The sequence below is a fragment of the Gossypium arboreum genome, chromosome 2 (genome assembly GCF_025698485.1).
Source record: "Gossypium arboreum isolate Shixiya-1 chromosome 2, ASM2569848v2, whole genome shotgun sequence".
NCBI classification, from domain to species: domain Eukaryota; kingdom Viridiplantae; phylum Streptophyta; class Magnoliopsida; order Malvales; family Malvaceae; genus Gossypium; species Gossypium arboreum.
Genome location: NC_069071.1, coordinates 110,384,493 through 110,438,195, shown reverse-complemented (window position 1 = coordinate 110,438,195; position 53,703 = coordinate 110,384,493). Strand labels below are relative to the sequence as shown.

The window sequence follows — 53,703 nt, the reverse complement described above, 5'->3', positions numbered from 1 at the left end:
AGAGAGCACACTCCCGCGAACCTCAACCTTACAGCGGGATTATCAGTCCAGGCTAAATCCCCTACAATATAAACTCATAGAGTATTATCGGGATTACCAGTCCAGGCTAAATCCCCTACAACGGCAATTACTCTAATGAAGCTTGGATCTGAATTACCAGTCCAGGCTAAATTCAGACCCTAATTTGGATTATCCGTCCGGGCGAAATCCATTTTACACATATTCTTCGGGAGGGCTATATCAAGATAGGATCACCCGTCCGGGCTAGATCCTTTTTACCGTCAATTCCTTTTCAGAGATCCATCGAATTTTCCTTTCATTCAACCGGGATTTCTTCCCATTTTATCAAATATATCAATGTTTCATAAATTTTCATACAATGAACATTCAAATCATATTCACATCAATAACATACAATCTCAAGCATTTAAGAATATAATTCAAGTTACAAGAACTTACCTTGATACTTGTTTGTAAACAAAAAAAATCTACTAATCCCGAACTTTTTCATTTCCTCGATCTAGCTTCGTATTTGAATCTTCTGGATCTAAATAAATAAATTTAATTATCAATTTAATACATTTCATATTCATATGCAACATTCTCTATAATTCAACTATTATTATTTATAGTTTATTCAAAGCTGTCTATTTGAGTCATAGTCACTAAATTATTTATAACTCAAGCTACGGAAATCCAAATTAAGCTCCGTTAATTTTCCATGAAACTAGACTCATATATCTTCTTATCATAAAATTTTCAGAATTTTTGGTTTAGCCAATAAGTACAGTTTATTATTTAAAGTCACCCATGTTCTGCTGTCTGATAGTTCTGACCCTTCTTCACTAAAAATTAATTATCTCTTCATACAGGACTCAAATGATGTTCTTGTTTGTTTCTCTTAAAAATAGACTCATTCAGGATTCTATACATATAAATTTAGTCCCCTAATTATTTTTCTTAAATTTTTTATGATTTTTTAAATTCAGAACAGGGAAAGCCGAATTCATTCTAACCTTGTCTCACAAAATTCATTATATCTCAAAATTTACAAATCCATTACTTACACTATTTAATTCCATATTTGTTCATCTTCTAATTCTATTTCTAAAATTTATGGTGATTTTTCAAATTTAGTCTACTGCTGCTGTCCAAACTGTTTTCGTGCAAGCTGTTTATTACCATTTTTCCCCTAAACTTTTAATAAATGATAATTTCGTCCCTACTCAATTAGCCTCTCAATTGAGCTGATTTTTCTCAATTAACATTTTATTCTATCACCTTAAACTAGTTTAACACCTTTAGGAATCAGAATTTCAGCAATAGACTTTAATTCTAAGCATTTTCACAATTAGGTCCTAAAAATCAATTTCTATTGAAATTACCTAATAAAATCATCTAATAAACAAATTAAAGCTTTAATTTCATTCTATTTCATCATAAACTTACAAAACTAAACCATGGTGACTTTCAATTTCATCCATGAAATAAAAAACTAATGAATTTAATAGTAGGACCTAGTTGTAAAAGTCTTAGAAACACAAAAATTACAAGAAAAAGGCAAAGATTAACTCACTTGGTGCAAAAATTATGAAATACCAGCTTAGAGAACCCTCCTATGGAGTTTTTAGCTGATGGAATTGAAGAGAAATGAAGAGAAATCTAGATATTTCCTAAGTAGTCCTAGTTTTATTTAGTTAATTTTGCAATATTCCAATTTTTCCCTTAATTTATCAATTTTCCTGCTGATTTCATGCCCTTTCCGTACATTCATAATAAATTTTGGGTCTAATTTCCTTTTAAATCCTTTCTCATTAGACTCTTAAGCTATTTAATCATTCTAGCAACTTTTACACCTATTACAATTTAGTCCTTTTTATTTAATTGACTACCCAAACATTAAAATTTCCTAACGAAATTTTAATACCACATTACTAACATTTCATAAATATTTATAAAATTATTTTCGACTCGGTTTTACGAGATAGAGGTCCCGATACCTTGTTTTTACCCAATTTCTTCAATAATTTCTTTTTCTAACTAACCACTAAATCGGTAAAATTTTTGTATCAATATTTTCATACGATTTTCCTATCATATCAATTTTCATGCAAAACTATTGAAATAAATTTCTCTTTAAATCGGATTTGTGGTTACGAAACCACTGTTCCGATAACTTTGAATTTAGGCCATTACAACTCTCCCCCCTTTTAGGATTTTCGTCCTCTAAAATCTTACCAGTAAAGAGATTTGGGTATTGTTTCCTCATTTCCTCCTCCGGTTCCCATGTCGCTTCCTCAATCCCGTGCTTTTGCCATAATACTTTCACCAAATTTATCTTCTTATTTCTAAGCTTTTTTGTCTCCTGTGCCAATATCTTGACCGGTTCTTCACTGTAAGTCATATCCGGTTGAATCTCCACTTCTGTCAGAGAAATAACATGTGAAGGATCTGATCGATATCGTCGTAACATAGATACATGAAAAACATTATGGATTCTATCAAGTTCGGTGGTAATGCCAATCGATAAGTTTAATCGGTCCAATTCTTTCTATGATTTCATAAGGCCCGATAAATCTTGGACTCGGTTTACCCTTTCGACCGAACCGGAGGACTTTCTTCCAAGGAGACACTTTCAGGAATACCTTGTCACCGACTTGAAATTCAATCTCGTTTCGTTTAAGGTCGGCATATAATTTTTGACGATCGGAAGCTGTTTTTAGACTATCTCGAAAAACCTTTACTTTTTCTTCTGTTTCCCGGATCAAATCAACCCCATGTATCTTCCTTTCACTGAGCTCTGTCCAATATAACGGTGTTCTACATTTTCTACCATACAAAGCTTCATACGGAGTCATTTTAATACTCGACTGATAACTATTGTTGTAAGCAAATTCAATTAAAGGTAGATACCTCTCCCAATTACCTTCAAACTCTAGTATACAACATTGGAGCACATCTTCCAATACTTGAATTACATGCTCAGATTGTCCATCTGTCTGAGGATGAAATGTAGTGCTGAAATACAATTGAGTACCCAAGGCTTCTTGCAATTTGTCCCAGCAACGAGACGTAAATCGGGGATCTCTATCTGATATAATGGAGACAGGCACTCCATGTAGTCTGACAATCTCAGATATGTACAGTTCAGCTAGTTTATCTAAAGAATAATCCATACGTACCAGAATAAAGTGAGCTGACTTTGTCAATCGATCAACAATCACCCAAATAGCATCTTTTTTCCTCGGAGACAAAGGTAACCCCGATACAAAATCCACAAGTAATTCTTTCCCATTTCCATTCGGTATAGTAATTGGTCAAGTAATCCGAAGGTACCGATGTTCACTTTAACTTGTCGACATATTAAACACCTTGATACAAATTCAAAGATATCACGTTTCATTCCGACCACCAAGACATCTTTTTCAGATCATTATACATTTTATTACTCCCGGATGTACAGACATAATACCGTGAGCCTCGCGTAGAATCTTCAGATAAGTTCGAATTCGAGGTACACATACCCTACCTCCGAATAATAAACAATCATCGAACCAATCAAATTCGAATCATTACCGACTCACACTTGTGTCCGCTTAACTTGTAACTTATCATCATTCTTCTGAGCTTCACATATTTGCTGTAAAAATGTCGGTTTAGCTCTTAATTCTGCTAGGATTGAACCATCATTAGTCAATGATAACCGGGTATTCATAGCTCGTAAAGCAAACAGAGATTTCTGGCTCAAAGCATCAGCTACAACATTAGCCTTACCCGGATGGTAATCAATAATCAAATCATAGTCCTTTATCTGTTCAAGCCACCTGCGTTGTCTCAAATTCAACTCTTTCTATGTCATCAAATATTTCAAGCTTTTATGATCTATAATGACCCAAAATCCACGGGCACTGGAAAAGTGAGTTATAGGGCCTCCATCTTAGTGAAATAAGTTCAAAAATAATTATTAAAAATATTTATGAGCCTAGTGGTGTGTCTAATTAGGATTTAATTAGGTGAATTTAGCTTAATTTAGAGTAAGTAATAAAAAGGATTAAATTGAATAAATAAATTGAATAAAGGGTAAAAGTTTAATTATAAAGTAATAGAAAATAAAAGGATTAAAATGGCAATTAAGCCATTGACTACAAATGAGGCGGCATATTGGTGAAATAAAATCAAATATTTTTTTAGGTTTTATATATTATAATGATTATTATTATGGTTTTATATTAAATTATTATGATTATTTAATTAATAATATATTATAAATAAATTAAATAGTAGAGAACTGTATGGTAATAAAATATACATGTGTAAAAATTACATTAGTACATTTGTAATTTAAATACTTAATTACTTATAATTTAAGTAAAAAGATATTTGTTAATTAAATAATTAAATAATTAAAATTATGAGATTTTTATTTGAGAAACAAATTAAATAATGACAATGGTAATAAAATTATTGGTACAAATGTAAAAATAAATATGTATCCAATTGTAATATTAGTATTTGTTATTAAAATAGATATTTATTAAATTAATTAAATATAAAATATAACATAAAAGAAATAAAACAAATGAAACGTAAAAGAAGTAAAAAAAAAAAGTTACAGAGAGCATTTGAAACAGGGAAAGAAAAGAAGAAAAGAAAGAAAAGAGAAAATAGGGTTTTGAAGCTTGGAGTTAATTTAGTAAGTCAATTAAGTCCTTTTTAGTTAATTTTGATGTTTTAGAAGCTTTAAAACAAGATTTTGATGAAATTAAGTTGATATTTCAAGAGTTCATATGTTTCTAATTATGGGTCATGTTGGACAAATTATGGAATTAGGGATTTAATTGAATGAATTCTAAGTTAGAATTGATTAAGGGATTAAATTGTAAACTAGGCTATAAGTTTTATGTTGTAGGGACTAAATTGAAGAAATTTCGAAATTAGGGAAATATGCTAGAAATTTTATAGTTAAATATAAGTTTAGACAAAATTTGAATAGAAAAAGAGAGTGAATTGGATTAAAAAAATAATTAGGTTTAGTTAGGATTAAATTGGGAATAAGGTAGGAATTGTTTAGAAATTTAATTATTTATTATAATTAATGCTGTAAATAATAATGTAAATTACTATTATTTTCGTAGCCAACAAAGAACCTGAAGCATCAGCATCAAAAGGAAAGGAGAAAGTCATCGAGGACTAAAACGGGAGAATTACGGTGTGTATTACTATAATTCGAATTTTAATTATTATTGATTGCTGAATTTTTTAATTGTTATGTATGGTAAGTAAGACTTGAGGTAAGTATGTGAAATTGATATGAATATTGAGTGAAAATGAAAGTGATGCAAATTGAATTAAATTGATTAGAATAAGTGAATTATGAAATATGTGATTATTTGAAAAGTGTATTGATTGAAAAATGAATTGTGATTTGAATTGTGAATTGAAAGTGATATAGAATTGAGAAAGTGAATTGAATACCCTATTAACTAGTCGGGCTGAGTCGGATATAGTTGGCATGCCATAGGATTAGAAGTGTTCAGGGATGCTTCGACCTCAAGTCGATGAGACACTGGGTGTCACTAAATTTCTTTGGATAGATTCGATGAGGTACTGGGTACCAACTTTACTTCGGCTAGGCCGATGAGACACTGGGTGTCAACTATTACTTCGAACTATCCGATGAGGCACTGGGTGCCATATTGGTGTGTTTGGTTGGATCCATGTATCCGCCAAAGTCCGAGTTACGTTAATAGAGTGAAAAATTGAAATGTGAATTTAAGGCATTGAAATATATATATATAAAAAAAGAAATTGAATTATGAATAGAAATTGGAATTGTGATAGAAAGAGAAAAGTATGAGCTAAATGTTCATAAGTGGTTTAAATTCAAGTTTGTGAAAAATACATTGATTGACGAATAATTAAATTGAATTGTTATTATGAAATGATGAAAATAAAAATAAAAATAAAGTATGAATTAGTATTTAAGAAATTAGTGTTATGTATTTTAATATTTATATTTTTATTATCGATGATATATTTTGAATTATGGTAATACCATTGAGTATATCCATACTCAACAGTCTGATTGTTTTCGTATGAGTTAGTAAAAGTCAAGTGTCCCCCTCAAGATCCAGAACAATCCCGACTCCAACACAAATTTGGTGATGTATATTTTTCTTTTGGGTAAAGGTGGCATGTACATAGGTGTTGTTTAGTCACTTGAATATGTATATTACTTTGGGTAGCGAATGATGAATTATAAGATTTAGATGGTTAAATGAACAAAGTTTTTAATCAATTTAGAATGATGCTATGATAGTTATTAAGTAAAAAAAAATTTTATGTTAATGATATAAATATTAGTTATATGAATGTGAAACACTGGTGTTGGTTGTTTTGGTTTGAATTTGCAGGGGTTTTAGGTAAAAATAAGCAGAAATGCTGCCGAAATTTTTATAAAAAAAAAATCCCGGAATACTCGAACAAGTCCCGTTCTACTTTTAATACGTGTTTGAACTTTGAGAATCCAATATAGGGACTTAATTATTATATTATACTATGAAAGTTATATTAATTGTAAATTATTCGTAAATTGTCTAATATGTCCTGTAATGCCTCATAACCTCGTTCCGGCGACAGTTTGGGGTTAGGGGGTGTTACATGATCAGTATAAATATGACATTTCTCATCGTACAAGTAATGCCGCCATATCTTCAGTGCAAATACAATAGCAGCTAATTCAAGATCATGTACTGGGTAATTTCTTTCATGTGGTTTAAGTTGTCTTGAAGCATAGGCTATTACTTTACCTTCTTGCATTAAGACACAACCTAAACCGTTTAATGAGGCATCACTATAAATAACCAGCTAAACCCAAGAAACTTCTAACTTCAGATACATTCTTCGGTTGATTCCAATTGACAATAGCTGATATTTTACTTGGATCTACCCTGATGCCTTCGGCAGATACAATGTGTCCAAGAAAACCCACTTCTCGGAGCCAAAATTCACATTTACTGAATTTAGCATATAACTGCTTCTCTCGTAGAATTTGCAACACAATTCTCAAATGTTATGCATGTTCTTCTTCATCCCGAAAATAAACCAAAATATCATCAATGAATACTACTACAAATCTGTCTAAGTACGGTCTGAATATCCGGTTCATCAAATCCACGAATACTGCAGGTGCATTAGTTATCCCAAACGGCATAACTAGAAATTCATAATGCCCGTACCTGGTTCTAAAGGCTGTTTTTGGCACATCTGACTCCTTTATCCGTAACTGATAATAACATGATCAAAGATCAATCTTTGAAAACACAGTAGCACCTTTCAGCTGATCAAATAAATCATCAATCCGGGGTAACGGGTACTTTTTCTTTATGGTTACTTTATTAAGCTACCGGTAGTCGATACACAATCTCAAAGACCCGTCTTTCTTTTTCACAAACAAAACCGGAGCACTCCAAGGTGAATGACTCGGTCGAACAAAACCCCTGTCAAGTTCTTGCAACTATGTCTTTAGCTCCTTTAATTCCGTAGGAGCCATCCGGTACGGAGCTATGGAGATCGGAGTAGTTCCCGGAATCAAATCTATAGAAAATTCCACTTCTCTTTCTAGTGGCAATCCTAGTAATTCCTCTGGAAACACATCGGAAAATTCACATACCACTGGAACTGCCTGTATTTTTGACTTAGATACTTTGGTGTCAAGTACATAAGCCTAGTAAGCATCATACCCTTTTTTGACATACCTCTGTGCTGCCATTACTGAAATCATATCAGATAACCCCTCTATCTGATCAGATTTAACCCGGAGCAACTTACCATTCTAACATTTTAGCATAATATATTTTTGTCTACAATTTACTACCGCATCATGCTGGGTTAACCAATCCATGCCCAATATCACGTCAAATTCATTAATTGGCAGTAACATTAAATCAGCCGGGAAACAATAACCTCTTACCATTAGTGGACAATTTTTACAAATTTTATCCACCAACACAGACTGGCCCAGGGGGTTCGAGACTTTAACCACAAATTCAGTAGGCTCAACAGATAAATTTTTAATAATTGAAAGTTTAACACATATATATGAATGCGTAGAACCAGGATCAATCAATGCCGTAATATCAGTATCAAGTAAAGAAAATGTACCAGTAATAACATCGGGTGCTGAGGCATCTTCTCTGACACGAATGGCATATGTCCTAGCAGGTGCTCGTGCCTCAGACCTGCCTGCAATATCTTTCGTAGCTCCTCGGCTACCACTAACATTACCAGATGGTCGAGGTGGTCTACCTCTCGAAACTGGATTACTCGGGTTCGATATCTGTTCAGCTTCTTTTTCACCCCTTTCTGGACAATCTCTGTAATCGACATTCACCAAAATGAGCTTTATTACAGTACTGACATCTCGGTTTAGGAGTGCCAACACTGCCAACACTGGTCACTGATGGAGTAGAAGGCCTTGAATTAGTGCGTTGAGAACCTCACTCTCTGCCCGAATACCCAATGGTTGAAGTAGAACGATCCTGATACTTCTTTAATTTTTTTGAAGCAGAAAACTGAGATTTTCCCATCGGTCTTTTACTAAAAGTTCGAGCTTTCCTCTCAGCCTGTTTCTTTTCTTTGCTCAATTCTTCTGCTTTATAAGCTCTCTCTGCCAATGTAGCAAACTCTTGAATTTCAAGAATTCCGATCAATAGCTTAATGTCTTCATTCAACCATTCTTCGAATCTTTTGCACATTTCAGCTTCTAACTGTACCCATTTTCGAGCATATTTACTTAATCGAACAAATTCTCTTTCATACTCAGATACCGATCTATTGCCTTGTTTCAGCTCAAGGAATTCTTTTCTTTTCTGGTCAAAGAACCTCTAGCTGATATATTTCTTTTTAAATTCATTTTGAAAGAACTCCCATGTAATTTCTTCTTTCGGAACAACTGAAGCTTTAATATTCCACCAATGGTAAGCTGTGTCTTTTAGCAGTGAGACGGCACATTTCAGACATTCTTCTCGTGTACAAGATAATTCCTCTAGAACCCGAGTAGTGTTTTCTAACCAGAATTCAGCCCGTTCGGAATCATCATCAACTGCTTCTCGAAATTCTTCGGCCCCATATTTTCGAATTTTATCTACTGGAGCTTTCATTTTTCTGACAGATTCAGTACCTGTACCTTGTGGGATCTCGGGAATCGGTGGAGGAGTAGGAGGGGGAGCTTGAACTTGCTGCACTACAGGGTTAATTCTTAAGTATTGATTAAACCATTCATTCATCATTTGAAAGAAGGCTATTTTTGCCTCGTCCCCTCGACCCTCTGTCTTAGGCCTTTTACTGCTAGTTTCTTCTCTTTGTACTGAAGCCGGAGCATGACTCCCAGCTTCCTCAGATTGAGCTCAGTCGGATGACATTACTATAAGAAAACACATTTTAAATGGTCAGGAGATATCACACTATCAATAACAATTTAAATGGCATGTATAGCTAATCCCGTATTTGCTACATAGGTCCTAAAACCGACTAAACCGTAGCTCTGATACCAATAAATGTAATACCCCCTACCCGTATTCATTGCCGGAATAGGGTACGAGGTATTACCGGAGTTTACGAATTAATTTAATTTAATTTTTTTTTTAGGAAAACTCAATATAATCCCTTTACAGATATCTAACCTTCCCTGCAATATTATATCGAGACCAATCCAAATCAACCAATCCAATTCAACATATTTTCAAGATAGATTCATGCATTTTTATAAGATAACCTCATCACATAACAAAACCAAGATTTGTTAGCCATACCATTGGCTGACTTTACATTCATTTCATAGAATCATTTACTTTATTAGCTTATACATGCCATTAATTTCCAAAATAAAGTTTCTTTTATACCGAAGTCCTGAGGTTGATAGTGTGATGTGTATCTGACCAAATCCGATCTCCGAGCTCTTAACATTACAAAACAGGGAAAAAGGAAACGGAGTAAGCACTTTGTGCTTAGTAAGCTCATGTAACAAGAATTATACTTACCTAATATTTTCAATATAATACAATAAACATTCCTATATCCATTCAATGCATTATTACCCTAATATGCACAAACTCAACATTCAAGTTAGTACAATAATTTCCATGTACCAATAATATATACTATGATTGATGAGCTCATCAATATCATAATTTCCATTTCCTTGTTATTTTTCCATATTTATCCCGTTGAATTTATCGAAATTTCGATGGATTTTCAGAGGTATACTTTTAGTGTACAATTCCGGGTCCGTCAATTCATATTCATGTGCGCACATTCCCGTTTCAGAGAGCACACTCCCGCGAACCTCAACCTTGCAGCGGGATTATCAGTCCAAGCTAAATTCCCTGCAATATAAACTCATAGAGTATTGTCGGGATTACCAGTCCAGGCTAAATCCCCTGCAACGACAATTACTCTAATGAGCTTGGATCTGAATTACCAGTCTAGGCTAAATTTAGACCCTAATTCGGATTACCCGTCCGGGCTAAATCCATTTTACACATATTCTTCGAGAGGGCTATATCAAGATAGGATCACCCGTCCGGGCTAGATCCTTTTTACCGTAAATTCCTTTTCAGAGATTCATCGAATTTTCCTTTCATTCAACCGGGATTTCTTCCCATTTTATCAAATATATCAATGTTTCATAAATTTTCATACAATGAACATTCAAATCATATTCACATAAATAACATACAATCTCAAGCATTTAAGAATATAATTCAAGTTACACGAACTTACCTTGATACTTGTTTGTAAACAAAAAAAATCTACTAATCCCAAACTTTTTCTTTTCCTCGATCTAACTTCGTATTTGAATCTTCTGGATCTAAATAAATAAATTTAATTATCAATTTAATACATTTCATGTTCATATGCAACATTCTCTATAATTCAACTATTATTATTTATAGTTTATTCAAAGCTGTCTATTTGAGTCATAGTCACTCAATTATTTATAACTCAAGATAAGGAAATCCAAATTAAGCTCCGTTAATTTTTCATGAAATTAGACTCATATATCTTCTTACCATAAAATTTTCAGAATTTTTGGTTTAGCCAATAAGTACATTTTATTATTTAAAGTCACCCCTATTCTGCTGTCTGACAGTTCTGACCCTTCTTCACTAAAAATTAATTATCTCTTCATACAGGATTCAAATGATGTTCTTGTTTGTTTCTCTTAAAAATAGACTCATTCAGGATTCTATAAATATAAATTTAAGCCCATAATTATTTTTCTTAAATTTTTTATGATTTTTCAAATTCAGAACAGGGGAACCCAAATTCATTCTGACCTTGTCTCACAAAATTCATTATATCTCAAAATTTACAAATCCATTGCTTACACTATTTCTTCTATGAGAAACTAGACTCAATACGATTTAATTCCATATTTTGTTCATCTTCTAATTCGATTTATACAATTTATGGTGATTTTTTAAAGTTAGTCTACTGCTGCTGTCCAAACTGTTTTTGTGCAAGCTGTTTATTACCATTTTCCCCCTAAACTTTTAATAAATGATAATTTCGTCCCTACTCAATTAGCCTCTCAATTGAGCTGATTTTTCTCAATTAACATTTTATTCTCTCACCTTAAACTATTTTAACACCTTTAGGAATCAGAATTTCAGCAATAGACTTTAATTCTAAGCATTTTCACAATTAGGTCCTAAAAATCAATTTCTATTGAAATTACCTAATAAAATCATCCAATAAACAAATTAAAGCTTTAATTTCATTCTATTTCATCATAAAATTACAACACTCAACCATGGTGACTTTCAATTTCATCCATGAAATCAAAAACTAGTGAATTTAAGAGTAGGACCTAGTTGTAAAAGTCTTAGAAACACAAAAATTACAAGAAAAAGGAAAGAATTAACTCACTTGATGAAAAAATTATGAAATACCAGCTTAGAGAACCCTCCTATGGCATTTTTAGCTGCTGGAATTGAAGAGAAATGAAGAGAAATCTAGATATTTCCTATTTAGTCCTAGTTTTATTTAGTTAATTTTGCAATATTCCAATTTTGCCCTTAATTTATCAATTTTCCTGCTGATTTCGTGTCCTTGCCGTCCATTCATAATAAATTTTGGGTCTAATTGCCTTTTAAATCCTTTCTCATTAGACTCTTAAGCTATTTAATCATTCTAGCAACTTTTACACCTATTACAATTTAGTCCTTTTCATTTAATTGACTACCCAAACATTAAAATTTCTTAACGAAATTTTAATACCAAATTACTAACATTTCATAAATATTTATAAAATTATTTTCGACTCAGTTTTACGAGATAGAGGTCCCGATACCTTATTTTTACCCAATTTCTTCAATAATTTCTTTTTCTAACTAACTACTAAATCGGTAAAATTTTTCTATCAATATTTTCATACATTTTCCTATCATATCAATTTTCATGCAAAAATATTGAAATAAATTTCTCTTTAAATCGGATTTATGGTTACGAAACCACTGTTCCGATAACTTTGAATTTAGGCCATTACAACTATTTTGTAGCAAAGTTGCCAGAATAGCATGAGTGGTTGAGCCATTATAATTACAGGCAAGCTTCCAGATAGAAATGTAGATAAACCAGCAAAATGCGCAGATTATTAAACTGTCAGAATCTTTCTCATTTCAATATTATCCACAAACCCCATGCAACGTGTCATGGCATGCATATTCAGAATCAGAATGATGAGCATGTAAAATATGGTGGCGTACAATATAAAAAAAAAAAGAAGGCATGGAAGTCCGTACTTTGCAGAACAGTTTTATTAGACCTTATAGAAATGTATCAGTTTTGCCATGAGGTCACATGCATGGTTATATAACAAATTCAAAAATGCAGTCTAACATAATTGAACATTACACATATAAACAAACATAATGAATCAGAACATACCACCAGAACTATCAGTATCAGATCATACAAATATGTATTAAACATAACTTAAACACATCAACACAAAAGCATATTCCAAGATATCTTGTTTTCAAGTCTTATTTAAGCGATATGGACCCTACAAAAATGCTAATTACAATTCACGGATCAAAACAAGCCAAAATGAAAATCTTCAAAAAAATGGGCCCACACATCTGTGTGGCTCACACAGCTCAACTGGCCAGCCCGTATGGTCCACATGGCCTTACACACGTTCATGTGGCGCACATAGCCCAAATAGCCCAAACATGTGACACAGTTTGGCACACGGTCACGTGGCGTCGACAGTCAATTTTTAGCTTCCAGTCGTTCGTTGTTTTTTTGAGTTTTCTAATACACACCTAGATATTTTCTGAAGTCGATTCAATAACGAGTAATCAAACAACTAAATTTAGTAAACATACAACTAATTTTAGTGACATCAAACGAAAACTAAATAAAAAAATTCCAATCATATATGTCCATAATCGGCTTCCAAGAAGTCGTTTAAACATTTACTCAATAGAAAACAACAACAATCTGATGACTAAGTTGCTAGAGGAGCACCAAATGCCTCGCAATCCTCTCCTTACAGCGCGCTAAAGAATAAAATAAAACCAACCACTTGAACCTTGATACCATAACATAAATCTTAATACACTTGCACACCCCGATCCTATGAAATTTAACAATATTTCTTGACAATACGATCGCAGCAACCACAACACCGGGTTCGCAGCCAGAAGCAAAGAAACAGGGAAGATGGAATCGTAAATAGGGAGTAAAAGGTGCAAAAACGGCAAACCAAGTAAAGAAAGGAAAAAAATCAAGAACAAGAGCAAAAATAAAGAATAGAAAAAGAAAAGAAAAAAAACCAAAATTACTAGCACAAGAAAAATAGAAGTGAATGGTGTGAAAAATGGGTGAGGGGAATGTGTGGGTAGACTTTGAAAAACAAAATTAACTAATTAAGAATTAATTACCTTAAAAATGAAACAAATTCTTTTTAAGAGTTTAAATTAAATCCAAACTCATCCAAAAATTTGACATAAATAAAATAAAATAATAATAATTCCCACTAATCTGAAATCTTATCATTGAACCAACAGACTCATTCTTACACAAGTTGAATGATAGTAATATTTAAGTCACAAGGACCAAGATAGGATTAAGAACAAAAATAATAAAATTTTCCAATAGTGAAATTTGAACCCAAAATCTCAAACACACAATTAAGGCCATTTATCATTGAAACAAACCAAATTTTTTAATAAACTTTCCACAATCTTAACTCAAAATCAGAGCTCACGTTTTACTAATCCAATTTCTGCTAACCTGATTTTCAGGATGTGACAAAATTAACAATTTATTTAATAAAAATATCGTTAAACCTATTAAAAATAAAAAAATAAAAATTACCTTATTTTACTTAAAACCTTTTAATGATGAAAATTGAATAAAATCAATAAATTACTAATGGTTAGGATAAAGAATTGAGAGAAAAGATTCTAAGAAAAATTGAGAGGTTAGGATATAAATTTTATTTAGGATAGAAAAGATGGATGAAATAGAATGAAAGAAAAATGTGAAGGGGAAGGGTTTATATAGGTTAGGGAAATTTAGCCATTAGGTATTTCTTTTTCATTTTAAATTTTCCAACTGTTGGTCCAACTGTTACAAAATTAACTGTCCAAATTTTTTAATCGTTGTAATCCAACGACTAATATTTTTTCTTTTTAAAAGATTATGCAATGCATATTTTTACCATGCAACAGTTTATACCCACAAAATCCATCTATTTTTCTGATTATTTTCTACAATTGACATTTATGCCTAACTTTTCCTCCTCCTTTTTTTAATGAAAAAGACACCATTTGTTGTCATTTTATCCGAAGAGAACAAATAATAATAATGGCAAGAACGTTATAGTTGTCAAATTTTGTGTTATTCTAACAATAAAATTTGTACCAAAAAGACATTGGACGAGTGACGATGAACAACGTGCTTCCATCAAATCTCTTCCATCTAAATATACAAATTTGATTTAATGACGGTGTGAGTAGAATAAAATTTATTATATAAATTTAGTAAATAAAATTAATCTTCAATAGAACTGGGTCGGGTCGGGTTGGGTTCAAGTCAAGTCTAAACATGTTATTGACATATTTTATGTTTACTCAAATTTGGTCCGGCCCAAAATATGAATTTAGAAATTTGCTCAAAACACATTCATATTTATAAAAAACTAATTAAAACCCATTTTAGGCTTACTCATATTATTTTTAAAAATATTCTTATTAAATTATTTTAATATTTAATAATTTTATATAATTTTATTTATTAAAATTTTTATATAGTCATCTTAGCTTTATTTTAATATTTACATTAGAGTAGTATTATATATTTAGTATATGTTTATTTTTTTAATGGTGTTCCAAATTACATAATATATAAAAATAATATAATATAAAATATTATAAACTTAAAATATGTCAAGTCAGACCAAGCTTAGGCCTTTGAATATTCAAGTCTGAGCTTAACCCATATTTTAAACAGGTCTAACTTTTTTGCTCAAACCCATTTTTTAGGCATAATATTTTTACATAAATCATCCTAAATTTTAGACGGACCTTCAGATATAGATAAATAGCCCGACCCATAAATAAATTTAGTGTTCTAACAGGTTATTTAAAATTTTTAATAATATTTGATTGGATTAATAAATTTTAAAAATAAAAAGGCACAGCGGAAAAACCGACACAAAATAATTCCAATATATAACACAAATATATATATATGACATGCAAAAAATATGAATAAAAAAACTTCTAAAAATTTTAAAAGCAAAAAGACCCTAACTATTACAAATTTCACCCCATCCAATATATATATTAAAAGCAAAAATAAAAAGAAATATATATGAAAAATAGGATAAAAGCCAGCTCATAAAAGACCTTGTAAAAGGACAGCCCATAACATTAAACTTTTAGGTCACTGTCACATGATATACCATATTGCAATGGTACTTTAAAAATTATTGTTGGATGCATAATAATAATAATAATAATAATAATAATAATAATAATAATAATAATAATAATAATAATAATAATAATGTTGAGTGTTTTTGCTCTATGTCTTCAAGGAGAGGATAATCGGGTATTTATAAGATGCGGTTATTGTTCATCAAAGTAACATCTTAGGTAGGCTCTATACATACCAACACGTATACTGTCCTAAATTTAATATGTGTTCACTGATTTACTCGTTTGCCTTCGCACCCTCTACTTGCGAATATCTAAGGACATGCAAACTAGGCTTGCGAGCCTTTCATACGAGTCCTTAATATATGGGTCGCGAGTCGATAATCTAGGTTATATTTAGGTTTTGTGTCGGTAACGAAAAATATAGTAACAAATAATAATAATAGTGTACTAATGTTATCACTACATAAATTGTTATAATATTTGTTAGGTGAGATGTTGTATTCATGGTTCATGGTCGTTGGTAGAGTGTGCATAAATTGGATTAAAGCAAATTAATTGATGGAAATGAATTAATTTAATTACTTGGTTGGTGTTCGAAATAATTTCGATATTTTAATTATCAATTAGATTTATGTATTGGTTTAAAGTTTAGATTTTAGATTTAAGAGGTTTAATGATCTAAAAAGTTTAAATTTTACAAAAAATTACAAATAGCATGAAAAGACTAGACAAAATCTAACAATATTTAATGATAATCAGATTGCATAATCAATTGATTACATTTTTAACTTAAGACAATCAATAGTTTAAAATATTCAAATTTCATAAAAAAACGTAGATAGCATGAAATGATTAGGCAACATATAATTTGTCAAAATCTAACAACACCTAATGATAATCGAATAACAAAATCAACAAAGCAGCTAAAGGCACGGTCCTATCAAATAAAAGACACATACTCTAGCCAATTGTACATTAGTCCTTACATGATGTCAAGAATGACAAGATAGAAACAACTACTACATTGAGATACTAAAAATATTCTTTCAAACTTTCATGACCTTCCTTTTTATTGATTTAAACATTAAAGTGTCTCGGCGTACAAATTCTAACAACATCGTAGTTTTTCCTTTGTTTTAAAGGTATAAAGCTCTTATTAAGCCCAAAATTAACCTTGTCTTCATCCCAAGGAGATGTTAACATTTGATGTCGCCTATGGAAATTGAATGAAGAGACATGGATCCCAACATTAAAGCATTAGTGCACTTATGACATTCATAGTGTGACTTACCTAAACACTGAATAAGTGAATAACTATGTAAGCATATGCTTATATACTTTGATGTATTGAAATCATTTGGATCTCAATGTAGTAAGCTAAAAGCTAGTATGTTGACTATATGATTTATGCATAACATAACGTCACTTATAATAATGGAACCTGAGCTCAATTAAGAGTAAATTTATCCTCTCAATGGTATTGTATTGTTTATGAAAATAGAACATTGTCACGAGCTATTTGTTTGGACAAATTAGTTACTTATAACTAATTTAAAAATATCATTTTCATTATAGTAAATACAATGGTGAGAATGAGATAAAAGTGATCAAACTAGATGAATAGATTAAACCTTAAGAGATTATGAATATCCTTTGAGAGTAACACATATAATAAGATTATCATATTAGAGCTTAATAATATAATTAGCTTTTGTAATGGTATATAATAGAAAGTTCAATTATGTTATTTGTAGTGGTTTGACTCTATGATTAAATGGCTATGGGATTAATAGACAATTAGCAAAAACTTAATTACAACCTATTTTAATTAAGTAATTTTGACATAAATTCTAATAGGATAAAATTATTATTACTTTAATGGAATTTGAAATGGATTGTTTAAATTGTTTAAAATTAATCTGAAATTCTTATTTAATTATTTATTGGGCTTTTATTATTATCAAATTTAAGAGAGGCTATCCCAATGCAGATTGGCCAACTGCTTGCCACTCAAGTAAAGGAAGGCGCTCACTGACCATGGGATTACTTAAACCACAAGCAAGTCACTATAAACTAAAATAAAGCCATAGTATATTTTTCCTCTACAAATATACATGTTAGACAACACTTCACGTATCCAAATATTACGAGAAAACTGTGTCAAAATCTAGCGAAAGTTTATTGTACTCAAGTATATTCTAATTTTCTTGATTATCAGTTATAGATAATTACAATAAACTCTAATTCATTAGACATGTTTAACAGGCAAAATATAATTATATCTTAAAAGAGAATTTTTATAATAAAAATAAAAAGTCATCAATCCAATATAATTCCCCAATTCTCTCAGTAATTGAAGTATTCCAATTACATCCAATTCAAAAAAAATTGGCACTTTGGTATTGCTTCAGAGAAATTTATTGAGATCAAGCATGAACAATATCGTCCTCTAGACAGATTGAGTTCAAAAATTGTAAAAAGAACAAAGAATGCCTCCAAATGCAAAGCCAGACTAAACAAAGTCTGGCACCAGAATTTATTCACAGGGAGTAGCAATTAAAACTGAAATCATTGACAAAACCAAATGCAAGACTTAGGTCTTCAAGATTCAGAACCAGACTTCACGATGAAATTCTGGCGGCTGATGGGATTCATCACGACTGGAGGACCAGCTGTGCGGGGCCAAGCCTGAAATTTTTTGTCAGTTTCTTCCCACCATCCCTTGTTTGAAACAGTGGAAGGCGTGGTCCCTGAGTTGGGAAGGAGAGACCAATTCTTAAAACTCTGCAATAATCAAATAATAAAAAGCTTCAAAAGACAACAACAACTTACCTCCAAAAATCTTACTATCAGAAACAAGCAGATCAGATACATAAGCAATGGCAAATGATCCCGCAACAGAAGCAATTATATACTTTGCTGCCATTTTCAAGCTGTAAGACAAGAAACCATGCTCATGAACGAAAATGACGTAAAATTTGGTGTGACGATAATGAATTTGAAAGTAATATTCTGAAAGAACAACTAGATGGCAGGCAATCAAACAAAGAACCAGAATACCAGTAGCAAAAGTTGTACGCTAAAAAACTTATTGTCAAAAAAAGGAACACTTATTTAGAACATAATTATCAAATATATTCATCAGCTAATGTATTTCCTCGCATATTGAAAACCATAAGGGAAAAGAAATTCAAATAAGCTGACATTTACAATCCTAGTGCAGTACTAGAGGCCTCACAGGGTACTGTTTAGTACTCCCTCTCAAGGGAAAACAATAATGACTCCTATTCATATTCTAAGATTCACAACAATGTGCAATACATCACCTCGAAATGACATCCATCAGATCAGTGGCAATTTGAAACGTTATTCAGAATTTAAAAACTTTATTTGTTATTTGTCTTTTCCTTTTCAATCAACAACTACCATCTTCTAACACAATGCAAAAGAAAATCCTCTCCATCTCCCAGAAGGCCATCACAAAGAAATGCATAATAATCACCATCTAGAGTGGTTAAGAGAAAGATCTCTGGTACCCTATTCTATTGTCTTAATTTAATATCTTCAGGGCTTAAATTTAAGTAGTAGCTAACAATGACCCAGCTTAGCCAAGTTCCCATGCAAATAACTGACTGATAAAAGATAAAGACATTAACAAGACAAGATATAGAACCATCTTACTTCAAAAAAAAAAAAAACTTATCATAACATGATTAGAACAAAAAGAGCCAATGCGATCAATCCTAAAGAATGGAAGAATAGACCTCTCTTAAACACACTGAATAACAATCTTCTATTACCAAATTCAGGGAGGATTCTATTATATATGGTAAACTACAAACCCTTCAATCCAGTTCTTGTTAATTGAGCTAGTTTTCATTTTTTTTCTTTGGCCCATAAAAAAAAGCCGGTTCTAAAGGTACATGCCCCATGATGAGATGCTAGTTTGGGATCCATGAAAGTCCTCATGGAACTAGAAGTGTTACAGCTTATAAAAAGGGGGGGGGGGGGGGAAATCAATTTCCTTTGCTACCTTATGAATTAAAAACAGCCCAGAAAATCCTAATTCCCTAGCGAATGCTATACCATCCCATTTCTGTTTCCCTTTTTTCCCTTAAGGATACCCCCCCCCCCAAAAAAAAAAAAAACTCTCTTTCAAAATAAAATATTGAAATCAACAACCAATTCGACCCATGAAACAATCAATCTTCTGATCTTATTCAATTCAATATTTGACCAAATCCATTCAAACTCAAATCGTGAAATGAAAAAAATATTAATCCCAAAAAATAAATAAAACCGGAAAAAACACACACAATTCCTATCTCTTCTTCATAACAAACGCAAAATGAACTAACGAAAAAAAAAAACCTGGAGCACCATCAAGATCATGAAACGAAACCCATTAATCTAAAGCAATAGAAAGAGAAAAGGATTTTCTATCCGTTAAATTAACGGGTCGGGCATACGTACCTCGGGTCAAGGAGAAGCAGATGAAGGCTGGAGATGAAGAAGGGTAAAGGAGCTGCCTTTAAGCGTTAAAGAGTAACAAATGAGTAGTTGCTTTGTGAACCCAGGTTTTAGTTATAGAACTTTAGATCCAACGGTCTAATTTTCTTATTTTCCATCGGACGGCTAGCGTTAATCAAAGTATAGTTTACTGGAAAAAAAAAAGGCCCACTTTCGAGGATTTTAACTGAAACCTCTTTACGTGGTATTTTTTAAAGGTTAAAATCTGTTAAAAGTCCCTGTACGTTTCGAGAATTTGAAATTTAATCCCTTCATTTTCATATTTCAAAATTTAGGTCCAACTTTTACCATCTTTAAAATATTTTTGTTAAGGTTAATTATAAAACTATTTTTAATTATATGGATACTAAGTGGTTTTAGTATTATTTCAAAATGTAATGCCAACAAATGTAACAAAAAGAATTTAAGCGTGTTAATAGTTAGACTCAATTTAAAATTTTGAAAAGTAGAGAGACTAAATTTTTAAAATAAAAGTAAAATTACTAAATTCTAAATTCTTGAAAAGTATAGGGACTTATGGCATATTTTAACCATTTCTAAATAATTTAATAAAATTTAATTGGCTAATATATTATAGGTAAAAACACTTCTCTGGTCTCTCTCAATTTTGATATTGCGCAAATTAGTCCATCTCAAAAAGTCAAACCGATTTAATCCTGTCAATTTCAAAAGTGTGCCATTAAGTACAATTAATCACAAGGTTAATATTTTTCATCAATTGTACATATTTTTATTGGTATAATAACAAATTTAGCTCTCTAAGTTCACACAATATGTCAATTTTTCTTGATTTAATAAATTTATATTGCAACATTTATGTATTTTTATCAATTTGGTCTTGATTTTTAACATATTTAGCTTGTAACATTTACACATTTTGTCAACATTTACGAAAATATATAAACATTGAGACCTAAATTTGTTATTAAACCAACCAAAATTATGTACAATTGATGGAAAATATTAATGTCGTGATTAATTGTTCTTAATTGTTCACTTTAATATTGACATGGATTAAATTACTCAATTTTTTAAAGGGACTAATTTACTCAATATTGAAATTAAGAGGACCAGAGGTTTTTACCTCTATTATATTATATTATATTATATTATATTATATAAGTAATTTGATAAATTTCACCAACACATAATTTTCTTTGTACTAAAACAATATATATATATATATTTACAAATTTTATACATCAATAAAGATGAGAAAACAAAATCTACAACATATCTACATAAACAAGTAAAAGTAAATTAAGAATATTGGAGATATCTATGCATAATATACATGAAAAAATAACTAAAAATAAAATAAAATAAATTTCTACTTTTAAAAAATTTCACATATTTGAAATAACTAACTTCAAAAAAATTTAATTAAACTAACTTCAAAAATAATTAAGTAAAGAACTACTATTATTTATCTAATTTCACATCAATAAAAATATTTAGCCATTTTTAATTATTTTAAAATAATTATTTTCAATATTATTATTTTATATATTATTTACTGATAAATTTGCTCTCAAATGTACTTAAAACCATATTCTTGTAATTGTAGTAATAACAACCGCAACAATTAAATTAAGACTCAATTAACTCAATATTATTATTTTAAAAATAAAATATATATGAAATATTTCTTTTCAGTGACAATTTTAGTGTGAATTAAATATTATACACCATAGCAAAGGCATCACAACACGTGGCAATGCATCTATGCGGATATTATTATTATTATTATTATTATTATTATTTACTATGTGGGTGAAAAGTTTATATGATAAATTTTAAAAAATGATATAACAACCAAATATAGCTTTGGTTGAAATAGTGAAGTTAAAATGTCAAAAGCAATTTTTTAGATTTTATATGTAAAACAAATTATCTTTGATATTATTTTGTTAAAAATATGAAGCTTTTAGTAACTTTACAATTGAGTTGAAACCCAGTTAATGGGTGACAATAATTCAGTCAAAATATGAAATATATATATACAGTATATATATAAACAACCTCGTAGTTAGGAAAAAGAAAAAAGTGATAAAGGAGGAAAGGAACAATGAAAAATCATATTGAAGTGACTTCAACCACTGGGCCAACTAGTCAGTCAAACCTGTTGTTAGAAACCAAGAAACTGATGAGACACTTATACATTCATGCCCAGATATTATATGACTGCAAATAAGTAGATTACTTACAATATGAAGAGAGGGGAAGTCTTACTATTTCCTGGAAAACTTCATAAAATAATCAAAGCAAATGGGAAAACAATAAATTAATGGATGGATTAAATGCTCAAAAAAGGTAATAAACTCAACTAAACGCTAGCCTTACTTTGTATACCAAGAAGCAAGGATGGTAGTTTTTGTTGCAGCTGAAACATCTTTGAGCCCTAAAAACGACAGTTCAGCGGCATTTTCAACCTTGTGATGGATACTTTCTTCCTTCTACGGGAACAATTGCCGGATGTTCCTTTTTGCTTTTTTTTTTTTTTTTGGGGGGGGGGGAATTTAATTCCGTGATTTTACAGGATCAACAACCAGCAGCTTTTAGGATGTTATCATATGGAGTTGAGGACGGAAAACTGAAGGGCTGGAGATGGTTCTGGTACTCAGTTGCACACAGCATTGGAAGAGTGCCAACAGGCTGTTGCAATGAGTTGGTACCACTTGTTTCCTCAAAGACAGGGCCAGGCTGCGTTTTTGAGTTAGGGAGTGGATGTTAGATCACGGGAATCTCATTAGTTAAAAGACATGGGATAATACCCCTTAACACTCTCACATGTAGCCCGACCTACCCATGGACACCCTCACTAGGAGTCGTCAAGCTCGCATAGTATTATAGACAGGATGAACAATACAATAGAACCAAAGTTCTGAGACCATAATAAGCATCCTATCTAAAACCAATTTATAGTAGGTGGTGTGGCTCAGTTTTAATATAAGCCCATGGGAAGTCCAATATTTAAACATGCATGAATTTGATTAAATCAAGGGCCGTTGAATCCCAACTAACATGGACTTAGAGGCTACCTGTTCTGCATGAAAAGGATTTTGAAAATAGCTGTCTTGTCTCAGGTGGACACTCATCAAATCAGACATCTTCTGCTGTTTCCCGGTTAGGAGTGTCTCACAATGATGGGCCATATCCTTGTAAGACATGTCAGGTCCTGTTGAGACAGATATTCTTCCGAACTGATCTGAAGTCTCCAATACCTGTGGTAGTAGAGCAAATAATCATGTAAAATGTGTCGCTTGTTCTTTGAGACATGTAAAAAAGACTGGCATAGCTGACATACTGAATCAAGGAGTTGATTAACATCCAAGGGTTTTGGAGTTTCCTGGGAAAACCCTGAACCATCCTTGGTTTGACATTCAAATGGTTCTGCAAAAGCATCATCCTGCAGAGCAAAAGAAATCACATGTCCAAGCATTGAAAGATAAAATTTGGAAGGTAGAGTGAAGAGATTTACCTCCTTGGTAGATTTACTCTCTTCCACACCAGCTTGATATTCTTTATGCAGTTGATCGATAGTCAAGTGGGAACCTAGAGGACACACATCATCTGGCAAGAATTTACTTAACAGCTGTGCTCGTGTATTGGACAATTCAGGCTGCATATACATATATATGCACCAGATATTAGTGTAAGGCAATTACAACAGAATTTACTAGCTCTTCAATTATATATTGGAGTCAAAGATTCTTGGAATAGAAAAGCTTACTTCTGACGAAATTCCCAAGCTTTTCAAGATCTCAGAAGCAAGGCTTTCACTATCTTGCTCTGGGGTAATCTGAATTTGTGAGAGTGTCTTTGCAGCCAAATCGTCATCTTCTTTAGATCCATAAACATTTGTTGGTCGGTCAGACCCAGTGTCAACTACCTTTAACTTGCAATCTTCCACCAAGTGCAAGAATGGATCAACCTATTAATCATAGAACAATGGTATGAAAAGATCTATCTGGATTTGAGATATTTAAATTGCCTTGGAAAGCACCAAAATATAATTAAAAAAAGAGATGAAAGAAAGGTAGAAGAAAAGAAAATATGGAGACTACATCACATTACAGATAAGTGGTAAGTGTTCCTTACCACTCTTTCTCTAAGAGCAACCTTCGTAGAATAGACAATAGGAAGAATATTGGATGCTTTTGATGAAAATAGGATCATTGATGTTGCCAAGGTGAAAAGTGATCTACGACATGATGGTGGAAGTGGACCTGCAGCATTAGTGGAAATTTAGATTAAAGAGACGAAACCCCAATAACATATATCAAATTAGTTGTTTCATCAGAATCCAACCATAATGAACCAATACATCTTCCTAACCATTCTCACTGTAGTATGTGCAGCATTCATGAAAAGAATTTATAAGAGATGGGGCAAAACATAAGTTTGGACCATTTACTAATCTGACTCAAAAACTAGAATCTTTCAAAATACTGACTAGTGTTTGTATATGTGGCAAGCTGGCAGTTTGATTAAGATGCTTCACTTAAAGGTAAGATTTGAAAGAACAGATCTGTGCTATATTTCCTACTGGTTTTATGTCCTCAAGAGAGCTTCTTGCATTTCCAATCCATCAGAATTATTGGTTCCTTTTTTCTTCTGCAGGAGAGAAACCTTGGTGTCATCCATGTAGGTGCTAAACATTTGTGACTACTACTATAATTACACGTTACATGAATTCATTTTCATGCAAGACATGTTCTATCCTCTAGTTTTATTTTTTGTTTGCTGGGATTGTCATGAAAGAGTAAGACAAGGAGAAGTAGACACTGGTAAAATCCATGTGAGGGTAAGGGCAGCTTCAACTTTGAACACTCACCTCCTTCATTAAGAGAGATACATCGCAATGAAAAGGCTAGCTGGAAACTACGAACAAGAGCCTCATTGCTAGAATTCTGCATTACATAAAAAATGAAAATACAGAAATTAGACCTCCAGGAAAGAATAAATATCAGTTACATGCAAGACATAATCAGTAACTCATGTAAAACAAATTCCTTTAAGGTAGCATCAGTTGAGAAATTACCTTGGCTCGAGAGAAGAGCAACACTAGGCTGTATGTATGAGCAATTGCTTCATAGTTTCGTGGTGTATTTTGAGGAGAGACAGACTGTGCCCAAATTGATGAAAGCAAGAGACTGATCTGGGTGCTACTAAGCCGTAGAGAATGGGCCTCCTGAAGTTTAACAAATACAAAATGTTTCAAAAAAACACATACAGATAAACCAAATTTCAAAGGGTTAATCATTTGACAAATACTCACAGATTCTGTATTTGAATTGCTCAGAGAATTTTTATCTGTTTCCAAAGGTACAGACAGATTTCTTGAACTAGATGCTCGACTATAAGATGAATTCAATCTATTCAGAATCATATTATTACTTCCCTCATTAACAATACTTTGTTTTTCTATATAACCATTCCCCCTTGAGAAAGATTTCTCCTTCCTTAGCTTCTCAAAAAGGGCAGCTGATGAAGAAAAGACAGAGACAGTTCTTGAAAGTGTTCTTGGAATGGCTTTGTTTGTTAATGGAGGAACAGAGGATTGTTGAGGGCAAACTGAAGTTGGGACAAGCACAACAGAAAAGATACGGTGAGCACCAATTCGTGTTTCATGGTCAGGGTGGACCATAGCTGGGAGTAATTGATGGAACAATGACTCAGGAAAAGCCTATAGGTGCAAAGAAACACCAAATAAAAAAACTGCAGACAACACTATGAAATGTTCATGAAGAAAAAAAAATCATTAAAATTATGATTGTTACCTTGTTTAGATAAGATGGATTTGGAATTGAAGCAATAACTTGAGCAGTTCGATAGACAACAGAGACTGTAGCTCTAGCTATAACTGTAATATTTGAGATGTTCTCCAACATCACAGCCATAGCATCAAGAATTGGACCTGCATCTCCAACCTGTTCACAGTAGCTAGCTAAATTTGAAATGTCCAACAAGAATAAAACACAAGAGAGACAAGAGAGTAATCCCACCTTTTGCGATAACTGTACAAGGCAGTTATCTACAGCTTCTTTAAAGTTCTTGTTCCAATTTATAGTTTCAACTCCCAGAGTTGCATCGTCAAGTGAGCAATGTATGCTCTTTCGTAAATGCCTCATAACATCACTAACTGCACCAAGTATTGCTACAGAAGGCTCAACTTTTGAATATCGAGCAAGGGAGGATGTAACCTCTAGAATCTGAAGTTGCACGGCAGGTTGTTTGAGAACACTTTTATGGTCAAGATGCTTAACTAATAATGACAGCAAAAAATGTGTATTCTGTCCTGCAAACAGAGAAAAAATAAATAGTATCAATTTCTCAAACTCGTTACAAGTCAAAAAATTTAGTAATAAAATAAAAAATATATATATAATTTGATAGAAAGAAAACTGAAACAGAAAAAAGTCAGACATATTGACTGTTGAAAATGCATGCTACCAGAGCTCTCCATTAAAAGCTGCATATCCTTTAAGACTGGAAAGGCAAGGCCAGTTTGAAGAGTCCATAAGTTTTCACTATCCAAGTAACGGAACAAAGACTCAAGAACACGTCTTGCTGTTGTAGCTTCCTTGGCTAGGTTTGCCATGTTATGTAAGCAAACTCTGGACCAGAAGCTGGGATTTTGGGCGTCTTCCCTGTGAGAATAAAAAGAAATAAACCCATTCAAAGGTAATTATTTAAAGGTAAACTACATTGTTAGTCACTAAACTATGGTAAATTTTCGTTTTGGTCACTTAACTAAAAAAGTTACAATTTGGTCATTGAGCTATTCAAAAGATTTCATTTAAATCACTAGGCTGTTAAAATCGATTCTATATGGATTTCTCTATTCACACTGCCTATACCAATCGAAGGCTCTCTTTCCCCTTCTTTTCTACTATTTAGTTTTTACATAAAACAACTTTGAACGTCACAATCTACAAACCAAACTCCAAACAGCTTTTTTCTTCAATCTCTAACATTGACCATCAGACCGACTTGGATATACGGTATGTTCTTTTACTCTCAATGGGTATTGATCCACCGTATCAATCGTTGAATTGTCACTTAAAGCTCGCTGGCGGAACTTTAAAAAAAAAAAGACTCAACAGCCTAGTACTTAAATAAAAACTTTTGAATAGTTCAATGACTTAAATGAAAATTTTCGAATAGTTTAATAATTGTAACTGTTTTTAGTTAAGTGACCAAAATGAAAACTTATTTATAGTTTAGTGACTAATGGTATAGTTTACCCTTATTTAAAATAAATAGGTAGAATGTATAAATGTGTCATGGGATTACACTGAGACATTTTGTTCTCCATTGTCATTCACAATTGTGTCCCAAGAAGGAAATGTTATGGGGACATCTGGTGATGGAGAGTCATGACCCTCATCCTTTACCACTTCTTTTTCCAACTGACTTTTGCCACCATTATGGTTCTCCAAATTTTTCCTTGGGTCTTCATAATTTTCCAAGACTACTGAAACAATCTGTTTTTTGATAATTGAAAATGGCTTTAATGCAAAAATGAGATTAAACAACATTCACAAAGTTCATAGAAAATGTTGGTTATATATATGCATCACCAATGCAAATATTTTTCAATGGAACAAGCATGGAAATAGCCAGAAGATAAGTTTGAATTACCGTTATGGATGCCTTGAAAGACAAGAAGTCAAAAGTGCCAAAGATGGAAATAAGATAAATAACATTATTTTAGTAATATTCCTAATTAGAATAACTTATTTAGGAAGTATTTTCTTGCACTTAAAAGTCCTTAATTTTAATTTCTTTAATTATAGTTTCTTATTCTACAAGTTAATTAGTTGAAAAGAATAAAACCCTATGTAACCTCTATTTAAGGGGACCATTCTTAGTAATAAAACAAGACAGAAATTATTCTAATTTATAGAGGTTTATGACTTTCTCTTTCTAATGAGTCTAAGGTTAGGAGCTCCCTTCGATGAGTTTCACAATATTATTCATTATAGGTTATTCTCGTGGTAGAAATTGCAACAAGGGGAAGGCTCCCTCAATCAAAGTGAACTTTCCCGTAGTTTATCCGGTGACTCAATTCATAACTCGTGACCTTAACAATTACACATAACAATTTGTATATAAGAAACAAATAATCATACTTAATCATACTTTTTATCTTGATGCTTTGCCCAGATCAGAAAGTCATGAATTACCTCATTTGAGGATTTACAAATGAAACCTATTACTATAACAGAAAACATGCAAATATAAGCAATGAATAAAATTAATGAAATGAATAACGTAGAAATAAACTTGCAAAGACATGTAAATGGGTCTGAATCTGCTTACATTATCGAATTCCACCGAAATGTGAGAGTGTATGCCCATAAACCAAATCTAGACAAGAAAATAGATAATTGAACATGCATTAGAATATTTATATATACAATAGAACATCGAGAAAACATAAGCTGTAAGGAGGAAAGAAATAATTGGTGAAATGGAAAATATTATTGCCATTTACAACCATTTCCAGTTTACGTTTCTAAAAGTCAGACACAGAGTTGCCATAATGCTATTGTCTGAACATCCAAGATTAAAATAAATAAAGATTGCATTTTGAATAGCCAAATATAGCAATCTTAGAATTCTTCCTTTCTTTCTTGGAAGGAAAGGTGGGGGAAAAATAAGATTTGTTATGTCATATGGTTTTGGACTAAAAAGAATCATGTCAAGAACACATCAGATGAAGATTGGATGCAGGAATCATAAGACTGACTTCTAATATTCTATGATGTTAATACTACCATTTAACGTAAGAGTAAGAACCCAATATTGCCCCAATATCTGTTATCCTTCTATTAGTGGATCAAAGTCTAAGTGTTATCCTTCCCCCATCTTCATTTGGAATCGTCATAATGTGCCAAAAGAAATCTACTGCCTAAGACTGCAAGGGAACAAAACTGTGTCTGTGCTGGTTAAAGCCTAGCTTTATTTGTGCTTGTTTAACCATTCTATCTAAATACATAGATTTCTTTTGGCTCGTTATGATTTGCTCACAAGGGTGCCTAGCTCTGTAATATGTGAGATTCTATCACTCTGATTATGGATTTAAATGAGATATCAGGCTCTGGATTCAAAATGAATTGGAAAAAGGATTTAAAAAGAGCTTGAACTAGTAATGAGGCTGGATCCATAAGTAAGCTTGAGCACACAATCCATTTAAATGAGCTTGACCAAATGTAATTGTCAATGTCAAAGGCCCAATACTACCATACTACGTTTCAGTTCCCATGCCACATATCATCACCATCTATACTCCAGCCAAGGCGACGCTTAGACCAACAGGAAGGTATCCAATCTTATCTGGGTTTGAATTTATTTTCCTTTTTCCCTGCTTTTCTAAGCACTACAACTGAGAGAGAGGAGGGAACAACATAAACTCAAACTTTGAGACCATTTTAAGGCAGGGGCGAAGCCAGAAAATTTTTTAGAGGGGCCGACATTAAATTGTAATTTTTATGATGGTAAAAATGCAATTTTTAAAGGATTAAATCAAAATTTTATTATTTTTAGGGGGGCCAAAGTGCAATTTTACCTTTACCTGCCAGCCCCACCCTAGATTTGCCCCTGTTTTAAGTTTAGGACCAGCTAAAGGGCTGAGGCAAAATAAGGTAGGTTAAATAAATAAACAATATTCATTGTGGTGTCTACAATTGACCACTATTAGGAGTTCCAAAAAATTAATGTGAAAGAGTGTTATAAAAATAAATCTTTAATGAACTTTAACTTTCCATCATTGTAGGAAGTTAGGTTCATGAAACAACCCATGTTCACAGGATATTCTCCAATCTTATTTGGGTTTGAATTTATTTTCCTCTTTTCCTAGATTCCTAAGCACTACCATTTAGAGGGGGGAGTTCCAAATGTAATTGGAAAAATAGACTAACACTAAATCTTGATTAGTGGAAAAAGTAATCTACTTCCATTAGTCTAATAAGTTAACCTTACTGAAAAACCCAACTCACAGAGTCCTGCATCATAAACTTCAAAAAAAGGGGAAATGCCATACTTCAGCATTACTCCACCAAAGTTCGTTCATGGTAATACATGGCATAACTTTCTGGTTTAGTTTCTTCTGCCTTCATTATACATGCAGAAGATTAGTTCCTTCAGGTTTAGTTTTCCAGAACTTTATAATTGTTAGTATCAGTTATATGATTTAAGGTTTCATTTTATCATCTATTTTCCAGAAACCCAGCTAAAAGTTGACATAATCATGAATTTCAAAAAGAAAAGCAGCCATGTGAATGTATACCATTGAAGAAAGTGCTTGCAACCCAGCTGCACGTAGATTTTTTTCCCTTTCACTTTCTCCAGTTTCTTGAGCTAATTGACATAGTTTTGGAATAAAGCCTTCTAACTTAAACATGCAAGTGCCATCATTCTGCAAAATTTGGCAAGATAAAATGAGTTTGAAGCCTGTTTCCATAAACATACTAACTTTTGAAAATAAATGCCCTGCAAACTAGAAGTCCATTCAACGTAAGAAGCATACAAGTAATGCCAAAAGCACCAACCTGATTATTTAAAAAGTAAAAAAGAGTCTGACATCCTATAATTCTCATTTCATCATGCCGTGTTTGATCCAGCAGTGTCTGTATAATGCTCAGTAAGCTACTAGAAAATAATGACCTAAAAAAGTAATGATAACCAGAAATAAAGTGAGTTCAGGGAAAAACTACAAGAATAAGCAAATTAAAATTATTTTAGTCATTAGCTTGATATATTACCCTTGAAACTACAATCTAGATATTTCTGTCTATTGGTAAAAGGATGAACATGATTGATATGGAAATTGTGTATAAAGTGCTTGGATTAGTTGAATGCCTTTATTGATTGCAGTACCTATAGGTATTTGGGATTTTAAAATTCATCATTTTATATCTTTCAAATGTATAGGCATATTAAGGCTTAACCAATTTGTGCATAGTGTGTGCATTTCGTTATCACATTTTATAAACTAACCCCATATCCACTCTTTCAAATTCATCTTTCCAAGCATATCATTTGGGGAGTGCCAAAGACAACATTGATCAAGAGACATGATCACTTACATTTTACCAATGTAAATAATACAACACTTAAAATTAGCAAATTCCAGAGAAGAGGTCATAAAGGTGTAACAAGTTTCAATCAATAAGAGCATCTTCTCTATAGACTATACCATAGAAAAATGTCTTGCATTATCTGGAACTTGCAACTAGCTAAAATATCTAGTCAACTCAAGCAACATGTTAATTGTAAATTATAATGATCCATTATCCATCCCCAAAGTCGTTGTCCATTAAGTTCATCAATGGGTATTTTATTACAGAGAAAAGCAGTATGGAAGTTGTCATATCTTTGGTCCTTTACGCAGAGGTTAAGAGTTTAATCATCCACCTAGTTTTTTTAGAACTTAATTAAATTGTACAAGGCATTTTTATTATTGGATAGGTGCATTTCCCTTGTTGAAGTAGAGTTGTTCTCTCACCTAAGCAAAGACTAGAAGAAGAGTTATCAGATAACAAATTGGAGCATAAAATTTCCTTGTTTTCTTTTTAATGGTGGTTGAAGAAAGATAGGATACCAAAATCACTTAGAAAGGGAAAGAAATGACAAGATATACGTATGTATATAAAATGCAAAACATCTCATGATGCAATAGTCTTCACATGACCAAAACAGTAAGATAGAAACCCATAAATTTTGCAAAAATATAAAAAGGAACTCACATTTGCTCCTTACAAGAGACCAACAATTTCCTGTAAATACACATAACGGTTTTCACTGATTGAAACTTCTCATTCCTCAACTCCTTGTAACACCTTTGCTCAAGGGAAGTACTGATCTGATCATAAAATTTGCAGGAATCAGTTATAGTAAGGATTAACATAATTGACTTGCTATAAACTTTGCATATTGCAGGAAATAGTTCTTCATTTTGATAAGTTGAGATAAGCATGCCCAGAACAAATGTTACAGCAAAAATGGCTAAATAATGCCTTTCTTAAACCAATAAATTATTTACTTTTCAAAACACTTCGATAGATATTTTATCACACAACATGACAGGAAAAACACTTAGATCCAATGACAATGAGGATAGTTCAGGTTCTTAAACCAAATAAAAACCTGAAAGTTATTTATCAAAAACTTCTAACTTGTTACACAGAGTTCTACAAAAACTCATTGTACTTTATCTGAACTTTATGTTCATAGTGAGTACTTCTAAAATTTCATTTTAAGAAAAAAAAAAAAAAGCGCAAAGTGTAGGCATTTGTCATAACCAGATCTTAACAAGCATTGTAACTTTAATAATCTCTTATGTTAACAACAAATGCATGCACACTTCAAATATCATCAATTACATCAAAAGCATTATCCCGAGGCTTGCAAATATATTGTACCTTTGGGATGCGTAAAGGATTTTTTGAAGCATATTCACACAGCTTTCCTATCTTGCGCTCATTTGGTCCTTCCTCCTATCAGAAGAAACATAGCTCAAGTTATATGATTAGTAAGGCTGAAGAAGAAAATGTTTACAACAAAAGACAAATAAATGCTAATACTACAAATATCATCCACAATAAAGTTAGAGAATGATTAACATGATTAAATTACAGTCTTATGACTAAGTTTTGCTTAGCTAAACCCTATATAACAATTGACTTATATTAGTTTTAACTCATCTTTCAGTGGCCACCTGCGTGGTTGCGTTACAAAGTAGCACATAAACAAATGTATTTAAATCTAGGAAAAGCACTATCAAGCCTTACACATGATACATGAGCTAACTTAACTAACCCTTGAGTTCATCTTCAAAAATATGACAAAGCATTATACTATTACTAGGATTAAAAAATGTGTGAATTTACAGAAAACACAAACCTGATTACGAGGAAATATTTCGGCAATCATCTTCTTATACCTCTTGACAGGCTGTCTAGACCTTGTACGCAGTCCAGGGCAAAGGAAACATAGGCTACCACAAGCAGGCAAGACTTGCCTCGAAATGGCGCCAGAGATGAAACTCATTCTTTTATAATATGATTTTAAATTATAAAGAACAGCAAGGAAAACTTCAGTATCCCTGTGCTTTCTTTCCCTTCTAAATCATAAAAGCGTAGGGCTTGAATGTCCAGAAGGGAAAGAAAAGCTTCACAACAAATAGGATACCCGCAAAATCCAATCACCAACCTATGAACAAAAATCCTGGTGTCACAACTTTTAACCTATAAATCAAAACCAAGCTAAATACTATGAATTATAACTCCTGCATTTTGGTTTATCAACTTGATCAAACTATGACTAACTGCTATCAAAACCTAGGCTAAAATATCAATAAAATGCAATGTTGAATCCAAATTCAAGAAGAACTCAACAAAATTGGATTGAGTAATTAAAATAAATAAATAAATAAAGGAATCTGGAAAATGAAATATTTGATCAAAACCCAAACCAATGGGAAATGGCTGATAAAAAGTGGGGTTTTGATCAAACAAATTATTAAAAAAAAAACTCTAAAGATACCTGGAATCAATGTCAGAAATAGCAGAGCTGAGGCTGGAAATCTAAGGCGTGCAAAACAATCACCGCGTTTCCAGCATTGCCCAAACCGCGAAATCAAGTTAACCTGTTTTTCTAAAAATATATGCTAAAATACAATTAAAATCCTACCGCTATATGAGTTCAACGCCTACAGCCTGCCTATACTTTCAACACTTTCAACGGTATTATTATTTGGAATCTTTTTTTTTCTCTTTTATAATTTCCATCTCCCAATCTATCTTTTTCTCCTTATAAATATTAATAAAAAATTTAAATATTAAAGACAATATTATTAGGAGGAATAAAATAACCCCAACCCCAAATATAAATCTTAAAAGGAAGCATGTGTAATATCAAAAATAATAATAATAGCAGTTATTTATATCTATTTTATTTCGAGATAAATTGTCGCAATATAATATAATAAGAAATTATCATTACTATTATTTATGTATAAAAAAAAGCACAAGTTGTGATATATTATTAAAGTTGTTGAATTTGGATTAGATTGATTGGTTAGATTAAAAATCAATCGGTATATTAATTCGAAGTAAGGAAAAGAATAAGTATTTGAATTGAGTTTTATATTTTTAAAACTTTATAACTTTTAATAATTTATTTAATTGAATTAAATTGACGATCAAACTGATCAGATCGAGAATCGATAGCTTGACCAATATTAAAATTTTCATGTAGTTCTATTATTAAAAATTAACGTGGCAAGCCGTATGTAGCTATCTGGTTTTTCCATCAACCACATTAATTTTAAACCGTTGAAATTGATAAAATTTTTAACAAAAATGACTAATTTGCTCTTTAATATAACCTACAATGATTAATTTGTCCATTTTAAGTAAAGAGGACAAGTACAATCTGATTTTTAGTACAAGAACATTCATGATAATTTTACCAAAATCCAACTCAAAAGAAGTCAAATGCATATAGGAGATCATCATAATGAGAGATGCAGAATTCCAAACTTTGAGATTCGATTTGACTCAAAATGAACAGAAATTGATTTGGAAAAATTCACACTAGATTCAAATCTGTAACAAAGTAAAAATATATATAAGAATATAAAATTTGTAACACTCAATACCCGGTCCGGTTACTAGACCTGAGCTACGAGATGTTACCACAAAAAATAGAGATCATCACATGCAATTTTGACTTAAAAATCAATTTATCATTTCATAACTTATACAAAACATGATTAACAAACTAATTCGGGTCCCAATTGAGCTTTCGAAAGCTTTAAAACAAGTTCGAGATTAAATGAGGACCAAATTAAAACTTTTGCAACAAAATAGGGCAAACAAGAAAGCTTTAAAGTTTTTCTTTTTCATAATTAATTATCAAATCATTAAAATTTCTGGACCAAAACTCAATTCATCTATATATTAACTCAGTAAATATTCAATAGAAATATTTATGAGCTCGATTTACAGAAACGAGATCATGATACCTAATTTTTAAAAAGCATTAATTTTCAGTATGCACCACTTGTACTATAATTAACTATTCTATTAGCAAAACTTACCAGATCGGGATTTACTATAATACTATATTTAACTCGTAAATATTAAATAATAATATTTACGGATTCACATGTCAGATTATAGTTCTGGAACCATTATTTTCAACAACACTAAAAACCAGTCTGTTACAAAAATGGTTAATAATTAAATAAAATAAAAATTAAAAGAATGAATGAATAAAAATAAATTTAAGAGAGGAGGTTGTGGTAATTAGCTATTTGTATAGTTTTCCTTAATATTTATCTTTTCTATATACCATTTCTCCTTTTTTTAATATATAATTTAAGTTTAGAAATCCTAAAGATGATATTGTGAAAGAATAACTATGAATCTCAAATATAAATCGTAAAATAGATATGAAAGATATCAAAAGAAGAATATTTTATATCCATTTATGGTCTATGAACATGATCATTCAAAGCTTATGATTGTTTTTTCATCAATGTTATCTCAACAACGTGTATCTCTAGTCTTATTATGAATATCAAACAAATTTTTGAATAATGTATACAATCTTTCAACCATCACCATTATATTCTTTCGGGAATTGGAATGTAAAGCTTAAATTATGAAGGTATAATGATAAATTTAGCCTTCAATGTTTATATTCTTTGTCAATTTGACCATTATTTTTTTTAGTTAAATTTGACCCCTTAACTTAAAAAATAAAAGTCAAATCACTTTTTTTTAATGGAAATGTTAAGTAAAAAAAATTATTAGCTTGGCAACTAGTATAACGCTCCGTGTTAACATTATACTAACATAAAATCATTTGTCTTATATGTGATGTCAACAAATAATTCAAAAATTATAAAATTTAAATTTAAAATTAAAAAATATTTATAAATAGTTCATAAAATTAAAAAAAACAATAATAGCATAAAGTACGCGTAGATTGTCATGCAAGCTAACGTGTTTAAAATTTTAACATTTTAGTTAATATTTTCATTAAAAGAATATTATTTTAACTCTTTTTGAAATATTATTGAATAATTTTAACTATTTTTAAAAGATTAAAAACTAAAATTAACAATGCTAATTATGTCATGAACACTTCTATTTAACTTCAAGTTTAAATTCTCACAAGAAACCAACAAATGGAATATTGAAAAATCATTAAAAAAAAATGGATCCACCATTTGAAGCCAAACATCCTTTTATGCTTTGGAAGTGCCGCCATGATCCTTCTCAACATGCTCAACAAGGGAGACCGGATCACGAAACCCTCTACCACACTTGGGGCAAACATCAATAGACATCTTAAGAACTCGAGACTGGTTGTTCCTCTCATGCACCTTCTTCACATGCTCCACCAATGCGGTAACCGATGAAAATTTCACCCTACATTGTGGGCATTCCTCCATTTGCCCAGCACTGCCACTGCTGCTACGTCGCAGCCCCGCCCCATCCCTCGCCACTTGCCTGTTTTCCCGAAAACTAGAAGCTACATTAAGCAAACTTGTAGCCCAAAAAGACGAGGATGTTGTTGCAGGTTTCTTAGGTCCGGGACAATCGTGGTCGAGCCCAAACCGGTGTTTTAAACAATGGTCTACACTACAGTCCTTACACTTGATTGTGTTGGAAAATGTCAAGACTTCTTTGCAACGACGAACTGGGCATTTCATTTTTTTAATTACTTTATCATAATTTGATGGATCACATTCAGTATTCACATGTGTTTCCCAAGAGATGTTTGGATCTTCATTAGGAATTAAGCGAACTCCTTTGGCACATAGCGGGCAAATCACGACGGTAACGTCGTTGTTGCCAGCTTTCGAACACTGATGTTTAATGTAGCTTCGATGTTCCAAGCAATATGACTGTTGCAAAATCATAGGTTGTAAAGAACGAATTCCACCGTGAGAAGTCAATAAAATAGTTCCATAATTCCATCAACGCACAAACATTTAGGTTAAATTAGGACCGGCTCCTAACAAAATTTTAAGCCTGATAAAAAAATGGGCTTAAATTTTTGTCCAATTTTAACTCAGATTATATATGCTAAACTTGGGCCTAGATTGACTCGGCCCGTATTAAAGACTATAGTATCGATACAATAGGGAATGTATCAATACTTGCTACGACGTATCGATACGTTTGGGAGGATATTGATATCAGGCAAATTTTCTTTAATTATCAAAACATAAAACTTTAAAACGGTATCGATACCAATTAAAGTATCGATACTTTTGTGAAATGTACCAATACATTGTTAAGGTATTCGGGTGAAGCCCAGGTAAAAAAAGGCTTACCAAAGACTTGACCCGTTTAGAAAATTGACCTTATTTTTTGTCCAAGTCTATATTTTAGGTATATATTTTTGTCCAAATCCTCCCAATTTTCGGGCAAGTCGAACCCATGGATGACTCTAGGTTAAATTTTGTTATCTTTGTATTTTACAAAAGTTATAGATTTAGTCCATATACTCTGATTTAATCAATTTTAGTCTCATTACTATTCAAATTGCTTAATTTTAATCCCCATACTTTTAGAATTTTAAATTTATTGTCTGAACAATTAACTCAGTTTAATTAAATTCAATTACTAGCATTGTATTATGCATGCAATTTTAGATTTATCCCATATTTTTCAATTGGATCATTTTCAAAATTTAAAATTTCAATCTTAACACAAATGATTGTAATTAATTAATGAATTAGATTTTAGTGAGTAATATATGGAAATAACAAATTAACATGACATTATACATATGATAATATGTTTTGATGAAATTTTAATTTTTATACTTTTGAATTTTAAAATTTTAGTCCGAACCTATATAGTAATAGTTCAATCCGTTTGGTTAAATTCAATTACTAGCATTGTACTATACATACAATTGTAGATTTATTCAATATTATCTAATTGGATAATTCTAAATTTCTGTTTTTCAAAATTTGAATTTTTAGTCAATAATATATAAAAATAATAAGTGACATGACATTAAATACATGATAATATGTTTGTCAGATCAAATTTTAGAAATAACATAAATTCTAAAATTTTAAATTCTAAAAAATAGATTATAAATCCACAACATTCATGAATTTAACCAAACATTCAAAAGCAATATACGTATTCAACATAGGTTTAAATTTTGTTTAAGAAATAAACATTATTAAATACAATAAATGTGAGGGGAAACGAATATTTACCAGATCGCAGCGATCGCAAGTGAAAGGCAAGAAATCAATTTGTTTGCAATGTTGAACGCTGCAATGCCTTCCAAGATCAGGGAATTCTGGAGTCCCCATTGTTGTAATTTTCCGATTCCTCTCCGAAACCAAGCAGCTAAATCCGAATTTTGGATGAGGAGAATTTACGTTTCTTTTTGGCGAGGATTCGGTCGGAAACGGAATTGGCTTTCGAATTTCGCAGATTCAGGGAGAATCCACGGAACCGAAAGTTGAAATGCCCACAAAGAATTAAGATGTCGTTGAAATTTCCTCTTTTCTCCATTTTTTTTTTCTTTTTAAGAAATTTGGAACATTAAGTGGATCAAATATTGGGGCAGTGTTTACCGACTTTCCGAATTTTTAGGATTTATATTTCCCGCCTCTTTCGGTAAATTACATCCATGTCATTTTTATTTATTTATTTTAATTTAATCACAGATAATTGTTGTTTTTGGATTTCGCTTGAGATTGTTAAAGAGGTGGCGGTGGAGGAGGAAGAGGAGGAGGAGGCTGCTGCTTTATTGAAGGGATAATAACATGCTTCATTTCGGGTGAAGAAGCCAAAAGCCTTGTTTTAGGAGATGTTGTTTTGGAACGAGGACGACCAAACTTAGTATTTGTATTCATTTCAGTTTAGGCCGGAGTCACCAAACTGCCACTAATCAACGTGAAGTCGGAGTATAATAGCTTTCTTCATTGCTAATTGTTGAGCCCTGTGGGGTAAAACCAGTCCCCTGACTCTCTTCACCTGAAGAAGATGATGGAGGTGACCTCTCTGTAATTTTTATATTAATATATCTAGATAAGCTTGTAACACAATCAAAGCTCTCATCAATGGCTTCCGCCATTTTCATTCAAACTTCGTTTCAATCCAAATCTTTGAATACCCATTTCGTTCCTTCCTTCAGACTCCTCGTTTCCCTCTCTTTCAAACCCCGGACCGCTGCCTTCCCCAAATGTGTCCATATCCGACCCGGTTTGATCGAGCCGGACGGCGAGAAACTCGTCAACCTCCACGTGACGCAGCTGGAGCGAGAGTTGAAGAAGAGGGAAGCGACTTCGTTGTCCAAGGTGAAGCTTACTCCGATCGACATGCAATGTGTTCACGCTTTGAGTAAAGGTTGGGCTAGCCCGTTAATCGGGTTCACGAGGGAAACTGAGTTCCTCCAAACTCTTCATCTTAACTCGCTCCGGCTCGGCGATGGTTCCTTCGTCAACATGTCGGTCCCGATTGCATTAGCTATCCACGATTCGCAAAAGGCGAGTATCGGTGAGTCCGACATAGTCGCTCTGCTTGACTCGGATGATAAACTCATTGCCATCCTAACCAGTAAGTTATAAAAAAATTGTTTTGAAATAATTATAAAAAAAAGTAACTAAATTTTATTCAAAATTACAAAATGTGCCACGATTGTTTTCATTCAATGGATGAAGAGAATATTTTAATGAAGTGATTAGTTCGAATAATTATCTTAATTAGAATGATTAAATTGAGAAGAAAATTAAAATAATCAAAATAGAATAAACCCTATTTTAAAATTAGTTTTGAGTGTTATTTACCTTAATTTCTAATATAATTAGGAATATTTTCTTAAGGTTGATTTTTAATATTTAAAAATAAAATTAATTTTTATTGGTTTATATTTTCAAAAAAAATAATTTTTTATTAAAGATTGGGATGAATTTAGTTTTTAACGGATTTTAAACTTATTTAAGCATGTGGCTACAAACCACAGTGTCGGGGATTCAAATCCCTCCTTGTTCACAATAGATCTAAAAGGGAAGGACCTTTCCCTCTAGGGATAGGAAAATCACGATCAAGATAGCAGACCCAAAGCTATGGAACTTGAGCGTGGGTCTTTTTTTCGAAATAGAATGACATTTTATTTATTATTTATCGTATATTTATTTTTCTATTTTATATATAAGATTATTGGTCAAAACAAAACAAAATAAGCATATTTTTTTGTTTTACAACCCGTAACTCTTTCCTAGCTAGACTTGAGCAGAATAGCAGAGCTGTAAGGTAAAAAGAATTTTGAAAAGAATTGAATATCAATTATTGAAATAGAAAATAGCTTTTTATAGCTGTACATCACAACTGAAAAGAGAAAGCGAAGGAGTCCATGACTCAACAACTTTGAATAAATCAAACAAATAAATATTCCTAAAGAAATGAGATTTATTATCCAAACAACCTAAAACAAATTATCAAATCCTATCAATTCCTCACTTAAACTAAAAATGCTCTAAGCATTTAGTTTATGTTAGCCTCTGCACAGGTACACAAGAATCTTCTCAGCTTACAAAACTGATCCAACTTAAGAGGTTTGGTCATCATATCTGCTAGCTGATCTTGTGAGACAATGCACCAATTTAATGCTGTCAGTCTTTGTCAGGTCTCGAAAGAAATGAAAATGCAAATCAATATGTTTGCTGTGACCATGCATTACTGGATTTTTGGAGAGCTGGATTGCCGAGCTATTATTACAAAAAATAAAGATCAATTTCTCATGATTCTTATCCAATTCAGCCAACACCCTTTGTAACCATATCGCTTGACATGCACATGATGTTGCAGCAATAAATTCAGCTTTTGTGGTGGATAAACTAACTATTGGTTGCTTTTTAAAAGACCATGAAATTGCTCCTGAGCTTAATAAAAACATATAACCAGAAGTACTCTTTCTATCTTCTTTATATCCAGCATAGTCGCTATCAGTGTAAGCAACAAGTTCATCTTCTCATCCCTTCTTATAGAAGATTCCAAACTTAGTGGTACCCTTCAAGTATCTCAAAGCTCGTTTCACCACCTACAAATGTAGCTCAGTAGGATTTTCCATGTATCTACTAGCAAGACTCACCACAAACATCATGTCCGGCCGTGTTGTAGTAAGTCTTATCCATTTTGACTCCATCTTTATCCTTTAAAAGCTTGAATCTAAGGACTAATGGAACCTGAACAAGATTAATCTTATCCATTCCGAAACGGTTCAACACCTCTGATGCATACTTATTTCGACTAATAAAAATGCCATCAGATTTTTGCAACACTTCAATACCAAGAAAATACCCCATCCTCCCAAGATCTGTCATGTCAAATTTATTCTTCATAGAATTTTTGAACTCAATTATCATCTGCTCATCATTACCAGAAATAACAAGATCATCAACATACAAACTAACAATTACCATTTTCATGTCTCGCCTTTTTATGAACAAAGTATGTTCATAATCGCATTTTTCAAATCCTTCTTTCATGAAGTAAGCATCTATTCGACTATACCAAGCATGTGGCACTTGCTTAAGACCATAAAGTGCTTTTTTTAGTTTATACACCTTCCCCTCATTTCCCATCTGAACACAACCACTTGGTTGCTCCACAAAAACATTTTCAGTTAATTCACCATGCAAAAACACTAGTTTCATATCTAGTTGGTAGATAGTCCAACCACTTTGAGCTGCAAATGCTACAACCAGTCGAATTGTTTCTGTAACACCCCTTACCCGTATCCAACGCTGGGATAGGGTTCGAGGCGTTACCGGACTTAAACATTCACAACATGCAAAACCGGGCCACAAAATTATCACCAAAATTAAAACATCTCGAACACATGTATATCGTCCCTTATATAGGTCTTCAAAACCTATAATATACATTGAGGTGGTTCGAGACTGAACCAAGAACTTTGAATATCTTTGGGCAACTTAACTAAATTTTCTTGCTTCGGAGAGTCACACACCCGCGTGGATTGGGCCGTGTGGTCACACATGTCCGTGTGGATTGGGACACACCCGTGTCCTGTGCCCATAGAGCTCTCTGTCCATTTGGTCATGAACAAGTTAGGGTCACACGGCCAAGGCACACGCCTGTGTGCTGACACACGCCTGTGTATCTATCCGTGTGGACAATTTCAATGCTATTTTTCAAGCCAATTGTCACCCTTAATTACCTATATATACTTATACATTTCATAGCAATTGACATAGCATATTTGAGTAATTATATATATCCACAATCAAGACACAAGCATGGCATTCTCATAACAACACATAACATATTACCAACCATGCATGGCAAACAAGCATATGCGCATCACCAATATCAGACATAACATGATTAGCTAGATTTATAAGTCAGAATCATTAGCTCACTAAAAACCAATATATTTGGCCAAATTATAATAACACATGTTATAAAACTAGGTCCCTATACATGCCACTCACTTGATAATTCTAGCATATTTGTTTATACTCTCAAGGTGTTGGCTTGATAGTGTGATGCTGCCTCCGACGATCTCCAACCCTGAGCTAACCTGACAACACTAAAAGAAATGGAAAGGAGGGGGTAAGTTTTACACTTAGTAAGCTTCACATGAAAATAATAAGCAATTTACTAACATGCTTTCCATATTAAAACTATCCCAATTGTACATTTACACATGTTCTGGTTAAGCTGTTTTCTTGAGTCATAGTCACTAAATCATTTATATCTAGAGTTGCGGAACTTCAAATTAAGATCCGTAAATTTTCCCAAAAACTAGACTCATATATCTTTCCACCATAAAATTTACAGAATTTTTGGTCCAGCCAATAAGTACAGTTTATTATTTAAAGTATCCCCTATTTTTCTGTTTGATAGCTTCGACCTTTCTTAACTAAAATTTAATTCTCTTATAGTGCGAGACTCAGATAATGTTCTTGTCTCTTTCTCCTAAAATAAGACTCACTAAGTATTTCATTCATATGAATTTTAACTCATAATTATTTTTTTACAATTTCTAGTGATTTTCCAAAGTTGAGATAGGGAAGTCTAGAATCACTCCGACTCTGTCTTACAAGAATTCAAATATCTCATGATACAGAATTCTTTTGCTTTCACTGTTTCCTTTATGTGAAACTAGGCTCATTAATCTTTAATTTCATATTCTATTAAGCTTCTAACTAAACTTCCACTATTTTTAGTGGATTTTCAAAGTTGGACCAATGCTACTGTCCAAATCTGTTTTGGTACAATATAATGATCACTATCATAAGATCATTTCCAACTATCATGAACTTACCATTTCATGGATCCCTTACTCATTTTTCACAATGTAGCTTAATAATAATAATGATAACATTACTTACATTTCTTTTTCCACACGTTACATTTACGACTTACCAACTTGTCCATTCAAGGAATGGCTTACGGATTTGAGTACATCATGATCTGAAGCCCGAAGTCTAGCTGAAGCACATAAGTGCTAAACGGAAGCCCGAAGGCTAACTGAAGCACACAAGTGTTAAACAGAAGCCCGAAGGCTAACTGAAGCACACAAGTGCTAAATGAAGTTCAAGGCTAATCAAGCTTATCGAGTGAACTGAAACCCCAAAAGGGTTAACTGAAACTCATATGAGTTAACGGAAGCTCGTAAGAGCTAAAACTGAAACTCATATGAGTTAACAAAAGCTCGTAAGAGCTAAACGGAAAGCAAACACGATAATTTACAATAAATGTTGAATCTCAGTGTAATACCTTAAAAATTTTTACAGTAAGATATTATCCTTGATATAGTAAAATAAGGAAATAAAGTGACAAAAAGAGAAATTTTGAATTATGTCAATATTGAGAAGTATATTATGATATATTAATTCAAGAAAGGACTAAATTTTAAAAGTGAGAAAAGTTTTGTTGCACAAGAGTAAATACTCAAAATTTGAGGGGTTAAAGTGTAAATATGAAAAATTTGAAGGACCAATAGTGTAAATATTTTAAAAGTGGAATGATCTAGAAACTAAGGAAAATGGATGAATTAGGACCAAATTGAATCGGTGAAGAACTATGAGGAACTAAATTGCAATTTTACAAAATTAAATGATGACTCAAGGATGGAATTTTAAAAGATAATAAAGGGAAAAATGGTCAATTGGAAGAGAGAGAAATCTAGAAAGTAATGATGATGTTGATGATATTTTATGATTATTTAATTAGATATATATTATTTTAATGAGATATTTTATTATTTTATTATTAATTATTTAGTATAAAATGAAGGAAAGATGAAAAATTTTCATCATCTTTCCATGCATGCAACCAACGTTAGAAGAGAAGGAAAAAAAAAGAAATTTTCTTTTCTTTACAATTTGGTCCTTCCATAAAAAATTCACCATTTTCACTTAGAAATCAAAAGAATTTCCATAGCTACTAAGAGAGAAAAATGTTAAGGAGACCATGGAGAGTTAGAATATCAAGTTGGATTTAAGAAATAGAAGCTGGAGGAGAGAGAAAATAAGATTAGTATCAATAGAACAAGGTAAGTATATCAAGATTTCAAATATGTTTTTAAGTTTGATATTATTGACAAAGCATGGAAATAATGTTATAGTAGAGTTTTCTTACATAAGGTCCTATGTTCTTGATATATTAGTGAAGAGAAAATAAGAGAAAATGATGAGAAATAGTGTAGAAAAAGAAAATAAGGGTGTTATAACATGGCAATTAATATCTTGTACTAAAACAGTTTTGGACAGCAGCAGTAGTCTAACTTTGAAAAATCATAAAAAATTGTAAAAATCTAATTAAAGGATGAATAAAATATGAAATTAAATCTTATTAAGTCTAGTTTCTTATAGAAGAAATTATGTAAGCAATAGAGTTGTAAATCATGAGATATGATGAATTTTGTGAGACAAGGTCAGAATGATTTTGGGTTCCCCATAAAAAATTGGATAAAAATAATTATGCACTTAAATTTATATTTTTAGAATCCTAAATGAGTCTATTTTCAAAAGAAATAAACGGGAACATCATTCGAATTCTGCACAAGGAGATAATTAATTTTTAGTAAAGAAGGGTCGGAACTGTCAGACAGCAGAACAGGGGAGACTTCAATGAATAAACTGTATTAATTGGCCCAACCAAAAATTATGAAATTTTTATGGTAAGAAGAAATATGAGTCTAGTTTCTCATAAAATTTATGGATCTTAATTTGGAGTTATATAGCTCCAGATATAAATAATTTAGTGACTATGACATAGATGGACAGCTTGAATATTCATAAAAGTAAATAATAAAGATTATAGATAATGTTACTTACAAGTGTGTTATATACATTAAGGATGTGGAATGGAGAGGAGGAGGAGGAAAATATATATGAATATTCATTTAGCATGGCTAATTTGCATGTTTTAGGCTCAAGGACTAAATTGAATAAAAGTAAAAGTTTATAGGCAATTTTATAAAAATGTCAAAAATGACCAAATTGCATGAAGTGGATTATTTTATTATTTAAATTATAAAATTTAATGAAATTATTAATTTAGTTCAAGATCGGAGGAAAACATGTTTTAGGGATTAAATTGAAAAGTGTCGAAATTATGGCAAATTTCTGATATTTTATAGAATTCATGGACTGTTATTGATATGTATGATAATAATAGCTAGAAATAAGGATTAAATTGCAAGAATTTATTTTCCTGACCCTAAGGATGAAATCGTCATTAATTAAAAGTTTAGGGGCAAAATGGTAATTTTGCCTAGAGTATTAATTAAATGCATTAGAATATGAAATGAATGAAAATGATGATCAAGTTTATTTTTAAAGATCCGGACGACACAAATACGAGACTTAATCGTGAAAAAGAAAAGATATCGGATTAATGAAATTATAAACACAAACAATCAATGAGGTAAGTTTGTGTACCTTGAATTGTATTTTTAAACACTTGAAATATGTGGTTATGTGATGAAAATATGATTTGAATGTTCAATTCATGATAATTGATGAAATATTAATAATACTCGATATACATTGAAAATAAATCACGGTTGAATGGAATGAAATTCATGATTATACTTGTGAATTGTATTTTTGTCATGCATATGAAATTGATATGGATATATTTGATAATGCCCGATAAAATGATAAATCCCGTTGAACAAAGGAAAATCGATGGATGTAAGTTTCCCGAATTGGTTGTAGTTCTGCATATGTTGCAGACACACCATAGCTCGAAAGAGCGTCCCGATATTAGCCCTCTTGAGCTTCCCGTTATATGGTTCTTGCGAGCTTCCCATTATAGCTCTTCGGAGCATCCCGATAGATTGTGATCCGCATGTGTTGTGGATACATCGTATCTCTTAAGAGCGTCCCGATATATGGCTCTTCGTGAGCTTCCCGATAGGCTCTTCGTGAGCTTCCCAATATGTTTCTTTGTGAACTACCCGATTTCGACTCTATTGAGCTTCCCGTTATAGCCCGGATTAGCTTCCTGATATTGCTCTTTATGATTTTCCCGTTAAATAGCTCGAGACGACAAAAAAGATCTAGCCCGAACGGGTGATCCTATCCTGATATAGCCCTCCCGAAGAATATGTGAAAAATGGATTTAGCCCGGACGGGTAAATCTGAATTAGGGTCTGAATTTAGCCTAGACTGGTAATTCAGATCCTTAGAGTAATTGTCGTTCCAAGGGATTTAGCCTGGACTGGTAATCCCGACAATACTCTATGAGTTTATATTACAGAGGATTTAGCCTGGACTGGTAATCCCGCTGTATGGATGAGGTTCACGAGAGTGTGCTCTTTGGAAAAAGGGTATATCCATATGTGTACGAATTGACGGACCCGAAATTGTACACTAAAAGTGTGCCTCTAAAAATCCATCGAAATTCCGAGAAATTCAACGGGATAAATATGAGAAATGGAAGAACATGAAAATTATGGAATTAATGAGCTCATCAATCATTTATCTTTGTATTGAATTTATATTATGATTTGTACATATTATATAGACACATGGTGTGGAAAATATATGGTACATGAAATGTTGATATAATGAAATGAATGATATATATATATATGTTATTAAAGAAACAGTAAGAGAATGATATGTATCATGACATGTACATATGAGATTGTCTTTTATATGTTAATATAAGGAAAATATGTAAGTTAAGACGAGTATTAAATTCAAATATCACATATTGAGAAAATAAGAATTTATATGAAATATGTGTAAGTACACTACCAAGTGTTGTTGTTGATGCTTAGGCAAGTGCCAAGCCATTGATTGAATAGTAATATATTTATTGATGCATTGAATCGGTAAGTATTTAAGTGAAATTTTTTAAGTGATCTGCAAATGGTAGTAATACTTCAAAACCCTGTTCTGGCAGCGGATACGAGTTAGGGGTGTTACACTCGGTTTACTTGGGTAATTTACCGTCAATTCATCTTTTTCACTGAACCATCGTACTCATTTCCTGCGTTCTGTTCCTCCGAAATACTCAGTTTAATTTCGTAACTTTTGTACATAATTTACTTATTTTCAAAAATTAACATACATAAATATTAATCACTATTCATAAAATAATATTGAAATTTAATAATTTAACCGTACGAACTTACCTCAGATCTAGAAATGGCAATTTACCATTCCAGTCTAAAACCTTGTATTTTCCTGATTTAAGCCCAAATCTCGATTTCCTTGATCTATAATATCACATTTAGCCTACTAATTAGTCACACTATTCATATGGGTATAAAAATTATATTTTTACAAATTTTCATTTTGCCCCCTAAACTTTTGCATATTTTCACTTTTGCCCCAAGGTTCAGAAATTAAACTTCTTCCCATTTTCTTATGTTTTATGACATGCTGATCATTTTTTCCTTCTATGGAAACATCAAATTCTCACTCTAACATGTACTTATGAACATTAGGTATTTTTATCGATTATGTCGTTTTACTCGTTTTCACGTAAAATCGCTTAGCAAAAGTTGTTTAACACAATTTTAAGCTTCATATTCTACCATTAAACATCAAAATACATGCATATCATTCATGAGTTAATTTTTAAACATAAATCCTAACTCAAAATAATGGTAGAAATGAGCAAATCATGTTACCGGGATTTCAAAAATACATAGAACATTAAAAACAGAGCTCGAAATCACTTACTATTTGTAACACCCCTAACGCACATCCTTCTTCGGAAAGGGTTATAAGATGTTACCGAAGTTTACGGAATAATTATACAAAAATCCCATTATTTACCTATATTCACATCAAAGCTATCCACTTGAGTCATAGTCATTAAATATTTATATCTGAAGCTACGGAACTCCAAATTAAGATCCGCTAATTTTATCTGAAACTAGACTCACGTATTTTCCTACCATAAAATTTTCAGAATTTTTGGTTTAGCCAATAAGTACACTTTATTCTTTAAATTCTCGCATGTTTCACTGCTCGACAGTTTTGACCACTCTTCACTAAAATTTAATTATCTCTCTGTACATAATTCAAATAATGTTATCGATTGTTTCTCCTAAAAATAGACTCATTAAGGAATCTAACAATATAAATTATGTCCCATAATTATTTTTGTTACAATTTTTAATGATTTTTACAAGTCAGAACAGGAGAGCTTGAAATCACTCTGACCTTATCTCACAAAAGTTCAAATATCTCCTGATATGAAAGTCTTTTGCTTACACCGTTTCTTCTATATGAAGCTAGATTCAATAGAATTTAATTTAATATCTTATTCAACCTCTAATTAGATTTTCATAATTTATGGTGAATTTTCAAAGTCAAACTACTGCTACTAACCAAAAACTGTTTTAGTACAAAATATTGTTAACTAGTTTATAACATCTTTACTTCAATTCATTTAAACTCTATACATGCCATATAAATCTTTAAACATAAAACAAAAGCTACCGGAATTGATCTGGATAGTGTGCCTTGTTGTGTTGATCCGATCTACCAACTTCACTTCAATTCAATCTATATAAAAATATCAAACACACACAAGTAAGCTTATTGAAGCTTAGTAAGTTCATAGGTTTAAAAGTAATGCTTACCAAACATAATATTTCCAAACAATACCAAAACATTTACCAAGTTTTCTGCCATTCACAACCACTGTTATAATACTTCACATAGTTGAGCTCAACATTAACAACTACTCAATCTCTTTCAGTTGGTTCACTTCTCTTGTATTTCTTATTATCAAATTAGGAAACGGCTTACGAAATTGAGTGTAGAAGCGCAAAAATTTGCCCACAAAACCCAAACCCATTACATTCAAACCCATTTACAACCATTAGCCCAACAAACCTATTTTACACCTTCAGCCCAAATAAATAATCTAAACCTAACTACCCAAACCCAAAATTAAAAAAACCTAACAGCCCAACCCACTAAATTAAACACAAGAAACCTTAGCCCCCATAAAGCTGCTAGTCGCAACCACCCCCTGACTGTCGGCCAATCGCCTCTCAAGGCCACCAGCTCTCAAAGACCGCCTGCTCACTGCAAAAAAGAAAAGACAGTATGCATAAAATATTGAAAGTTTGTAAAAATAGATATATAAGCTTAGAAATCAGTTTGTAAAGGGGAGATTTTCTTTTTTTTCTATGGAAAAAACATAAACATTAAAACAAAATAGAAATCCTAAAAATACCCAAAAACAGAAGAACAAGAACACCACCAAAGTGGAAAACTAAGAGATCCAAAGTAAAAAACCGAAAAATCCAAGGTGATTCTTATTTTATTTTTTTTTCCTTCCTTTTTTTAAGTTATCTTTCTTATATATGCATGTATATTAAAAGTATAAAAAAATAAAAATAAAAAACAAAAAAAATTACCTTTGGAGATTTTCGGCCACCGTGTACGGTGGCCGGCACGGCGGCCGACGCAGCGGACGGCGATCGGCCCGGAGACCGGAGCCCTTGCCAGATGTGGAGACCTGCAGAGAAAAGAGAGAAATGAGAGAGTGTGAGTTTTTTTTTTAAGAGCAAAGAAAAATGGGCTTTTGTTAAAAAAATTTTACATTTATAATACATATGAAACGACACCGTTTCATTAGGCCCCCAACGCGCCCAAAATGGTGTCGTTTTGGGGGGTCGACCCGCAACCCGACCCGTCAGTCTCAGGATCCGCGTGTTTTGTTTGGAAGGGCTAATTGTGCTTTTAGCCCTTCCGCCTTTTCCTATTTTCGAAATTGAGTTTTAATATTTCTTAATTTGGCCCCGAAATTTGTTGCGCTTTGTGATCTGGTCCTCTGCCATGCGTAGCGTTTAGGGAGGAGGGAATATTGCGCTTTTGGTCCCCCCAGGTTACGCGTTTATCGCTTTTTAGTCCTTTTCACTTTGTTTCTTTTTAAAATTGCCCCAAAACTTCGTTTTTGTTCCGAATTTAGTCCTTTTTTAGATTTAAGTTGATTTTTCTATTATCTTTTCTATTTTATTTTATTTTAAATATTGTTTATATTATTCCTATAACTATCATTATCAATATTTTTATTATTACCGTTATTTTTATTCCTTTTATCATTTGTTATCAATATCTTATTACTATAGTTACTACTATTATTTCTATTATATATGTTACGTATATACTTTTAATTTTTATTATTATATATATATGTATATATTTATGTAGTATTATTATTATTCGCTTTTTATATGTGTATATATTATATATTTTTATACATTATATGTATATATGTTTAATGTTATTAGTTATATATTTCTTTACTATTCTATGTATATATTTTTATATTTTTATATCCTATCATGTATATATTTGAATACTATATTATATTTTTTTTACATATTATCTTATGTACATATTCTTGAATACTATGTTACATATATATTTATTATATCTATTTTATCCCTATTACATTTATCATCAATGTTAGTACATATATTTTATTATACGTATATATATACTTTTATATAGTATTATTCCATATATCATTATATTATTTATTATACCTATTATTTTCATTATTATCACTTATTATTTTATTTTAATATTATTATGTATATATTTTCATATATGTCATGTACATACGTTTTTCAATATCTGCTTTTATGTATATATGTATATATTATGTATATATTTTAACATTACTAGTTATATTTTTACTATCTTAGGTGTGTACTTCAAACACTATATATGGTATATTTCTAACACTATTACTATTTATATATATATATATATATATATATATATATATATATATATATTACGTACATACTCTTAATATCATTATTATGTATATACATTCATTGTTTCCATTTCATGTTTAATTCTAGTACTACGCTTAATATCGCATATATCTTTATCGTTTTTTAATATTATTGTCACAATTATATTTGCTTCAATATATTTCAAACTCCTTCTATTATTTATTTTTATTTCATATCAATTTGCTTTGCATTATTTCGAAAATCTTATTCTTGTTTTTTAATAAGTAAGGCAATGTATCAATTTAACATTAAGCCATATATTTCATCGCTATGTTGGATGGAATTTGTCGGCTTGTGTTAAAGACGGAACACCCTTCTAAAAAACCGAAAAACTAAAATTTCTCATTTTTTCAATCAGATCACGATTAAATCTTACATTGAACTCGTATTCTTGAAAATCAAGACAACACGTGTTTTACAAGATACCAATTTTGGGCGTCATGAGGGTGCTAATACCTTCCTCGTGCGTAACCGACTCCCGAACCCTAATTTTTCTCTGGCTTTTGACGTAGACCTAAACTCGGCCTTCTTTTTATTTAAAAAAAGAATTTTCTTTCAAAAGAAGATGATTCATTAGGTGTCCGATCACACCTGGAAAAAAGGATCAGTGGCGACTCCCCTCTTTATTTTAAAATCAAATTTCAGTTTGTCAAGTTTTCACTAAATCGCCACAATTAGCGACTAAGCGAAATTTTTACGTCGCTACATTGAGTACGTCATTGTTCAGTGCCACGATTCATAAAATCAGTATGGTTTTTCTCATTGAAATACCATACCTACATTTTACAACTCGGTATGGGAAATGCCATACCTACATTTCTTAACTCAGTATGGATTTGATAATACCATACCTACATTTCACAATTCAGTATGGATGATACCATACCTACATTTCACACTTTTCCATGGAACAACCATGGTCTTATCCGTCAATTCATCACATGTCACGATACGAACGTACTCAATTCCTACGTTTTTTCCTAATTTGCATTTTCTACATTTATTTTTTCATTAACAAAATTTTCACAATCCCACAACAAATTCATATATAATAACACATTATATCATTCAATCATTCACAAGTAAACATATAAATTCAACCATATGAACTTACCCGGCTGATTTGTAGAAGATATTGAAATTTAGGGACTATTCCGTAACTTTTTCTTTTACTCGTTCTTCTTTGGATTCTTGATCTATAATATAAAATATTTCCACTCATTAGCATTTATTTGATTTCTATTTCACTTCACAATTTATACTCTTCAATTTTTGAAATTACACTTTTACCCTAAAATTTATAATTTTTACAATTTAGTCCCTACTCAATTCACCCATCAATTGAACTATTTTCTCTCAGTTAACATTTTATTTTATCATTATAAACTATTTCAAAACCTTTTATATTCTTAATTTCAACACCAACCTTCAATTTACAACTTTTTCACAATTAGGTCCTAAATACTATTTTCTATCAAAATTACTTGATAAAACCAACTTAATATGAAATTAGAACTTAAATTTCATAAAAATTCATCATAAATTTCCCTTACCCATCCAGGGTAACTTCCAATTTCGCCCATAAAATCAAAAACTAATGAATTCTATAAGTGGACCTAATTGTAAAAGTCATAAAAAATATAAAAATTATCAAGAAAAAGAAAGAATTAAACTCACATGATGTAAAAATATGAAAAACCAGCTTTCTCCAGACCTTCTATGGCGTTTTGGCTGAGAAAATATGAAGAGATCTCTAGATTTTTCAATTTTGTCCTTATTTTATACGTTAAAATTGCAAAATTTCTAATTTTGCCCTTATTTCCCTTATTTTTCTGCTGATTTTCTTGCCCTTGCCATCCAGCCTATTCTGTAGCACCCAAAACCCGGCCCAGACGTTAAG

At 31.8% G+C, this 53,703-nt stretch overlaps 4 protein-coding genes across 5 annotated transcripts; 1 reads left to right on the top strand and 3 right to left on the bottom strand.

The window, feature by feature from the left end:
- Positions 1-18,351: 18,351 nt before the first annotated feature.
- Positions 18,352-20,542, bottom strand: LOC108464874 (uncharacterized). Its single transcript, XM_017765152.2, has 3 exons — positions 20,430-20,542; positions 18,789-18,889; positions 18,352-18,706 (listed from the first exon to the last, which is right to left on the bottom strand). Exons 2-3 carry the CDS (start codon positions 18,880-18,882, stop codon positions 18,558-18,560), a joined length of 243 nt encoding a protein of 80 aa, XP_017620641.1. The 5' UTR covers positions 18,883-18,889; positions 20,430-20,542; the 3' UTR covers positions 18,352-18,557.
- A 1,816-nt stretch (positions 20,543-22,358) lies between these two features.
- On the bottom strand, positions 22,359-34,412 carry LOC108466113 (protein SEMI-ROLLED LEAF 2-like). Of its 2 annotated transcripts, XM_017766473.2 has the most exons (22): positions 34,041-34,412; positions 33,399-33,707; positions 32,918-32,992; positions 32,243-32,358; positions 31,046-31,160; positions 30,784-30,912; positions 28,815-28,862; positions 27,786-27,976; positions 26,943-27,139; positions 26,495-26,787; positions 26,270-26,419; positions 25,768-26,175; positions 25,531-25,680; positions 25,324-25,399; positions 24,588-24,715; positions 24,220-24,420; positions 23,968-24,108; positions 23,794-23,895; positions 23,528-23,710; positions 22,830-23,189; positions 22,694-22,732; positions 22,359-22,608 (listed from the first exon to the last, which is right to left on the bottom strand). In XM_017766473.2, the coding sequence occupies exons 2-20, from the start codon at positions 33,543-33,545 to the stop codon at positions 23,028-23,030; spliced, it is 3,012 nt and encodes a 1,003-aa protein (XP_017621962.2). In that variant the 5' UTR covers positions 33,546-33,707; positions 34,041-34,412; the 3' UTR covers positions 22,359-22,608; positions 22,694-22,732; positions 22,830-23,027. The 2 variants fall into 2 exon arrangements, with proteins under 2 accessions (XP_017621962.2, XP_052881119.1); XM_053025159.1 differs by lacking the exon at positions 34,041-34,412 and having other exon boundaries at positions 32,243-32,353; positions 33,399-33,530.
- A 2,223-nt stretch (positions 34,413-36,635) lies between these two features.
- LOC108466818 (zinc finger AN1 and C2H2 domain-containing stress-associated protein 16) lies at positions 36,636-39,082 on the bottom strand. The gene is made up of 2 exons (XM_017767176.2): positions 38,752-39,082; positions 36,636-37,416 (listed from the first exon to the last, which is right to left on the bottom strand). The coding sequence occupies exons 1-2, from the start codon at positions 38,848-38,850 to the stop codon at positions 36,754-36,756; spliced, it is 762 nt and encodes a 253-aa protein (XP_017622665.1). The 5' UTR covers positions 38,851-39,082; the 3' UTR covers positions 36,636-36,753.
- Positions 39,083-39,606: 524 nt separating this feature from the next.
- LOC108466111 (ATP-sulfurylase 3, chloroplastic-like) lies at positions 39,607-40,113 on the top strand. Its single transcript, XM_017766472.1, has one exon. The coding sequence runs from the start codon at positions 39,607-39,609 to the stop codon at positions 40,111-40,113; it is 507 nt and encodes a 168-aa protein (XP_017621961.1).
- The last annotated feature ends 13,590 nt before the right edge of the window (positions 40,114-53,703 follow it).

Bases quoted from the DNA above. Each gene is read 5' to 3' on its own strand.
- LOC108464874 (XM_017765152.2), bottom strand. From the start codon at position 18,882: ATGGCAGCAAAGTATATAATTGCTTCTGTTGCGGGATCATTTGCCATT. The intron at 18,707-18,788 runs GTAAGTTGTTGT...TTCCCAACTCAG, and splicing joins TGATAGTAAGATTTTTGGAG to GGACCACGCCTTCCACTGTT.
- LOC108466113 (XM_017766473.2), bottom strand. From the start codon at position 33,545: ATGAGTTTCATCTCTGGCGCCATTTCGAGGCAAGTCTTGCCTGCTTGT. The intron at 26,176-26,269 runs GTAACAATCATA...TTGCACCTATAG, and splicing joins ATCCATCTTATCTAAACAAG to GCTTTTCCTGAGTCATTGTT. The intron at 24,716-25,323 runs GTGAGTGTTCAA...CTAATGCTGCAG, and splicing joins TATCTCTCTTAATGAAGGAG to GTCCACTTCCACCATCATGT.
- LOC108466818 (XM_017767176.2), bottom strand. From the start codon at position 38,850: ATGGGGACTCCAGAATTCCCTGATCTTGGAAGGCATTGCAGCGTTCAA. The intron at 37,417-38,751 runs GTAAATATTCGT...ATTTTGCAACAG, and splicing joins CTTGCGATCGCTGCGATCTG to TCATATTGCTTGGAACATCG.
- LOC108466111 (XM_017766472.1), top strand. From the start codon at position 39,607: ATGGCTTCCGCCATTTTCATTCAAACTTCGTTTCAATCCAAATCTTTG.